The sequence below is a fragment of the Hypomesus transpacificus genome, chromosome 3 (assembly GCF_021917145.1).
Source record: "Hypomesus transpacificus isolate Combined female chromosome 3, fHypTra1, whole genome shotgun sequence".
NCBI classification, from domain to species: Eukaryota; Metazoa; Chordata; class Actinopteri; order Osmeriformes; family Osmeridae; genus Hypomesus; species Hypomesus transpacificus.
Genome location: NC_061062.1, coordinates 861706 through 930246, shown reverse-complemented (window position 1 = coordinate 930246; position 68541 = coordinate 861706). Strand labels below are relative to the sequence as shown.

Below are 68541 nucleotides of genomic sequence, written 5' to 3'. Positions count from 1 at the left end.
CTGGTCACGTGTCCAGAAGGCTGTGTTATGTGCTAGAGCTGTGGTGTAACGTTTTTTTGTGGTTTTTCAGCCAAACCAAGGACACCAAGAAGAAAAGTGTGACAAAGCGCAGCGGATCTGACAAGGCGAGGTAACCGTCCCCTCAGCCTAAACGCTCTCCCGCTCAGCCGCCAGGGCGGCATGTTTAATACAACTCAGCACATTCCAAACAACATTTCTTCAACCTCACGCTCGTTCAAGCATCTACAACAGACTGAACAACAACAATAACATACAAGAGACTGAGTCTAGACAGAGCCCACGCATTAAGACCGTCTCTCTTTTCCACGTAGACTCAGACGAGCGATGAGCTGCGAGGTGCTGGAAGACTCTGCCCAGACAGACTCTGGGGTGAGTGGGGGTCTGAACCAAACACTCCTTGGAGCTCCGTGTCTGTCCGGGGGCCCCGCTAAGAGATTTGTGCCCCAAGAAGTGATTGCCATCCCCCCCTCCCCTCCCTGTCTCCCCCCCCCATCTTGGTTCTGTTTTTCCATTCACCAAATGTTCATTCCGAGCATTTCCAGAGTCCCTCTCTCCATCAGGGCTTTGGGTAGTCAGTCCCAGGAAGTCCTCAGGTCCGCAGGATGAACAGTTCCCATGGTGACCCCTGCCATCTTTTCTCTGGTGGCTCTCACAGAGAGTAACTATGGTTACCGTGCGATAGAGAAGCACTCGGGAAACTGAACACACAAAGCCAGTCACGTGATCTCTCGTGCTGTTGACACGTGCACGCACTCACATACACAGTATATACACACTGTATGTGCACACACTCACATTCACACACTGTATGTGCACACACAGCACAGATAGGAAAGCAGAGCGTCCTGTCCACGGCCTGTGATGATGCCTGTGATGACTCAGGCTGTTGACAGGTCACGTGAGGGTGAGTTGGCGGGTGGGGCTGTTCTCGTCCCCCAGAACGCTTCATCAAGACTCACATCAAGTGTGGGTCACAAGCCCACTGCCAGCGTGGTCAGCTGAGAGCTCGGAAACAGCAGGGCTGATTGGTAGTTCACCACCTTCAGCAACCCCTCATGATGCTGGTCCTGCCTGGGTGATCAGGCTGGAGGGCAGCATCAGGCTGGAGGGCAGCATCAGGCTGGAGGGCAGCATCAGGCTGGAGGGCAGCATCAGGCTGGAGGGCAGCATCAGGCTGGAGGGCAGCATCAGGCTGGAGGGCAGCATATTCTGGTGGTATTGATCCAATCTCAAGTTGCTGCTCCTGGGGCCACTCAGATGTAAAACGAGACACATGTTAACATGGAGGAACTTCTTTATAGACTCTCTTTCTCTCTCTGTCTCTCTGTCTCTCTCTCTCTCTCTCTCTCTCTCTCTCTGTGTCTGTCTCTCTCTCTGTCTTTCTCTTTGAAGTGTGACACGTGTTTTTTGTTCGTAGCAGACAACAGACAGCAGCCCTCAACAAGACTCTCTGGTGAAGCAACAGACCGCTAATCTGGAGAGGATCAAAGATGTAGCAAATCAGGTACACACACACGTTCACACACGCACACATACACACTCACACATACACACGCAAACATACACACTCACTCACACCATCTGATGAATCAACCAATGTACTATGTCATCTATGACACATCCAGAGGTTTTCGTTCCAAATGTACAGTTTGTGCCAACTGTAGTCCTTTACAAGGCAGCACATGACGATTGGCTCATATCTGCATGGTGACATGTTGGTGCAGCAGGGTGCACATGGCAGGCAGAACTGATACGGACACAAGAACGCCAGATGGTTGTGTTTCTGTTTGCACTCTGTGGTGGGAAAAAATGGTTTGAAATATTATTTGTCATCTCGGTTGGATTTAATGACATTTAACCGTTTGATAGCGACTGCTCCCAGAAAACCCCTGACAGGAAAAGAGGGAGGGACCAGGAGGGGGAGAGACCAGGAGGGGGAGAGACCAGGAGAGGGAGAGACCAGGAGGGGGAGAGACCAGGAGAGGGAGAGACCAGGAGGGGGAGAGACCAGGAGGGGGAGAGACCAGGAGAGGGAGGGACCAGGAGGGGGAGAGATCAGGAGAGGGAGGGACCAGGAGGGGGAGAGACCAGGAGGGGGAGAGACCAGGAGAGGGAGGGACCAGGAGGGGGAGAGACCAGGAGAGGGAGGGACCAGGAGAGGGAGAGATCAGGAAGGGGAGAGATCAGGAGAGGGAGAGACCAGGAGAGGGAGGGACCAGGAGGGGGAGAGACCAGGAGAGGGAGGGACCAGGAGGGGGAGAGATCAGGAGGGGGAGAGATCAGTACACTGAGGCTGTGGTCAGATATATGGCCCTGGAGACAAACAGACAGACCTCACAATCAACCTAACAACACAGTCAGACCTCACAATCAACCTAACAACACAGTCAGACCTCACACACACGCTAACCTTACTGCAATTCATATTTTCGTTCATTCATTTTTGATTTAATGTGATTCATTCATTCATTGTCACACCCCCACGGTCTTCAGCTGAACCAAGAGGCGCTGATGGAGCAGGCTGGGAAGATCAGGTCACTTCCTGCGGAGGTGAGGGAGGCGGTGAACGCATGCGTGGAGCCACACTTCCCCAGCCTGGTGGACGAGGGGGCGGGGCCTCCACAGGGGGGCGTCGGCTTCTACGGAGACGTTTTCCTGGGGTAGACACACGGGCCTCTCATCTAGTTATTATGTCTCTCTACCTTCTCTACACTCTTCACTTGACCCTCTTCCCCTGATCTCTCTCTCTCTCTCTTTCTCTGTCTCTCCCTCCCTCCCTCTCTCTCTCTCTCTCTCTCTCTCTCTCTCTCTCTCTCTCTGTCTCTGTCTCTCTCTCTGTCTCTGTCTCTGTCTCTGTCTCTGTCTCTGTCTCTCTCTCTCTCTCTCTCTCTCTCTCTCTCTCTCTCTCTCTCTCTCTCTCTCTCTCTCTCTCTTTCTCTCTCTCTCTTTCCCTCCCTCCCTCTCTCTCTCTGTCTCTCTCTGTCTCTCTCTCCCTCTCTCCTTCTCTCTCTCTCTCTCTCTCTCTCTCTCTCTCTCTCTCTCTCTCTCTCTCCCTCTCTCTCTCTCTCTCTCTCTCTCTCTCTCTGTCTCTCTCTCTCGGTGTCTCTCTCTCTCTTTGTCTCTCTCTCTTTCTTTGTGTCTCTCTCACTCTCTATCCTCTTTGTCCATTTCTGTCCTTATCTCTGTCCTCCAGGAGAGTGTGTTTATCTTGGTCAGTAGAAGACAGATTTGTGCAGTTTCCTTGGTTATTTTTATAGACCATGTTTTGGAGTTCTGTTACAATGTGTTTTTTTTGTGGGGCTTGGGTTGGCTGTAGTAAGTAAAGATATTAGGAATGTATTAATTTGCCTTCCCCTCTTTGAAACTGTTCAGAATTGACATGATACAGAGAGAGAACAGCATGTCATAAAATACGTTCTCACTGAATGAAGAAGGATGAGTAAGTGTGTTCCAGTTCAGTTGGTCTGGGTTCACTAATGATCCTCCCATACTCACTCATAAATGACTCATCGGGTAAAGCAGCGAGTCTTCCACTCCTTTAACTTTAAGGAACTTTTGTAGAAAAGTCCGATGTTTACGCTGTGATCTGCAGAGAGACGCTGGCCTGGGACCTGATGGTTCTGTCTGAAGAATGTCAGACCTGGATTTAGAGAGACTGATTTGGGTGTAAAACTGTCTAGTCAGTAATACTGTGTGTGTGTGTGTTTATTGCACAGATGTAATCAGATCTGTGATGTTATGTACCTCTTACCATGGGGGGCGCTAGGAAGGGGCTAGCAGGGGCTTCAGCACCCCCAACAGAGACCAAAGCACCCCAGTAGCACCCCAGTAGCACCCCAGTAGCACCCCAGTAGCCCCCCCAAAATGATTTCTGTAGAATCGTAGAATCGGATGTTACCTGTACGGCGTCTGACACGGAGCAGCTGATGTGTTTGCCTTGGATGCAGAGACGGCAGCTAGTACAACTGCAGTTCTGTTTAAATTAACATCAGGAGTGGCCACGTTTTGCTCATTTATTAGTAGTATCTATATATAATCTATATATAATATATATATAATTGCAGCTCCCCCTGTCGATGATCCAGCCCCCCTCAGCACCTGCCCCCCCCCCCTGCTTCTTATTTTATACTATTTATTTATTGATTGATTATTGTCATTTTTGTTTGTTTTTAATGCTTGACTTGAAGTGTCTTAGTAGTCACAACTGAACAGTCAACTTCTGATAATAAAACCATGAGAATGATTGGAAGTGTATCACCACTTCATGCATTCAGTTGTGTGTGTCTGTATGTCTGTGTGTCTGTGAGTGTCTAAGTGTACCATACTGTTGATACACACAGCTGTGTCATCAGGTTCAAATACTAAGAAAGCCTGAGGAGGGCTGGTCCATTATGGAGGCCTGAGGGGGGAGGGGCTGGTCCATTATGGAGGCCTGAGAGCATCTTCCTCCGTGAGACACGTGATGGCACAGCAGCTCAGAGCGCCCCGCGCTCGGCCATTTATAACCACAGACCTGTTGAGAACTGGAGTAGGGTTTTTTTAGCCTGTACTTTCAGCGGCAGGTAGAAAAGACACGTGTGTAAAGAGAATAAGCAATCTTTCTCTCTCTCTCCCTCTCTCTACCTCTCTCTCTCTCTAACCCTCTCTCTCTCTCTTCCTGTCAGCTCTGGATTGCAGCAATCTGCAGACAAAAGCATTAGTCAGTCATAACTCCACAGAATTACAGTGTTCTTTCTCAGAGTTAAGATTTTTCAAAGCCGGAAATGGATCAATCAGTCTTTCCAGAGGCAAAACAACTGAGGAGAGGAACGTAGAGTCGTTGAAGTCTGTAGCTGCTTGAGGAGACTGTCAGACGAGCCGAGAGCTGAGAGGGCCAGCTGGAGGAGGAGCCTCGGGCTGGAGGAGGAGCTTCGGGCTGGAGGAGGAGCCTCGGGCCGGAGGAGGAGCCTCGGGCTGCAGGTCACGTCACAGAAACACGACGTCTCCGTCCTCCTGTGAGCTGCAGACAAGGTGTTTATCACCCCCAGCAGCCGAGGCCCTGTCCTGTCTGCTCAGGGTCCTGTCTGCTCAGGGTCCTGTCTGCTCAGGGTCCTGTCTGCTCAGGGTCCTGTCTGCTCAGGGCCCTGTCCTGTCTGCTCAGGGTCCTGTCTGCTCAGGGTCCTGTCTGCTCAGGGCCCTGTCCTGTCTGCTCAGGGTCCTGTCTGCTCAGGGTCCTGTCTGCTCAGGGTCCTGTCTGCTCAGGGCCCTGTCCTGTCTGCTCAGGGCCCTGTCCTGTCTGCTCAGGGTCCTGTCTGCTCAGGGTCCTGTCTGCTCAGGGTCCTGTCTGCTCAGGGCCCTGTCCTGTCTGCTCAGGGTCCTGTCTGCTCAGGGTCCTGTCTGCTCAGGGTCCTGTCTGCTCAGGGTCCTGTCTGCTCAGGGCCCTGTCCTGTCTGCTCAGGGCCCTGTCCTGTCTGCTCAGGGTCCTGTCTGCTCAGGGTCCTGTCTGCTCAGGGCCCTGTCCTGTCTGCTCAGGGCCCTGTCCTGTCTGCTCAGGGTCCTGTCAGCTCAGGGTCCTGTCCTGTCTGCTCAGGGTCCTGTCCTGTCTGCTCAGGGTCCTGTCTGCTCAGGGTCCTGTCCTGTCTGCTCAGGGTCCTGTCTGCTCAGGGTCCTGTCTGCTCAGGGTCCTGCCCTGTCTGCTCAGGGTCCTGTCTGCTCAGGGTCCTGTCTGCTCAGGGCCCTGTCCTGTCTGCTCAGGGTCCTGTCTGCTCAGGGTCCTGTCTGCTCAGGGTCCTGTCTGCTCAGGGTCCTGTCCTGTCTGCTCAGGGTCCTGTCTGCTCAGGGTCCTGTCTGCTCAGGGTCCTGTCTGCTCAGGGTCCTGTCTGCTCAGGGTCCTGTCTGCTCAGGGCCCTGCCCTGTGTGCTCAGGGTCCTGTCTACTCAGGGTCCTGTCTGCTCAGGGTCCTGTCTGCTCAGGGTCCTGTCTGCTCAGGGCCCTGCCCTGTGTGCTCAGGGTCCTGTCTGCTCAGGGTCCTGTCTGCTCAGGGTCCTGTCTGCTCAGGGTCCTGTCCTGTCTGCTCAGGGTCCTGTCTGCTCAGGGTCCTGTCTGCTCAGGGTCCTGTCTGCTCAGGGTCCTGTCTGCTCAGGGCCCTGCCCTGTCTGCTCAGGGTCCTGTCCTGTCTGCTCAGGGTCCTGTCTGCTCAGGGTCCTGTCTGCTCAGGGCCCTGCCCTGTCTGCTCAGGGTCCTGTCTGCTCAGGGTCCTGTCTGCTCAGGGCCCTGTCCTGTCTGCTCAGGGTCCTGTCTGCTCAGGGTCCTGTCTGCTCAGGGTCCTGTCTGCTCAGGGTCCTGTCCTGTCTGCTCAGGGTCCTGTCTGCTCAGGGTCCTGTCTGCTCAGGGTCCTGTCTGCTCAGGGTCCTGTCTGCTCAGGGTCCTGTCTGCTCAGGGCCCTGCCCTGTGTGCTCAGGGTCCTGTCTGCTCAGGGTCCTGTCTGCTCAGGGTCCTGTCTGCTCAGGGTCCTGTCTGCTCAGGGCCCTGCCCTGTGTGCTCAGGGTCCTGTCTGCTCAGGGTTCTGTCTGCTCAGGGTCCTGTCTGCTCAGGGTCCTGTCCTGTCTGCTCAGGGTCCTGTCTGCTCAGGGTCCTGTCTGCTCAGGGTCCTGTCTGCTCAGGGCCCTGCCCTGTCTGCTCAGGGTCCTGTCCTGTCTGCTCAGGGTCCTGTCTGCTCAGGGTCCTGTCTGCTCAGGGCCCTGCCCTGTCTGCTCAGGGTCCTGTCTGCTCAGGGTCCTGTCTGCTCAGGGTCCTGTCTGCTCAGGGCCCTGCCCTGTCTGCTCAGGGTCCTGTCTGCTCAGGGTCCTGTCTGCTCAGGGTCCTGTCTGCTCAGGGCCCTGCCCTGTCTGCTCAGGGTCCTGTCTGCTCAGGGTCCTGTCCTGTCTGCTCAGGGTCCTGTCTGCTCAGGGTCCTGTCTGCTCAGGGTCCTGTCTGCTCAGGGTCCTGTCTGCTCAGGGCCCTGCCCTGTCTGCTCAGGGTCCTGTCCTGTCTGCTCAGGGTCCTGTCTGCTCAGGGTCCTGTCTGCTCAGGGTCCTGTCTGCTCAGGGTCCTGTCCTGTCTGCTCAGGGTCCTGTCTGCTCAGGGTCCTGTCTGCTCAGGGTCCTGTCTGCTCAGGGTTCTGTCTGCTCAGGGCCCTGCCCTGTCTGCTCAGGGTCCTGTCCTGTCTGCTCAGGGTCCTGTCTGCTCAGGGTCCTGTCTGCTCAGGGTCCTGTCTGCTCAGGGCCCTGCCCTGTCTGCTCAGGGTCCTGTCTGCTCAGGGTCCTGTCTGCTCAGGGTCCTGTCTGCTCAGGGCCCTGCCCTGTCTGCTCAGGGTCCTGTCTGCTCAGGGTCCTGTCTGCTCAGGGTCCTGTCTGCTCAGGGCCCTGCCCTGTCTGCTCAGGGTCCTGTCTGCTCAGGGTCCTGTCTGCTCAGGGTCCTGTCTGCTCAGGGTCCTGTCCTGTCTGCTCAGGGTCCTGTCTGCTCAGGGTCCTGTCTGCTCAGGGTCCTGTCTGCTCAGGGCCCTGCCCTGTCTGCTCAGGGTCCTGTCTGCTCAGGGTCCTGTCTGCTCAGGGTCCTGTCTGCTCAGGGTCCTGTCTGCTCAGGGTCCTGTTTGCTCAGGGTCCTGTCCTGTCTGCTCAGGGTCCTGTCTGCTCAGGGTCCTGTCTGCTCAGGGTCCTGTCTGCTCAGGGCCCTGCCCTGTCTGCTCAGGGTCCTGTCCTGTCTGCTCAGGGTCCTGTCTGCTCAGGGTCCTGTCTGCTCAGGGTCCTGTCTGCTCAGGGCCCTGCCCTGTCTGCTCAGGGTCCTGTCTGCTCAGGGTCCTGTCTTCTCAGGGTCCTGTCTGCTCAGGGCCCTGCCCTGTCTGCTCAGGGTCCTGTCTGCTCAGGGTCCTGTCTGCTCAGGGTCCTGTCTGCTCAGGGCCCTGCCCTGTCTGCTCAGGGTCCTGTCTGCTCAGGGCCCTGCCCTGTCTGCTCAGGGTCCTGTCTGCTCAGGGTCCTGTCTGCTCAGGGTCCTGTCTGCTCAGGGCCCTGCCCTGTCTGCTCAGGGTCCTGTCCTGTCTGCTCAGGGTCCTGTCTGCTCAGGGTCCTGTCTGCTCAGGGTCCTGTCTGCTCAGGGCCCTGCCCTGTCTGCTCAGGGTCCTGTCTGCTCAGGGTCCTGTCTGCTCAGGGTCCTGTCTGCTCAGGGTCCTGTCTGCTCAGGGCCCTGCCCTGTCTGCTCAGGGTCCTGTCCTGTCTGCTCAGGGTCCTGTCTGCTCAGGGTCCTGTCTGCTCAGGGTCCTGTCTGCTCAGGGCCCTGCCCTGTCTGCTCAGGGTCCTGTCTGCTCAGGGTCCTGTCTTCTCAGGGTCCTGTCTGCTCAGGGCCCTGCCCTGTCTGCTCAGGGTCCTGTCTGCTCAGGGTCCTGTCTGCTCAGGGTCCTGTCTGCTCAGGGCCCTGCCCTGTCTGCTCAGGGTCCTGTCTGCTCAGGGCCCTGCCCTGTCTGCTCAGGGTCCTGTCTGCTCAGGGTCCTGTCTGCTCAGGGTCCTGTCTGCTCAGGGCCCTGCCCTGTCTGCTCAGGGTCCTGTCCTGTCTGCTCAGGGTCCTGTCTGCTCAGGGTCCTGTCTGCTCAGGGTCCTGTCTGCTCAGGGCCCTGCCCTGTCTGCTCAGGGTCCTGTCTGCTCAGGGTCCTGTCTGCTCAGGGTCCTGTCTGCTCAGGGCCCTGCCCTGTCTGCTCAGGGTCCTGTCCTGTCTGCTCAGGGTCCTGTCTGCTCAGGGTCCTGTCTGCTCAGGGTCCTGTCTGCTCAGGGTCCTGTCTGCTCAGGGTCCTGTCCTGTCTGCTCAGGGCCCTGTCTGCTCAGGGTCCTGTCCTGTCTGCTCAGGGTCCTGTCTGCTCAGGGTCCTGTCCTGTCTGCTCAGGGTCCTGTCTGCTCAGGGTCCTGTCTGCTCAGGGTCCTGTCTGCTCAGGGTCCTGTCTGCTCAGGGTCCTGTCTGTTCAGGGCCCTGCCCTGTCTGCTCAGGGTCCTGTCTGCTCAGGGTCCTGTCTGCTCAGGGTCCTGTCTGCTCAGGGCCCTGTCCTGCCTGCTCAGGGTCCTGTCTGCTCAGGGCCCTGCCCTGTCTGCTCAGGGTCCTGTCTGCTCAGGGTCCTGTCTGCTCAGGGTCCTGTCTGCTCAGGGCCCTGCCCTGTCTGCTCAGGGTCCTGTCTGCTCAGGGTCCTGTCTGCTCAGGGCCCTGCCCTGTCTGCTCAGGGTCCTGTCTGCTCAGGGTCCTGTCTGCTCAGGGTCCTGTCTGCTCAGGGCCCTGTCCTGTCTGCTCAGGGCCCTGTCCTGTCTGCTCAGGGCCCTGTCCTGTCTGCTCAGGGTCCTGTCTGCTCAGGGTCCTGTCTGCTCAGGGTCCTGTCTGCTCAGGGTCCTGTCTGCTCAGGGCCCTGTCCTGTCTGCTCAGGGTCCTGTCCTGTCTGCTCAGGGTCCTGTCTGTTCAGGGTCCTGTCTGCTCAGGGTCCTGTCTGCTCAGGGTCCTGTCTGCTCAGGGCCCTGTCCTGTCTGCTCAGGGCCCTGTCCTGTCTGCTCAGGGTCCTGTCTGCTCAGGGTCCTGTCTGCTCAGGGTCCTGTCTGCTCAGGGTCCTGTCTGCTCAGGGCCCTGTCCTGTCTGCTCAGGGCCCTGTCCTGTCTGCTCAGGGTCCTGTCTGCTCAGGGTCCTGTCTGCTCAGGGTCCTGTCTGCTCAGGGTCCTGTCTGCTCAGGGTCCTAAGTGGTAGAGATGTGTTGTCGTGTGCACAGGACAACACAGTCATTCTTCTTGAAATGCAACAACTACATAATGACATAAAAAGTTTTAAAAACTTGGGCAGAAAAAAGTAAAGAGTCGGGCAGAGTATCAGTTTGCACCTGAGCTACTAGCTTTCATGCACACGAGCACCTACCCTGTCACATGTCAGTTTGGACCCTCAATGTCGTGTCCTGTAAGACTCAGGCTCCGATCTGGACCTGTCAGTCAAACTCAGTGACATCTCTGAGTGGCGGGTCTGTCCCTTGGCAGCAGCTGTGTTGCTGTGGCCTCAGCTTGTGCCTGAGATCCCGGACACCTCACGCCCAGCCAGGAGGGCGGCAGAGTGTGTGAAGATACTCATCCCTGAGTCAGGGACGGGAGGGGCTTACGTAAGGACCAGGGCCAGCTGGCCCCAGCTTCCTCCACTCTCTGTAGAGACAAACCCCCTGCTGCTCTCTCTCTGCTCTCTCTCTGCTCTCTCTCTCAGAGACCATCATCTTTTATTTGAGTTACTGTTTTGTGTAGTTTTTGGAAAACACTTCTCAGATTTGATTGGTGGGGAAAAAACAACCGGAAGAGTTCTCTGAGGGAGAGAGATGGAGGACAGACTCCCCCCCCACTGTGTGACTGTGTGTGTGCTGCATATGTGAGTGTGTGTGTCTCTGTGTGTGCATGCATGTGTGAGTGTGTGTGTCTCTGTGTGTGTTCTGCATATGTGAGTGTGTGTGTCTCTGTGTGTGTGCTGCATATGTGAGTGTGTGTGTCTCTGTGTGTGTGTCTCTGTGTGTGTTCTGCATGTGTGTTTAAACAAAGTTTTGATTTTGTGTGCCATCCTGAAACCTTTTCTGTTTGCAAGGACACATCAACCCTGCCCCTTGCCCCCCTGCCCCCCCTCGCACCCCCCTCCCCTTGCCCCTTGCCCCCCCCCCCCCCTCCCCCTTCCCCTTGCCCCCCCATGCCCCTTGCCCCCCCCCCCCTCCCCCTCACCCTGCCCCTCCCCCTGCCCCCTGCCCCTTGCCCCCCCCCCTATCCCCCCCACCCCAGACAGACCTGGTGAAGCTGCTTGTATCCTGATGGCCTCTTGTTTACCCGGCTGCTCTCAGGCCTTCCCGATGTCCCATCAGCCCCGGGGTGATTCATGTTGCTCTTACCCAGTCTCACAGCACCATCTGGAAACACTGTTGCTTAGCGATATCTCCATAATGGCCCAAACCTCCGGCCTAGATGGGCCCTTGTGCCGGCCAACATGAGCAGACCTAAGTGGTGGTTCAGGGAGACCAGATTCAGTGTTGTACTCTAGGCAGTTTGACTCTTCTCAATTACTGAAACCGATAGATTTCAAAATTCAATTGTGATTCAATTGGAACACAAACAGTCCAACCAACCGCAAGACATCATCGTTACTGGTACCTTAACACCTCAGGGCAAGTCTACAGAGAGTAAGAAGTTAGACTCACTCAGTTGACACACCAGGAGTGTCCAAGTCAAAGGAATCCATTTCTGTCAGAATTCTTTTTTACCTTACTTAAATAGGCATCAGCGACATGCTTCTATTTCCAAAGCATTTGTTTCGTACAGGCGGTCACAGTTTGAATCGTACAGGCGGTCACAGTTTGAATCGTACAGGCGGTCACAGTTTGAATCCGAGCTTTCAGAAAAGCAGAAAAAAAAACGCTCACATAGCTTTCTCCCGTTTCTTAGAAAAACTGATAAGATCACTGACCAACAGTGTACTTTCACGTTGAACCTTTGTTTGGATGCATGGATTGACACGGTTAATGAGCTGCTTCACGACCCTTAGCTCTGGTCCTGTGTTCTGCTTTCATCTCTATCGTTTTAACAATAACAATTAAGGAACACCCTACGGTACTGGTGACTCTGATCCGCAGATGCACTCGTTTCCGCGGTTCTCTACTGTACAATTAGTGTGTCGCAAACAACTTTCGTAGCCAGACAATGTGTTTGGCTTGGAGCAGACAAACACGTGAAGCTGAGCATGTAGGGAACAAAATGTCACGTTTAGAGAACGCGTGTTTTATCTCAAAGGCCGGGGTGGAACGTTGCAGTTTCAAAAGATTTGTCCCTTATCCAGAAAGAAGAAATGGATAACCTTCAATAACCTCGTCAAAAGCACAAAAGGGCTGATCTATAGCACCTTTAGGTTTCCTTACTCTAAATTGCGACTGTTGAAAGTACTGACAAATGCAGTTCTTTTGCTTAGATTTTCTCTTTTCTCAGCAATCAGGAAGTGTTTCTTAAGCATTTACAATATTGCAGGTAATCAACAAGGCAGTAGAAAGGTCATTCAATTACTATTATTAACAGTCACACCAACAAAAAGTGTGATCAAAAATAAACATTTCTGCCCAGGCAGGAATAGTCAGCAACACCACACTGTCTGAGCATGTAAATGTGTGAGGAATCATCTAAGACACATGATGTTAGACCTCAAACCTGCCTCCTACCCAACTCTCCCTACCCTCCTCTCCTCTCCTCCTGCCCTCCCCTCCTCCTACCCTCCTCTCCCCTCCTCCTACCCTCCTCTCCTCCTGCCCTCCCCTCCTCTTACCCTCCTCTCCCCTCCTCCTACCCTCCTCTCCCCTCCTCCTACCCTCCTCTCCTCTTCCCCTCCCCTCCTCTTACCCTCCTCTCCCCTCCTCTTACCCTCCGGTCCCCTCCTTTTACCCTCCTCCTGCCCTCCTCTCCCCTCCTCCCCCCTCCTCCTGCCCTCCTCTCCCTGAAGGCGTTAGCAGGACATCAGTCTTGGTGTGGCCAGGCGAGACCTGCATCCTGCCCATGTGGGCGTCACACAAATACATTTGTTATCCAATTGTCCAATTTATTGAGCTGTGGCTGGCGAGCGGGCATGGAAGGCTCCAAACAGGGCCTGTGGAGGAGGGACATGGAGGGGCCAGTCTCATCCCTGAGCTCTTCCTCCACACCTGAGGGGAGGAATTTTAATCAGATGAGACCAAGATCAGGAACGAGTTCAGATTTAGAGACTGTCAGATATTGAGGGTCAGAGGTACAGTGTGTTAGGGTCAGAGGTACAGTGTGTTAGGGTCAGAGGTACAGTGTACCTAACCCGCCCTACTGGAACTGTGTTCCTCAGCCGTGTGATCAGGACAGCTGGAGGAGAGGGAGGTGGCTGTCATGGTGACCGGGACAGTCACATGGTGTCACAAGTGTGATCCCAACCAAGCCATTACCCTTGATGGTGTGCACCATCGCAGTGCACCATCGCAGTGCACCATCGCAGTGCACCATCGCAGTGAACTCCAACTCTCAGTTCCCCAGCTCCAAGTCGTGATGGTGAAGAGGGATGAGGGGGTTTCACATGAGGAGGCGTCAGCAGTGAGAGGAGGCTCCACCCGGGTGGCTAATTCCTGGTTGTCCAAAACATGCCTAAAAGCTGACATTAGAAGTGGGTGAATCCCCGGGCTGGTGACAGCCTGGTCCTCACCATCTGGACCTGCTGAGCCCTGGAGAGGCTGTAATTGATGAGAGCAGAGGGAGCGGAGGATGGGAGGAGGGGGGATAACCTCTCTGTTCTGTGACAGGCAGCTTCCAGAAAGCTGCAGACTCATTGTGCAGAGCGTCTTCTCATCCAGAGCGGGACTCGGCCTTGACGGCATCTGTGAAATACAGAGCCCATACCAACCAGCTCCTTCTCTGACAAGCCTTCTGTCAGGGCCACATCAAGGCCAGGCCTGGGTTACCATGGTTTATTCAAGCTGGAAACTTTCAATTCGAGGGAGACAAAGAAAGTGGCCTTGTCTCTCATTGTTTGATGCGAGCGTGCTAACCTTGTGGGAGGCTGGTTGGAGGTGTGCTCCTGACTGCAGGCCAGCTGCTGCCCTGCCCAGTAGGATGTGGGGGCGGGGGGTCCAGCCAGACCAGGGCTGGCGCGTCCTTGCTGCAAATCAAAGGGCATTAAAAGAATCCGAAGGAGATAGGGGAGGAAAGCAGACATTGGCTGGCTCCGCTGCGTACAGATAAACCAATGTGGTGCCCTGATGGATGTCAAGCTTAACACTCAGCAAAGAGGTGGTGTTCAGGTGTCAAACAGCAGCGGGGAAACAGAGTCCTGACAGTTTATGCGTTAAGTGTCGACAAAGACAGTGGACGGATTGTGGAGGAGCTGACTTTGTGATGTGTGGGAAACTTTGTGATGTGTGTTAAAAAGTGGGAAAACTGCAAACTTATGTGAACATCCCAGGAGACTTCCTAAGTGTACAAGTGCTGGATGGGGGAAGCAGGGTTAGGGCACCCTTCACCAGGGTCCCACTGGCCATCAGAAGAGTCAGGAGATCTCCCAAACGGACGGTCAAACGGACGCGGCATAATGCAAAAAATGTATATATATAATAATAATACACGGTTGTGGGCCGGTCTGCGTTTCAAAGTCCTGGGCCGTTTTTCAGTCCCAGTCCAGACCTGCCCTTCACTGTCACCTGCCTGGCTGTAGAGTTGTGAGTCAGGGGCAGAGTGTCGGGGGAATGGTGCGATAATAACATCAAAGCTGGCACATCCTGTTTTCCTCTGAGGGCTGTCCAAGTCGCCCGCGGCAGGGCTCTGTCAGGTGTGCTCTGAGAAAAGATGAGGCACTTTAGACTGCTTTGTGACCGTGGGGACCACTTCAGGGGGATTGAGGACAACATATGGGTTGGAGTGAATAATGTCCTGAGCTGAACAGTGTTCTAGACCTTATCCAAAACCCCACCCATCCCACCAGCGGTAGGTTTCACCTGGGGAGATTTGTGGGGATTCTCAGTTTCCATCAGCTAGTCTGGGGGGACTTGTTGATTCAGTATATTTGGGAGTGTATTCTCCCCAGTGTCTAATCAAGCCATGTAGAACTGGTGGTAACACATCAACTGTACACAAGCCTTAATTTCTAATCAGCCATTCAAGGTGCTGTCGCCGGGCGAGAGAGCAAGCAGGGAATGGGAGATTGGGTATTTATGGTTGCATCCCTGCTTTCTAGCATACATCTGCTCAATTAGCCAGCCTCGTGGGCCCCTTTGCATTCAGACTGCATTTTTTAGCGTCATTCATTTTCATTCAGTTCTGTTCTGTTTCAAGCCATGAGGAGAAGGTAGCATCTATTAAGGACACATGCAATCTGGATTACTGTTTTGTCCCTCATCTGAATGCAATCAAAGGTCTCAATCAACTGTCTTGAAGAATAGATGGCTTTTTACTTCAGCCTCCAGGTGATGAAAAGCCTTCAGAGTCAGTGCACAGCTTGTACATACCAAAAAAAAGAAGAAAAATCGACCACAGAGCGCACAGATAAGGACTGAAATTGTATTCCGGAGCTATTTCTGTCAACTGAACGCAAATCTTAAAATAGTCACTTTTGTGCCCAAGAAGCCCCAGCAAGAAAACATTACCAAACACAGACGATAAAGAGGAGCCAACACAATCACTCAAGCTCTCCTACCAGCCTGCAAGCTCTCCTACCAGCCTGCACGCTCTCCTACCAGCCTGCAAGCTCTCCTACCAGCCTGCAAGCTCTCCTACCAGCCTGCTCGGGTCTGTTTCTGGAGAAGCCATTCTCTGAAAAAGCCTACAAGGTCTCTGAGCACTCCACTGGAATACCAGATAAGAGGGGTTTGTTGGAGAGCACAGGATTTTATCGAGCTGTGAGCAACAGTGTCTTGGTTTTGATCTGACCGGGTGGCCTTGCATGACACTTTGAGCTTCATGGTCACCTTGTGTTGACGTGAGGGCGTTTCCCTTCTTATAAAAGAGTCTTTAAATTACTATCACTGCATTTTGATGACTGGTGGTCGTAGATCTCTCGTGATTCCATTAATATGCATTGGTACGGAAATTGATTTGACTTAATTCCGCCCGCTGGGAGGAGTTAATAAGTATTTAAATCAGCTGAATTCCATTGACCTGATTAAGATGTCACTGCCACTGGAAGGCGCAGGGGGTTGAGCCGGCGTCATCCACAGTGTCTCATTGGTATGGAGAGCATTGCACTGTCACACAGTGTTCATACCAGGAGAGTTGAGACACTCACAGTCAAAGGAACATTTTCATGTTTCAGAGGAAACCCCATCCTTGACACAAATGAAACCACTTTCAGCAAACATACCAAACCGGAACTTCATTTGAATGCTTTTTGAATGTTTCCTTAGTTTAAGATTTCTTTTGAGGATTTCTATTGACGGTCAGATGGCCAGAGAAAGGGAATGCTCTGTATTCAGGAAATTAGATTACATTTTGAATAATTTCATTCACCAAAGTAATTGTTTGAAGTTTAGCAGAGACAGCACATGAGAGTCACTCACCATGCATCCAAAGCTTCACATTAAGTCTAGGCTCCGAAGAGAAGTTATGTCTCTGAGTTCATCAACTAAATACATTCATAACACAGTTATTATTTACCTGCATATACGCTGTGACATTTACATCATCTAAAACAGTTTTCCTCTTATCTAAGTCCTTCTAGCCTGTGAATGGTCAGTTCAGCGACACACGAGTTACAACCCAGCTGGGACAGATGCAATGTTGACAACAGTTAATAGCTGTTTAAGAAAGTCTCCCATCTCCATCCTGCTGTTCCTTGTGATCCAACCACCCCCACATCAGCCCTCAGGCAGCTGGAGGGCAGCTGAAGGGCTGATGGGTAACCCTGGCCTGGCTGGCACCCTGTCCCTGCAGAGGGCTGATGAGGGCTGTCTGTGTGACAGGATGGTAAACAGTCAGAACCCCGAATCTCTCTCTCTCTCCCTCTCTCTCTCTCTCTCTCTCCCCCCTCTCTCTCTCTCTCTCTCTCTCTCTCTCTCTCTCTCTCTCTCTCTCTCTCTCTCTCTCTCTCACTCTCTCTCTCTCTCTCTCTCTCTCACACACACACTCTCTCCTTTCTGCTCCTGCTGTCTTTTATATTAGCAATTAAAAGCGAATTAAAATGGGAGGGCAGATTGGGGATGACAGACTCATGTTAGGAAATGTAGGCCTCTGGTTCTTTGTGTGTGTGCGCCTTTTTTAAAACTTGTTTACAGGAAAGACAGATGTAGCAAGAGTGACAAACTCCTCCTGGTTCACTTCAAGACGTTGAGCCGCTTTGGGGAAATTACATCAGCTGCAGCTCCTCTCGTTGGAAGGCTCATGTTGGCCACCACATATAACAGGTCCTCTCATTGGAAAACTCATGTTGGCCACCACATGCAACAGAAAGCAGTCATCCATAACAACAAAAACAACAGAGTATTATGAAAGCCTAATCTACCATTGCACACTCAAGAGCAACATAATATCCACAATTACTGTGCCTGAAATGAGTGCCAGGGCAAGCCTGCATTACACAATGTTATTACAGCACGTAAACAAACCAGCTGTTATGCCTCTAAACCAAACTCTGCTTAGGGTGAGACACTACATCATGTATCCCTGTAAAACGACACGTATGTGTAACTCCATTCAGAGCACCTTCGGTCTCAATGCACCAGGCCAAAAAGAACAGTGAATATAGCTGCAGGTGCACGCTAAATGGACATGTTGTTATCATGACAACTGCATCAGAGCCTGAGAGAGATCAGAGAGAGGCTAGTCAGGGAAGGAGGTTCTCGAAAAGGAAGACCAACATATGGACTTCCTGTTCTGCTTCCTGTTCCTGAGAGACTCAAGATAGATAAGGTTACAGGACCAGGATGTTAAGAGTACCCACAAACAGAGCTACAGGCTTACCATAATATCCTCTATAGTAAACATTTGGTGAGAAAAGAAACTGTATTAGGCTTACAGTAAAGTAAAACACTATTCATGATGTTCAGCAAACTCTACACTGTCTAACCGTTTGGTCAAATGTTAGTCTGAATGTGCACACCTTCTGGATGAGAGGCGTGTCAAAGTTGATTTGAGTGGACTGTGCTGGATTCAAAGTGAATGGCTTCAGCGGTTCTTTTGTAATAACTTTCACCTGGCACACATGAAAAACATCGGTCATGTTTTTCTCCTCGAATAATTATTCAGTTCTAACGGCATATCTTTCCTCTAGGCGGAGGACGCGGCTTCTGTAGCTATCCTGCTTCTGCATCCAGCTACTCAGATGGCTGTTTCCTTGGTAACGTGGGGAGGGCAATTGGAGGGAGAGGTATAAAAACACCGGCTGCTCGCGCCGAGAGTCACTCCGAGGTAAATACACTCGCTATCAACACAGAGCGGCCCGGAGAAACTGCTTCACCTTTTCTTACCATCCTGCTTTCTCTATTTCTCTCTTTTCTGTCTCTCAACACACGCACGCTCTCAAACTCGGATCAGAATGATGCGACCCAAGGATCTGCGGCAGGGCTCGGGCACCAAGACCTTCCTGGACGCCATGCACGAGGGCAAGGTCCATTTGGCGCGCTTCATCCTCGACGCGCTGGACGGCCGCATCATCAACTCCAAGACGGAGAACAACCGTACTCCTCTCATGTTCGCCGTGTGCCTGCCGGAGCCCGGTGCCAGGGCGAAGTTCACCCGCCTGCTGCTGGAGAAAGGTGCCGACGTCAACTGCCAGGACGAGAACGGACGAACCGCCCTGAGTCTGGCCTGCGAACTCGGCCACCTGGACGTGGTCAAACTGCTGGTGCAGTTCAACGCTGACCCCGACGTATCGGACGCCTGGGGGAACAGCGCCCTGGTGTACGCCGCCTACGCAGGCCACAGCCAGGTGTTGGAGTTCCTGGTCAAGGCCTTCAAGCGACTGGGCCTCCGGCTGGACCGAACCAACAACGCGGGCCACTCGGCCATCCAAGTGGCTAACTTCTTCGGCCACAATCACTGCATCCAGGCCCTGAACGTCCCTGGGAGGAGGTGCGTGGGGTCAGAAGTAACCGTTGGCGAGGCGGGAGAGGAGAGACGGCAGCCCAACAAGTTGTCCCGGCAGGTTCTCGAGAGGTTCTCCAAGCCGCTCCACAGTGAAGAGCAGCTTCCAGGGGTGTTTCAGAGACAGCTGAAGGTCGGAGACAGCAACGGACTGTGGAACCGCTTCAGGTGTCATGATCAGTCCATCGAGAACAACAGCTGTCACCAGAGTGTCCCTCCTCACCACCTACAGAGAGCCCAGGCGGAGGGCGACAGAGATGTTGTATTCACCGCCAAGCAGCTACAGAACAGCAAGCTTAGGGACCTGAGAGGGGTTAAGACGCTGAACCACCTGCCTGACCCATGTCAGAAAGATTCCAGTCAGGATAGAGCACTGAAACAGCAGGCGCAAGAGAGTTTCCCCCTCTGGGGCAAAGCTAAATCATTTAACCTGGACCTCTTAAGCAGCAGGAAACAGTCGTACCAAGGGGATATGGGCGACATGAGGCTATCGGCCAGTAAATTCAAGAGAGGCTCGCTGCAGGACGAGAGATTCTTGATCGCCAAGATTGAATGTCGAGAGAAAACAGGTGCAGTGACAAGTGATGCTGACAGAACTGTCACGGCAAGAGGCCCTTTAAACGGCAAAGGTAAATCTCAGAGAGCTGCGCCCGAGGAAAACGCGAGGTCACAGAAAGATGAAAATAATGACATGTCAAGCAGGAGAGCGTCTCAAAAAAGAGACAGCCTTCCAAGCGGGAGAAAGCTCCTCTTCAACAGAGGAGAGATGGAGCCAGACAAGATCCCTATCCGTCCTCCAGGATTCACCGGGCTCGGGACAAGGTTGCTGCGACGCTTCACTGCCCCCGAGTTCATGAGAATGGTTATAGACTGTTCCTCCGGTTCTGCGCATGGAAGAGCGAGAATGTCCAGGTCCGAAACGTTCCCTTTCTCACACGCGCATCAGAAAGTTAACAGCCAGCCCAGCGTCGACAGCATCAGCGGAGTCAAGTGTGAATTCGAAAGCAGCTCACGAGTCACTCTTGATTAAAATACTAGGCTATAGAAATGTATGGCAGTCGATTTATTATAGCACTTAAAATTACACAAATATAAAATGTGTGGTCATATATTACTATTTCATTCACTTGTGAAGAAATACAATAATATAACGTTTAAGTGTTTGAGCGCTCTGTAATTTCAATAATCGCCTACTGTAATTGCTCAATCGGTGGGTCTGTCGCTTTTGTATATAATGTATATAATTGCACTCTGAAGAGCTATTGATAAACAATTATTTACAAACTATTCATATTAAATAGAATTTCTATTGTACTGAAGATGCCGTTTGTATGCTTGCTGTACACGTCGCTGTATCTGCAACTGTGTGATTTGCAAATATAGTGACTATTAAATATATATTAAATATCCCCAAAATCTTGTATTTGTTTCAAAGACCAGTAGAGAGAGACAGAGATAACATTAAATAGAGCTGTATTATTGGATTCAATATGCATTATTTATTGATTTATACAAAATTAAAATAATGTTTATTTCTCTATTTTCATGACTGACTTAGGCTACTAGAAATACAAATACATGAAATATGTTGTATCCATGTCCGAATATAAAGTCTGTGTGCAATGTGTTCTCAGCAGGTGACCGTTCTGTGGCAGCACATGCCAAACTGTGCTTTGTCTACACGGACCGAATACACACACACACACGCCACAGTAGCAACACACACACCCTGTCGTTTCAAAATTCAGTAACGATCCAATGAGAAGGATACTGGACGATGTCATCATCTCAGGACTTAACACACACTTTCCAAATCAAGTCAAATAAACTTTTAAATTAATCTCAATAACAATGGTTTCCGAATGTAAATCCGTCCTAACGTTCAGGATATCTGTATTTACATTGTTGATTCAATCAGCTACGTTTTAAGGATCAATCATTCAAAAAATGAAAACGTTTTTTTTTTTGCCACACAGTTTACAAACGATTCACAACATATTTTTGGGAAAAGCGGGGAAAAAATGTCATTTAAATGAAAACATATCAAAAAGAAAGTGAAGGTTCAGCTGGATGAATGGAAACAGCAGACTCACACACACACACACACACACACACACACACACACACACACCCACACACACACACATTATGGTGATGAGGGTGGCTGGTCTCACGGTGAGAAAACACTTCAAGCATTCAGACCAGGCCAGGTGTGCCTGTGTGCCTCTGTGCCAGGTGTGTGGCCATGCAAACAGCTCCATCCACACTCAGGTGTTCACCCCTGTATGGCTGGAGAGGTAACATGTATGTAACAGGTCATGAGCTATAGCTTGAGTTAGGAATAAAACTGAATACGCGACTAGTATCCAAACACTGTCTTGTACCGTTGCAATGGATGAGAATGCAGTTCAGTGTCATCCTCGATGTCAAGCCAGTAACACAGCGATGTGAGATGGCTGGTGTGTCAGCAGGAATCCTGCAGGCTGTCAGTCCCAAGCAGTCCCAGACGGCGTGTAAATGAGTTACTGCTCACATGCTGCCTTCAACACAACCTCTGCTCACGGCTAAAGTGCTTCTCTTAAAGTCAGGCCCGTGCCAGGACTACCAAACTCACTGGCCCGTCATGAGCCCTAACAGCACCAGGCGTAGTCTGAGTTCCATTCCTGCTCTCCCATCGGTGTGGAGGGGTGCTGGGAGGAGGAGGGGAGGGGGGTCAGGGCCAGTCTGGGCCCAGGAGCAAGGTTGGTGTGGCTGGGGAGGGTCTCCGGGTTCCAGGCATCAGCAGCGGGACATGCGCTTGCGGTACTGCTCCACCAGGGGGACCAGGCACTGGGGTGAGCTGCTCTGCAGCAGGAAGGGATGCTCCAGCAGGTCAGTGGCGCTGGCTCGCTGCCCTGGGTCCCGGGTCAACATGCGGTCCAGGAAGTCCTTCAGCACTGGGGAGACCTGCAGAGGGAGTCGAGGTCGCTTAGTTGTGTGTGTGGATGTTTGTGCGCATGTGATGACTGTCGTAGGGATGGGAATCTTTTGATACCTCACAATTCAATTCTTGGGGTCACAAATCAGAAAAAAATATTGATTGCAATTTTTTATAATAAAAAATGAAAATATAAGATATATATTTACAAATAAAAAATGGATTTTTAACATTTGTGAATCGATGTGAATCGCTAGAAGACTGAATCGCGATTCAAATGTGAATCGATTTCCCCCCCATCCCTACTGTGTTCTCACCTGCCTGACACACACAGAGCAGACGACCATAGACTTTTCACACACAAGTTTTTATTAAATGTTTTTATTGCAACTTTTTTGGGTTGAACCCTTTTAAAAATATATATTTTTTCACCTTGAAACATTTTCTTAAAACTTTGTTTGTTGTTACTTTAGTATTTTTATATTACAAAAATATTTGTGGACACTTTTTTCGCACGTCGACAGGAAAACGTTTAAAACCTGTGAAATATTTCTAAAATCTTTTTCAAAACTATTTATTTTTAACTTTTCTTTTTGTTTACTTTTTTGAGAAATATTTTTTCTCATGCCACCAAATACAGATTAAAATTCAAGTAATGAGCCTGGCTTGAAAACGTAAGAAGTAGAAAGTACAGATATTTGTGTAAAATGTTTAAGGAGTGAAAGTAAAAAATGTATAGTAAAGTAAAGTAGGATGATACCAGAAAAACGTTGCTATCTGTGCACGTCTATGAGTGTGTGTATGTCTGTGTGTATGTGCCTGTGTGTGTGTACCTGTGTGTGTGTACCTGTGTGTGCGTTCTCACCTGGCTGGTGTGTCTGACTGAGGGGGCAGGCTGTGTGTTCTCACCTGGCTGGTGTGTCTGACTGAGGGGGCAGGCTGTGCGTTCTCACCTGGCTGGTGTGTCTGACTGAGGGGGCAGGCTGTGCGTTCTCACCTGGCTGGTGTGTCTGACTGAGGGGGCAGGCTCATCCCTCAGTCGCCTCATGGCTGCAACAGGAGTCTCACTGAAGTAGGGTGGCTCCCCGTCCACCATCTCCACCACCATGATGCCCAGCGACCACACGTCCACCTGACACACATCCTCTTCAGTATACCGACCCTCACGTCATGGGGATTGGCTTGTATGGATGTAAATCCGCAGTCACTCACCTCGGTGCCATATGGGGACTTGGAGATGACCTCTGGGGCCATCCAGTAGGGTGTCCCCACCAGAGACTTCCTCCTGGGGATGTCTTTGCTGACCTGGGCACAGAACCCAAAGTCTGACAGCTTGATCTGTGGGGGCAGCGACAGCACAGCGACAGCACCTCATCAGTCAACAATTAAACAGAGATGGACTGTAAGAGAGAGTGTACTGTGTGTGTGTTAGGGGTGTGTGTATGTGAGGGGGGGGGGGGCGTTACCCTGCCGTCCAGTGTGAGCAGGATGGAGTCACTCTTGATGTCTCTGTGGATGACCCCCTGAGAGTGGAGGTAGGCCAGGGCCTGCAGCACTGCCTCACTCACCGTGGCTATCTGCTCCTCGTTCAGCCTGCAGGACACACACACACACACACATTAACACCCACACATTAACACCCACACATTAACACACACACATTAACACACACACAATCAGTATGACTGTTACCCAGGAGAGCCCTGTTCTCTTTCACAACCTCGTGTGCATCATTAAAACACAAGCCTCAGGGATACTGAAACGCAAGTGTTGTGTAACAGAGATTTCTTGGAAAATACATCAGCAACAAATGGCGTGCCAAGTACTTTTGTATCTCGTCTTTAAACCTTCATTTGGGAGACAGATTAGAATTTGAAGGAAAGAAGAAAGTTGATTTAGCAGTTCAATTAATTCAGTTTTTAATGTTGAGCGTTGACAAGTCCTGACTGGGAGGCCAGATCTTGAGTGAACATGAAGACCAGTCCAGAATAACTACAGCCGCTGACTTTAGAGTTAATGTGGTGATTCAGCCAGTTTTTTGTCAACAATTGAATATACACGGACAGCCAGAGATGATTCACCCTGACAACTTCTACTCTGTGCGGATGAGCAGGCAACCTTCTTGTTTTTGATTATGCAAGACTCGATATATTGAACTTTGCTGTTGCATTGAGGAATCTCATTTTTGGCCTAGATTTGCCTCTCTACATGTCATTTGAACATGCACAAATCTAATTATGTTATTGAATTATGGATTTTCCTGGAGGAGGAGGCATGTTGTGCTCCAGTAAGAGAGACAGAGACACCCACACACACACACACACACACACAGAGAAGGAGAGAGAGACACCCACACACACAGAGAGAGAGAGAAGGAGAGAGGCGGCTGAATAGATTTCTCTGTGCTGCATAGCGTTACCTAGTTGGCAATGATGCTAGTGAGTGCCACACCACCCCCTTGTGGTCAATAAAGGTACTAAAAGATCATCTCCCATCCAGACAAAACACAGCTGAACAGCTCTGTCACAGTGGTGCTCTCGTTATTTCATATTCATAGACTTACCATGTAGTGGTAAACAGGTGTCAGTGGAAACAGCAGTCAGTGTGAATGTAGCAGAGGTTACTGTTACCTGGTCTCCCTGTTACCTGGTCTCCCTGGTCTCCCTGTTACCTGGTTTCCCTGGTCTCCCTGTTACCTGGTCTCCCTGGTCTCCCTGTTACCTGGTCTATCTGGTCTCCCTGTTACCTGGTCTACCTGTTACCTGGTCTCCCTGTTACCTGGTCTACCTGTTACCTGGTCTCCCTGTAACCTGGTCTATCTTGTCTCCCTGTTACCTGGTCTCCGTGTTACCTGGTCTCCCTGGTCTCCCTGTTACCTGGTCTCCCTGTTACCTGGTCTCCCTGGTCTCCCTGTTACCTGGTCTATCTGGTCTCCCTGTTACCTGGTCTCCCTGGTCTCCCTGTTACCTGGTCTATCTGGTCTCCCTGTTACCTGGTCTACCTGTTACCTGGTCTCCCTGTTACCTGGTCTACCTGTTACCTGGTCTCCCTGTAACCTGGTCTATCTAGTCTCCCTGTTACCTGGTCTCTCTGTTACCTGGTCTCCCTGTTACCTGGTCTCCCTGTTACCTGGTCTATCTAGTCTCCCTGTTACCTGGTCTCTGTGTTACCTGGTCTCCCTGGTCTCCCTGTTACCTGGTCTCCCTGTTACCTGGTCTATCTGGTCTCCCTGTTACCTGGTCTCCCTGTTACCTGGTCTATCTGGTCTCCCTGTTACCTGGTCTACCTGTTACCTGGTCTCCCTGTTACCTGGTCTCCCTGTTACCTGGTCTCCCTGTTACCTGGTCTCCCTGTTACCTGGTCTCCCTGTTAGTTACCTGGTCTTCCTGAGACTTACCTGGTCTCAGACACAATGTTGGTGAGCGCTCCCCCCTGCAGGTACTCCATGATGACCCACAGTTCCTCCTCCACCAGCGCAGACTTGAACATCTCCACCACACACCTGTGCTGGTAGTCCCTCATGATGACCACCTGGCCGGGACAGAGAACACAGAAAACACAGAGAACACAGAGAACACAGAGAACACAGAGAACACAGAGAACACAGAGAACACAGAGAACACAGGCTAAATACCACCCTCACAGTATGAATACAAACCTACTTACATATATTACAGATGGTGATAAATATGTGAATTTACTGTGCATCTGTACACATCCAATTTTGTAGAAAGTAAAGTAATTTGTATAAAGCTCTCTTTAAATTTAGAATTTCATTTAGATTTCAGAATACCAGGTATCTGGTATTCTGGTACATGGGCATCATGCAGTTGTGTGTAAGTACACTACACATACGCCAACTGTCCTGCAGCAAGTGTTAGAGCAGGTGTTGCAGGCCTGCAGTAGGTGTTGCAGGTGTTGCAGTAGGTGTTGCAGGTGTTGCTGCAGGTGTTGCAGCAGGTGTTGCAGCGCTGAAGGTTCATCTCTACCTCGTTAAACAGCAGCTCTCTCCTCTGCTGTCTCCGCAGGTCCATCATCTTCACGGCCACCTGCCGACCACTGTGCTTCTCCCTGGCGATGCAGACCACCCCCGTGGAGCCCTCCCCGATCTTCACAAAGTTCTCCAGGTACGAGCGCGGGTCTCCTTTATCCACCACCATCTGCAGGGCGGCCTTGAACTGCTCATGAGTCACTTTGGGGGGGTCTGGGGGGGGCCTGGGGCAGGGGTGGTGGGGGGGTCTGAAGGCCGGGGAGCAGGTTCCCGGGGGGCTGGTGGCCAGGGAGCCTGTGGGGGAGGGTCGAGGCTGGGAGGGGCTGTCCTGTCTGGGGTGAGGGGGGTTTGGGCAGGCTGAGTGTCGGTGGTGAGGCTCGGGCCCTGCAGGCCTCAGCTGGCCCATGTTGGGGGACAGGCCCAGGGTGTAACTGGCAGAGGAGCGGACCGGCCTGTGGGCTCTGATGCTGCTCACTAGTGGGCTGCTGGTGCCACTAGCGAGCAGGCTGGAGTGGTGCCTGGCAGCAGACTCTGCCTGCAGGATAGCAGAGAGGAAAAGGAGGAGGAGGAGGGAGTGGTAGAAATATTGAGAAGGAGGAGAGAGAGGATGAGGAGAGTTGGGTTGACATAGAGGAGGAGAGAGATGGGGATGTAGGGATGAGCGATAGAGAAGGAGGAGGGGAGAGACAGAGGAGGAGGGGAGAGACAGAGGAGGAGGGGAGAGACAGAGGAGGAGGGGAGAGACAGAGGACAGAGGAGGAGGGGAGAGACAGAGGAGGAGGGGAGAGACAGAGGAGGAGGGGAGAGACAGAGGACAGAGGAGGAGGGGAGAGACAGAGGAGGAGGGGAGAGACAGAGGAGGAGGGGAGAGACAGAGGAGGAGGGGAGAGACAGAGGAGGAGGGGAGAGGGTTGGCCGTTGTCCCTGGGTCCCCGTCCTGCTTTTTAACTGAATGTAAATGAGGTCCTTCCCTCTATCTGCTCCATCTGGGACCAGTGTGTTCAGACTAGCCCACAGGTATCCTAACATCCTTTCTAGGAGAGCCACTCTAACTTGCATATCCTATTATGCAGAGAGCTTTCATGATGTCGCCCTATCACACGCTACAATGGCCATGACACGGATTCGCCTGTACGTGACGCCCAGTTCACAGTCAGCTGATATCCGTATCATTGTTCACTGATTTGTGTGTGAGTGTTCTGAGGACTGCATGAGCAGGGTTGTGTGTCGTGTGGCCAACCTACCTTCAGGTCGTATGAGGAGTAGGGCCCCCCAGGGCTGTGGGGGTGGATGTACAGAGGTATGTTGGTGCGGTACTCTGCAGGGGGGCCTCCAGGGGTCTGGTGGACAGCCATGGCCGGGCTGTAGAAGCAGGCAATGGGCCGCTGGTTAGGAGGGATGGCCCTGCTCAGAGGAAACTCCCTCCTCATCATCAGTCTGTCGGTGGGGCTGCCCACCTGCACCCCCCCGTAGGTCAGCAGGGGCAGGGGGGGGGGCCGAGGGCGTGTCCAGAGAGCTCACGCTCACCTCGTAGGTGGACCTGGCCCGGGGGAGGACCCCGTTGGGCTGGAGGGAGACGCTCCTCCTGGTGGCCGAGTGTGGAGGCGCGCCCTCGCGGAGGTCGTTCCGGGCCACGTCCCTCCACTCCCTCTGGGCTGGGTGATCCTCCAGATCCAGGTCCTCATACTGGTACACGTCCCCCTCGCAGACCTCCCCCAGCCGGCCCAGAGACTGAGCCCTCCTCCTGGACGAGGGACTGCTCTTCCTCAGGGAGTTGGAGCTGGTGACCGACAGCCGGCTCATGTCGTTGATCATGGCGGCGATGTAGTCCCCGTGTCCGATCATGCTTCCTCGCACGATGGTCTGCAAGACACGCCGCATGTTCACCACAAAGACGACCACACCACGAGACGCTTACAGGCGGGCTGACACACAGAATAATGGGCGTGACGTAATTGCGGCTGTGAGGCAAGTTAATTTTAGACACTGCTCTGGAAAGAACAGTTTTGTCAGACTTGAATCATCTCCCTGTTGGCTTTGTACTGACAATAGTCTCAAAGATAAAACCCCATAAAGTACGTAGTGCAACAAAATCTAGGAGTCAAAGAAAACTCGCTGCATGGATGACTATCTGGGCCAAAACTTTGAATCATGGAAACTTTGTGATCGTGAGCTGTTTCAAAAATGTCAGCACACATCCAAATGCCCCTGGCAGATGACAGGGTACAGACACACCCTGATGGAGAGTTAATGCAAACGTGATGAGCTCGCAGGGAAGACTTTCGTGTTTAGCCTATGAATTAAAGACAGCCTATCTCAGATAGGCTATCTGGACCAGGTCACGCTTACGTCACAGTGAACATCGTAACCCGTTTCCCTGCTATTGTACCCCCAAAACCCATATGGCAAGGCTTAGGGTGACCAGACGTCCGGATTTCGTCCGGACAGTCCAGTTTTCCAGCCCTTTGTCCGGACCGCTGTTGAGTGTCCTCCTTTTCGCCCTTTTTGAACCTTCCTGCCCACCGTCGCAATTTACCACTCGCTTGGGCTTACAGATGCCAAAAAAAAAGACCTCCTTTAAACCTACATGGAGTTAAGAACTCCACTTTGCCACTAACAGCAGCAAAGATCAATATCATACCTTCGTAAGCTCTGTCGCATTGATATAGACGTGAGGAGTACTAGTAGGGGGAAAGGGGCTTTAGAACGGCATGCCTGTGCTGGGTAACGGCACAAGGATAATGCTAGTTCTGACGGGGACTCTTCCTTAACATCATTTTTTGCTTCGAACACAACAACAGCGGATGATAAAACAACCGCTGCTGAGCTGACCAAATTATATAATTTAATTTCTATTACAATTGAAATTGTTTGAGGAATGGTACTGTCTTATTTTCCTATTTATCTTTTGACTAAACTTGTCTCACCTTGGACAACAGAAAATCAGTGCACTTTTATTTAAGTGCCCCACCCCCCACCCCCCACCAACTTTTTGGGATTGTCCTCCTTTTTGGACCCAAGTCCTACTCCTTTTCAGGGTCATGCTTCTGGTCAACTTAAGGCACATGTAGATACAAGATCATAGATGTTGTGAACATGTTGTGTTGGGTCAAATGTCTTAGAGATCGCGGTTTGGCTATCCCTTCACTAGCCTATCAATGAAGCGATTCTACGTACTGTTTTGTGTTTTACACTGACATGAGACGTGAAACGCTAGTACTAAAACAACTTAACCTTCCCTTCATCGCTACATGCTGTATCATTTACAGTACGGTGCACACGCTTGCTTACCAGGGATCTAATCTTGATTATCCCATTAGAAAGCATGCCTCGGCCTTACAAGCTGACAAAGAGCTTTTCTAAAATGCAGAGCTCAGACATATCCACTGTGCTAACAGATATGTTTGCACGTGTTTTTTCCAAAGGGCCATAAGTGAGTTCGGTGGGGCGTGGAAATCCTCAGCTTCACAGGCTTTATCGTTGCCTGGCATTTCCACTGCTGTACCCGCACTTTTTTCCCCGGGTTTGACATCTGTGGGAAGGCACCATGGATCGTTATTAATTGCCTGCATGGAGTAATAAATCTTTTGGTCCTCCAAGGATTCACGACGTACAGTCGGTGTACACAGCAGGGTCATTAGCCCAGCCCCGTGATAGATAAGAAGGCATCTGACAGAGAAGAGCTAGTGAAGAAGACCTCCAGAACCACCAGGACTCTGGACTACTGAGAGACGAGATATCCCTGCCTTACGCAAGACGTTTTTCTCCGTAACTAACTAGCCTACGCTACTTTCAGATCACCCTGTTCTATCTATTCAAGTGAAAGACATTTCGGTACTGTGTTTGTTGGCTTAGTGTTCAGACAATGCCTACGTCTTTGAAATGGACAGTGTTGCGCTAACGACTACCGTTAACCCTGGCCGGAGGGGCGTATTTCATGATAATAACTTTTTGAATCTCTCCCCCCCAATTTTTATTCCGAAAATTATAGGCTATTTAACGGCCAAGCTGTCACGCCCACATTTGAAAACAAACCCAGGCCCTGCTAGGCCGTACTATTAGTGTCTGGAGATCTCGCTAGATCACATCAAGGTTCTTCTACCTTCTTGGGTCTGAGTTCCACGTCTGTGATCCTGGACGGGTCCACCATGGGTTTGGGCCGCCTCAGGTTCTCGATCAGACTCTGCCATTGCGTGGGCAGGCCCACGAAGCAGCCGCGCTTGGCGTCGAAGGAGGTGTGCACGCGGTGCTCGAAATTCCTCGGGGCCGAAATCTCGGGCCTCTTCTTTTTCTTCTTGCGAAACATCGTCAGTCCTGCGAGAGCGACAGCTCGACCAGTTTACGTCGGCCCTGGAAAACACAAAAGAACACATGAGTATCTAGACAAAAGATGTTTGAAAATTAACACTGTGAATGTGAAATACACGTAAACCATAGTCTACTGCAGTGCATTAGATAAACGAGTTGAAAAACATGATCCTACCAAGCCTCTTAACTGTATGACTAGATGTGCCATGTCATTGTCATCACATCTTTCACCACATCAAAGAGCATGGGAAGGATTTATAAACTGGCCATCTGAAAGCTCTCACTCCTTCTCTCTCTCTCTCTCTCTCTCTCTCTCTCTCTCTCTCTCTCTGTCTCTCTCTCACTCCTTCTCTCTCTCTCTCTCACTCCTTCTGTCTCTCTCTCTCTCTCCTTCTCTCTCTCTCATGTGAACATGCCTCAGAGTGGCAGCAAGCTGTCAGTCACTTGTCTATACGTCTTCCAGCCTTGCTCAGGCAGGGAGAGAGTGCATGGGTTTGTTAGCACGTGCGTAATGAAGGATCTCTGGTCAATTAGGGCCCATTCATTCTCCATGGCTTTTCACTGCCCAGCACACAGCCAGCCTGTGTTCAGGTCACAGGCTCCCAGCGTTAGAGGAGGGCAGAGACACACAGAAGCCAGGTCACCATAACCTCTTCCCCATGCTAATAAAGGAGCAAGACAGGCTGGCTTTCACTTCCAAGGAAAGAGGTTGATAGTTGAAAGGGGCTGAAAGGATGCAGAGCTAACTGTTTGACCTGACATAACTGACTGCAGAATTTTCCGGGTTAGCTGGAAGGCAACATCCCTCATGTCTATTTTTAAATCGTCTTTGTCACTGCGACTATAATCAAACACAGCAGCACATTTTCTAAGAACCTAAAAACCTGCAAGAACTGATTTTGTTGTGAATAAACCTGATATTCGACCACCAGGCACCCGGAGTCTGTCCGATGTGGAGCACTCCAGCCCTCGTGCAGAGGACAAGCAAGGGCCCAGGGGAGCTGAGATACCATCTCCCATCATGCACTGGGAAACAGTGAGGAAATGACTTCTGGTGTTCTCCTCAGCCAGACGGGCAGGCGACCAATCAAACAGCTGAGCTGTCTTCCTGGCTGTGACAGTCTGCTGTCCTCCTTACCACCAGAGGGTTCAGAACCAGGAGGAGGGGGGGTGAGGAGGAGGGGGGTGAGGAGGAGGGGGTGAGGAGGAGGGGGTGAGGAGGGGGGGGGGGGTGTGAGGAGGAGGGGGGTGAGGAGGAGGGGGGTGAGGAGGAAGGGAAATTTACCCCCCCCCTCCAAGGATAATTCAATCACAAGGCTAATATGCTAAGTGTCTCATGAGTTGTATCCCTGTGCTCTCTCTGTGAACATAACATGGTGCTGCGGAGGACTCTCATTTTATCTGACAGAGACACTCTGGCATGTCGCTCGCTGGAGGTGGAGAGAGAGGGATGGAGAGAGAAAGAAAGAGAGAGAGAGGGATGGATGGATAGGACAGCAGGAACAGGGAGCCTGGCAAACCTGGTAACGTGGTTCAGACTGAAACCCATTTTCTTCCTCTAATAAACAAACAACAAAAGGCTTTTAGGTACCGCCTATGGCTTTCAAATGAAGAGGAGTCTGTGACAACCACACTGTACTTATGTCTTCATGTCTTGCTATTCACCATTTCTCCTCTTCATATTGGCTGTCTCTGCTCCACTGTCTGGTTTAAACAGGATGGGCCAGATGTTGGTACTGCCGGGCTAAATATTTACACACGATGCTGGTGTTTCCTGAACAAGCAGATCAATCAATATTTACTCATGAGTGAAATAGGAACTGCTACAGTCATCTGGTTCCACTAGTGATAATGGGATCGGACCAACACAAACAAACACACACACGCGCACACACACACACACAAGCAGGATGATGTGTGCAACTTAATCAAGTGATGTCCGTTTGGACAGTAGCTAACACAATAGAACTACATCATCCATAATTCAGAGCAGACAACAAATTCAGATGTCTAGAAATTCAAACTAAGTATGTTGCTACATGAAACCAAATCAAAACATACAACATGTTGATGAATGTCTGCATAAAGTAAAAATGAAAAGTGGATAAGTTATTGATTCACAAACTGTAATCACATGCATCTATCCTTATATCGACTACTGTTAAGGCACTCAGTTTATGACCATCCTGATGACAGTTTGGGATTGATTCTCAAGCCCAGGGAATCACGCATGTGAGCTGAGCTGAACCAGCACACGGCCTATAATCGTAGTTTCCAGTCACATCTTTGCTGAACTGCAGGGACTTGACCCTCTGCCTCACTGACTTTCCTTGAACCTGTCAAAGTGCCCGAAGCAAAACCCAGGCAGAAGCTGTCAATGACATCACACAGGGAAGAGGATGAGGTCATTCTGTCAATGACATCACACAGGAAAGAGGATGAGGTCATTCTGACATCTGCTTCACGAGGAGGGTTTTTGTCATTAGACGCAGCACTTTTCAGGCAAAATATCCTGAATCAGGAGCACCAAACAACCAATAACCCAAAACAGGCCTAATTAATTGGACTGGTTGAGTGTTGATACAGGTCCACTCTACAGACGGACACTAATAAACCCTGCTGGTGTTACTAACCGTCTCTAGTACTGCACAGCCCCTCCCTCCCTACACCTGTTTCCACTACCTGAGGACATTCTCAATTTACTCAATGTCACACATGATATTGTTTTCACATAGATACTCTGTTTCAGACCTCCAGCCTGAGTATGGATAATCAACGCAGCTCTTTTCCTGTGTCTTCACCCACTCCACCTCCATATCTAAAAAACATAATCACCCCCACCTCCACCTCCGCTCCGCTCCCCCAGGGTTACCTTGCTGCCCCGGCCTCCCATGTCCCAGCATGCTCCCCTCCTTGCAGGCCGGTCCAGCAGCAGGGAGGACAGGACTGGTGGAGGGGACACGCTTACCTCCCTCCTCTCCTTCCCCGAGAGAGGGAGTGGTGGAGGGGCGAGTGGGAGGGGACAGAGAGATAAGAGAGGGATATTGGATTTGCTGGGGGATGTTAGTCCCGAATGAATGTTTTCTCTCTATTTGCCCTGATTCTTTCTCTGTATCTTTTTTGGGGCAGATGTGCAGTGATGTCAGGACGGTGCAGGTGATAGCACTGGAGGGATCAGCTTCTCAGCCTTTCACTCATCTAATTTTAGGACACTGTTGCATGAGTGTTTTGTTGAAGATTCGTGTCCAATTATGAGGTGTGTGTGTGTGGACAGTGGAGGAGGTAATCCTCTTTTCTCCATTTCTCAATGCACGAATGTAACATAATCCAGGCTAAATGACGTGGCCAGATCTGCTCTGGTGGTGTACATAGCATCAAGGTCTTAACAGCTGTTTCTGGACTCTGCAGTGCGGTGGTGTGGGGTTCAGGGTTAGCGTCTCTGTCAGCCTCATTATGATGACCGCTTTGCCCTTTGAGTGTAATGAGACTGCGTTGCCTTTGGGGGGGCGGGGGGGGGGGGGGGGGTTTCGCTCACAAACACAAGCACACACACACAGGGGGCATTCACATGCGCGCACACACACACACACACAGACAGATGCATCTAAGGGCACGGAACTCAAGATGTGGATGTGACCAGAAAACACAACAGCACTGGTTAAGATTTAACCTGACACTGTCATCCTATAGACCTGACCCTCTCATCCTACAGACCTGACCCTCTCATCCTACAGACCTGGCCCTCTCATCCTACAGACCTGGCCCTCTCATCCTACAGACCTGATGCTGTCATCCTACAGACCTGGCCCTCTCATCCTACAGACCTGATGCTGTCATCCTACAGACCTGACCCTCTCATCCTACAGACCTGACCCTCTCATCTTACAGACCTGACCCTCTCATCCTACAGACCTGGCCCTCTCATCCTACAGACCTGATGCTGTCATCCTACAGACCTGACGCTGTCATCCTACAGACCTGACGCTGTCATCCTAAAGACCTGACGCTGTCATCCTACAGACCTGACCCTCTCATCCTACAGACCTGGCCCTCTCATCCTACAGACCTGGCCCTCTCATTCTACAGACCTGGCCCTCTCATCCTACAGACCTGACCCTCTCATCCTATAGACAAGCCTGTGTTCTCTGTCACCTCAAAGGACAGAACAGACCATGACAGGGGAGACACCACATACTGGAGCCAAACCCCTAACATGGCTGATCACTGTCCTGAACCCAACCAACACAGCAGGTGTCACATGACAGGATTGCAACCGACTTACATGTATATTTCATGCTTCTGATCTTAATTTACGCACGACCAAACCGTTTAAATACACCAGCCCGCGAGGGTATATATTTTTTTGTATATTTTACCAATTGAATCTAAATCCCAGGATGAGAGCAGACGTCCCAGGTGAGCAGGGTCGTCTGCTCTTCCTGTTGTTCCCAGGCGGGATCTTTATTTCATCTGGTGATGAAACCAAATGTCTAAACCTTGATTTTGTGTCCCTGTAGCAAATCTCCACCACACTTGGGAGAAGCAGAGAATGCGTGGTACACCCAGGGCCAGTACCTGAACAACCGTGAACCAGTTTCAGAAGTTTATGAACAATAAAAGAAAGTTTGGGTTCTTGTAAAAATGGGACAGAGTAGGGAAATAACCCTTCCATGTTACGTGCTGGTCAAACATGTATTCTCAGTTTTTCCGTACTTATTGTATTTCAAAGTGAGGTGAGCTCAGAGCTGACTGATGATTGTTGACATCCCTCACAGTAACTCAAATGTCATGTCTTCAGTTTCCCTCCGAGGGACACCAAGTAAGTCAATTACTGTTTTTCAAACGCACTCAGAGCATCGGACATGGACATTGTGATGGGATGAAAAAGCCTTTTTGGTCTGTTCTCATCTCAGCCTCCCCAAATGAAAAGAAAAGGCCTGCAGGAATGGAGGGAGAGCGCGACGCAGAGACACTCTCGTCCAGAGACGACCCTGTCTCGTCCAGAGACGACCCTGTCTCGTCCAGAGGGGCTAGTCTGAACTGCAAGGGCAGACATGCAGCCTGAGTGCAAATCACCTCTGAGTTCATGGTGACAGTTGACAGTGTGGAGAGAAGGAGGACTACAAAAAGAGAGAGAGAGACATGGTTAGAAAGAAAAGATGAAAGAAAGGGTTAGAAGGAGAGAGGATAAGAGAGAGGGAGGGAGAGAGAGAAAGAGCAGAAAGATAGAAAAAGAGAGAGACGTGTTGAGCGAGGCCTGTCAGTATTCTCTTGTTCGACAATGTTTCACTTGGTTTTTGCTGTCTCTCTTTGTTATCAGTCTGGGCGCCACTGCGGTTGTCATCCCTCACAATACCCAGACACACAGCATCTTGTCTACAACACCTTGACAGGCTTTGCCAGCAGTAAACACACTGTAATCAGGGGGATTTGAACAGAGGATGGTTGGCCATGACAGAAAACATACATCATCCTGTCTCTGCTGGATTGGCACTCAGACTCCATGCCTTACTGAGCAGAAGAGAAATCACGTTCGTTTTCCGCTTGACTTGAGGCTGTGAACATTCGAACAGATTAATGCACAGAGAAAGCTACAGGGCTACTCTCATCCACTCTGAGCACCGGGGCATAACGGCATTGTAAACACTGCTCCTCTTAGGTCCCAAAGCTTTTATGCTGTTATCCAAAAGCCAGCGCGTTACTGACACGGTTCTGAGCACCAGTCCTGAACGTGGAAAACAGGCGTGTCACCGTGGCGTGCTCGCCTGCTGAGCAGAGCTCCAGACACAGCCAGGAAGTGAAGAACTGAACTGCACTCTGTTTAATTAAAGATGCTCTTGGCTTCCTGCGGTCCTTCAAGCCGGGTGAATCCCTGCAGATCAGAGACAGACCAGAGGGACAAGCTCAACTGCTTCTCAGGGGCCTCATTTATCGATGCTCAGATCCTCCACCGTTCCTCGAAACATCTCCCTGTGAGAAGAAGGTCGCTCTGTTCTACCGTCTCAGCGTGTCTCTCAGAAGGACAGACACCTCTTACCCTCCAACTCCTCTAACCACTGTGTGCTGGGTCTCTGGGGTGAAGCTGTTCCCCCCCCCAGTACCAGGTCTCTCCCCCCCCCAGGACCAGGTCTCCCCCCCCAGGACCAGGTCTCTCCCCCCCCCAGGACCAGGTCTCCCCCCCCCCCCAGGACCAGGTCTCTCTCCCCCCCCCCAGGACCAGGTCTCTCCCCCCCCCCAGGACCAGGTCTCCCCCCCCAGGACCAGGTCTCTCCCCCCCCCCAGGACCAGGTCTCCCCCCCCCCCCAGGACCAGGTCTCTCCCCCCCCCAGGACCAGGTCTCCCCCCCCCCCCCAGTACCAGGTCTCCCCCCCCCCAGGACCAGGTCTCCCCCCCCCCAGGACCAGGTCTCCCCCCCCCCCCAGGACCAGGTCTCTCCCCCCCCCCAGGACCAGGTCTCCCCCCCCCCCCAGGACCAGGTCTCCCCCCCCCCCCAGGACCAGGTCTCCCCCCCCAGGACCAGGTCTCCCCCCCAGTACCAGGTCTCCCCCCCCCCCCAGGACCAGGTCTCCCCTCCCCCCCACGGACCAGGTCTCTCCCCCCCTCCAGGACCAGGTCTCCCCCCCCAGGACCAGGTCTCCCCCCCAGGACCAGGTCTCTCCCCCCCCCCAGGACCAGGTCTCCCCCCCAGGACCAGGTCTCCCCCCCCCCCCCAGGACCAGGTCTCCCCCCCCAGGACCAGGTCTCCCCCCCCCCCAGGACCAGGTCTCCCCCCCCCCCCCCAGGACCAGGTCTCCCCCCCCCCAGGACCAGGTCTCTCCCCCCCCAGGACCAGGTCTCCCCCCCCCCCAGGGACCAGGTCTCCCCCCCAGGACCAGGTCTCTCCCCCCTCCAGGACCAGGTCTCCCCCCCCCCCAGGACCAGGTCTCCCCCCCCCCAGGACCAGGTCTCTCCCCCTAGCAGGACCAGATCTCTTCTTGGAGCAGGACAGGACTCGCTGGCCTAATGTTGACCGGCCTTGTGTTTTAATCCTTGCTGTTTGACATCCTATGGCAGGGGGGCCACAGTAATGATGTTAATGCAGACAGGACCAGTAGGTAAGCATCCCTCTGGCAGGCTTGTGAGTGTGTGTGTGTGTGTGTGTGTGTGTGTGTGTGTGTGAGTGTGTGTGTGTGTGTGAGTACCTGTGTGTGTGTGTGTCCGGTTTGTACCTATGTATGTGTGTGTGCGTGTGTTGTGGGTGGTCGTGCTCCCCTCGGTCTGCACCTGTCAGTGTCCCAGCTCACCTGAGACAAGCCACCTCATCTGTCACGCCCACAAAGCAGCTTGAGCCCCTGAAGCATGTAGCCTGCCAAGCCCCCCCCCCCCCTCTCTCTCTCACTGTCTCCTCTCTCTCTCTCTCTCCTCTCTCTCTCTCACTGTCTCTCTCTCTCTCACTGTCTCTCTCTCTCCCTCCCTCTCTCCCTCTCTCTCTCTCCCCTCTCTCTCCCTTCCTCCCCCCCCCCTCCCCACCCCCCTCTCTCTTACTTTCTCTCTCCCCCTCTCTCTCTCTCTCCCTCTCTCCCTCTCTCTCTCCCTCCCTCTCTCCCTCTCTCTCTCTCTCTCTCTCTCTCTCTCTCTCTCTCTCTCTCTCTCTCTCTCTCTCTCTCTCTCTGTCTCCCTCTCCCTCTCCCTCTCCCTCTCCCCCCCTCCCCCTCTCTGTCTCTCTCTCTCTCTGTCTCTCTCCTCTCCTCTCTCTCTCTCTCTCTCCTCTCTCTGTCTCTCTCTCTATGTATGGGGGAGAGGGAGTATGTCCCCCTCAGCCAGCACACGACCACCTGTGTGTGGCTTCAAAACCTTCCCCTCCATCACACGCTCTCCCTCCATCCCTCCTTTTCTCACTCCTTCCATCCCTCCCCTTCTTCCCCTCCATCCATCCCATCCATCCCCTCCCTCCCTCATGAATATATCAGTGAGAAACCTGAGATACCAACTCATGCTAGTTCCTGCTAGCTATGGCACACAGAGAGGAATACAGCTTCCTGCCTCACACAGCAACAGAGCGGGGTTGATCAATCACCGATAGGTTACCTGAGTATTCCGTATTGATTAGCCTCAATTATCCTCACTCACTCCTGAGAGGGGAGTCTGTCCCACCTGTGACCTTCTCCCCTGGCTTGGACCTGCCCCAGCTCTATAGATCTGTTGGAACTGAGGGCCACAGCCAGGCTTGTCTCCTGTGTTGCCAATTAGCAGGAGGTTAGCTTGCGCTACATCTCCCTGGAGCAGCAGGTGGGAAGAAGTCTTCTACCAAGTCCAGCACCACTGACTATACCAGAGCATACTGCACAACCAGTTGTATTTCAATTATTCCATAATATTCAATCTCTCAGTCAGTAAAACAATGACATCAGTTGTAACTGGGGCCATATCAATCTGCAGATGACAGCACCCTTCTCTGTGTCCTTCCTCTCCTTGCACCCTGACTCCTTGTGTCCTTCTGCTCTGGCATACTTTCAGCAGTGGTCCACAGCACACTGTCAAAAAGCTCATGTTGTTCTAACCCAACACTTGTCAGTTCCCCTCCTCACAGCTGCATGCATCTAAATCAGCCACATGACCCACCTACAGTACTGTACAGCAGGCTAAACGCTCTACCTACAGTACTGTACAGCAGGCTAAACGCTCTACCTACAGTACTGTACAGCAGGCTATGTAGCATCTCCTTCTAGCTCACAGCTGTCTGCAGCACAGTGCAGACAGTTGAAGTTCACCTGAGCAGTCTAATGTCTAATAAAGCCACAATGACAACAACAGGAATCTATTCTCTCCATGACCCTGCTGTTAGCATCCAGTCATAGCAGCTTGGTGTGCATTAGCTGAACATGCCACAGTCTCACAGCACAGAAGCACCAGCACGCTCACTACACACAGAATGTGTTCTTCTTCCAACAGAGGTGGAGGACAGAGAGAGGGAGGGAGGGAGGAAGAATGGGGAGAGAGGGAGGGAGGGAGGGGGGGAGGGAGAAGGACAGGTGATGGAAGGTGAACGCTCGTCTTGGAGAGGCTGTCCTCCTTCACAGCATTCAGCTTTCTACTGCTCTCCTCCTCATCACCACCTGGACTTACTGCATTCTCCTCCTCCTCCTCCTCCTCCTACACCAGTACCACTGCTCTCTACCGACACTGCACACAAGCTCGCTCTTTATCAATGGAGCTAAGCCTCTTTCCCTCTCCTCTCCTCTCCTCTGCTCCTGGTCTTTAGAGAGAGCAGGCGAAGGTATGGAGGGGGACATGGTTGTTGGAGTAGAAGAAATCAAGCCGCCAGCTCCCTTACCTTGTTGTTCTCTGACAAGGAGATCCTCTTCTCCACGCAGGGAACAGGCTTGCGACCGAGTGCACACACACAGACACACACACACATACACTCAAACACTCCGTTGCACACGCTCACTCGCACATTTCCTCTCCTTAACACACACACGCACACACGGTCGAGGCAGGCTGCCTCAGACGGACACACACTGCAGGCTTCCGCTTGCCTGGGAAACCCTGATGTGTTCCTCCCTCCAGGCGAAGGCTCTCGCTGCCATCTCAAAGGCTCTTTGTTGGGGAGGGTTCACCCCCGGCTGGCTGGGCAGCGCAGCCTACGCTGGAGCCTGATCCTGGGGACACGACGGCTGCTGGAGGAGACAAAGCCATGGAGGAGAGGCACCATCTAGGATGAGAGAATATGACGGCCATGCACACACAGCTCCTTCCCTCCCCCTCTCTTGCTCACACACGCGCACACACACATCTCTCTCCCTCCCTCCCTTCCTCTTTTTCTCTCTCTCTCGCGCTCGCTCGCTCTCTCTGTCTTCATCACCTCCCTCCTCTCCCCTTCGGCTCAGCCTCCCCCTCTCTCTCACTGGGCTGTCTTTGCAGTGGCCCTGAATGGATGGCAGCGTGTCTGTGTGTGTGTGTGCACGCAAGGCTGGTTCCAGTGTCTGTAAGGAGAGGAGGGTTTCTGCACACATCACCTGGGATACCTTTTATCCACCTGCTGGACCCTCCCCCCCCCCCTCCCCCTCCCCCCTCCCCCCCCCCCCTCCTCCCACACGTGACAGTGTGATCTGAGAAGGGAGGCTGTAACTGGAGGTGGTGTGATCTCCCAGTATGCTCAACCAAATGCATTATCCATGTAATGAGGGGTCAGCAGAGGCAGTAAGCAGAGGGGGGCAGAACAAAGCTATTTCAATAGGATGTGAGTCATGCTCAGTCCAAGTAGGAGCGTTTACTGTACCAGACTGTACCACTATTACTGTACCACTATTACTGTACCAGACTGTACCACTATTACTGTACCACTATTACTGTACCAGACTGTACCACTATTACTGTACCACTATTACTGTACCAGACTGTACCACTATTACTGTACCACTATTACTGTACCACTATTACTGTACCAGACTGTACCACTATTACTGTACCACTATTACTGTACCAGACTGTACCACTATTACTGTACCACTATTACTGTACCAGACTGCTCATACTGTAAAGAGAGGAAACAGCAGAAACGTATCGTGCTAAGATGGTTTTCCTTTATACTAATGCAAAGCAAACAAAAAAAAGAATAGCAGATTTATAGACTGCAAAACGAACATGCTTTGGGCAAAATCTAACGTGTGGTATTATCGACCTAACAGCTTTCATGTAAGCTCTATAAGAAGGATAAAAATGCTACATGAAATCCACCGGAGGAGCCACAAGGCATGACACTGTTTTGACACATTTGCACAACAATGATCCCGATTACCCCCCCCAGGGATACCCTCTCCCCCCATGCCTCCCCTCCCCCCACCCCTCCACCCCACCACCTCTGTTGTGATGGGTGTTATTATGCATATTGATTGACCTGCCTCCTATGTCACCCCTTCAGGGCCTGTCCTGGGTTCAGGGCAGAGGTCCCTGTGTGGAGGGCAGAGGTCCCTGTGTGGAGGGCAGAGGTCCCTGTGTGGAGGGCAGAGGTCCCTGTGTGGAGGGCAGAGGTTCCTGTGTCCTGGGTCCATCATATCAGCAGGGCTGCTGGTCACTCTGCACATCTAAAAGTGCCACGTCCCTCTGCTGCACATCACGGGCCAGCGTCAGTCCCCCACAGGCGTGACATACCTCCTCCTGCCCCCCAGGGGGCGACCTGACAGACAGGTCCAGTTAGAGGTCCTGGAGAAGGGGCAGAAAAGGCCCCCAGACGCTGCTGGTCCTGACAGGATCGTGCGGTTTGACTCGGAGGCCAGGCAGACTTCTATTGATCATCGTACCTCGCTTCCACGCTTACAGGGAACCCTTCCTGTGAGGTATCTATTGACACAGCGAATAAGACGCCTGTTGAAGCAGCAGAAGATGCAGTGCCTTCTCCCTCTGTGGTTCAGACAGGTCTGACATGCAGCATGAGGCTGCTACTGGTCTGACATGCAGCATGAGGCTGCTACTGGTCTGACATGCAGCATCAGGCTGCTACTGGTCTGACATGCAGCATGAGGCTGCTACTGGTCTGACATGCAGCATGAGGCTGCTACTGGTCTGACATGCAGCATGAGGCTGCTACTGGTCTGACATGCAGCATGAGGCTGCTACTGGTCTGACATGCAGCATGAGGCTGCTACTGGTACTAATTGTGACACTGAGTCACAATTTAGATCAACTGGGGGGCAACGACCTGGAGTCTCCACAGACGCAGCCAGCATGACCCTCCTCAGTAGGTTTACATTTAAATGAAAGCCCTTGCTCCTTATAAAAGACACAGCCATAATAGCCTCCCATTGAGATACAAGCCATTGTGTTGCCTGTGATGATGCTGGGTGGAATTCAGACAGGCAGAGCCTTGGATTTTCAGTGATCTGTGGTTAAACTGACTGTTAAAAGCATCAGAAAATCCCCCGGTCGTCAGAACGCAAGTCAGATTAGAGACACTGCAACTACAAGGACTCACATTTATAGATACAAAGTATTTTTTATCTAAAGAACAGACATTATCTCTGACTGGGTCTGTATTGGACTACATCCCTGCTCTCCCTTCTCTACTGGACCAGTTTAGTTTGCCAGTAAGATAGGAACTCAATAGCAGAAAAGCTAAGACCAGTATTGGCCTACTTTAAGAATTTGCTGTTAACTGGTGCATGTAAATACAAGCAGACAAATAGGTTACGAGCACTGACTGTGAACGAATAATGTGTTTTTCCATCAAAACAAGAAGACAAACCCCATCCTCCAAGGACCACTCCTGAAAGCTGTTAAGTACAGGTAGCATCGCGCCGCAGCAGAGAGCCAAGAAGATCTGTCTCAAGAATCATCTGGCTCACTTCCTGGTCGCTTTCATGGATTTACATTTTAATACTTTCAAAGGGAACGGATGCTACTGAGAAAACAATATGAATCAACTAGCTACATGACTCCAACAGCCACATGTGCACATTGGTTTTCTAAAATCAGATATTCTCTAAGAAACCGTCTTTTCTTCTGAGGACTCACCCGTTGAGGAGAACAGCAGTCTCACCTGGCCCTTGCTGTACTTGCAGTGTATGTTCACATGAGTCTTCCTGTTGTCCAAGTGCCTGTTCCTCCTAGCTCCTCACTCTCCCTGGCCCCACAGCCTTCTCCATCAGCAGTGCTGGTCTCACTGGGGCTGAGCAGCTCTGCTTCTGCATCCCAGAGGGCCTGGTTTTCACTTGCTAATGAGTCAGGCACCTATCTGTCTACCCCTCAGAGCTGGGTGTGAAGCAGATCCTATCACAGTGGATCAGACCCACCTCACTCCACCATCGCTCCTCAGGACTATTCCAAAACGTTCTGATTATATCATAGATCACTGTCACCCACACCGAGGTAAAACATTGCCCTCTAGTGATACATTAAGCCACTTTGTTAGAATCATTGAGGTATTTTAGAGGCATCATGTATTTATGAATTGAGCCCCTCTTAGAGCTGTTTGTGTTGATGCCTGTGACAGCCCACCAGACTGTTCCCCCTGCACCTCCAGCAGGGTGGGGCACAGCAGTTTCACTCTGCCCCTTTAGAGGTTTGAAGGACATTAAGATCAAAATCAGAGGAACACATATGAACTGAGTGCTCCATTCACACACACACACTCCTGAGCATCCCCTGCTGGTGGGGTGATACACTGCAAAGCAGTCTTCATCCAGCATGGATAATGTATTTTGTTCAGAACATACACTACACATTTCACCACAGACAGGAGATAAATTAAACTGACCCCGTTTCTAACAATAGTCTGTTTTCAAACATGCAGATATTCACAGCCAGGAAGACGAGGTAAAGTAAATGTGTTTTATTAAAAGCAAATTCACATTACCTACCAGCTAAACTTGAAATGAGCGATAAAGACTTATTTCAGTAACATGAATTATCTACTCAACCATATTCATGCTACAAGCCTTTTCAACAACCATATATTTGAATTAAAACAAATCTCGCCACTGGCATAGAACCTTCTCATGTAGTCCAATTACTGTAGGACGCACCCCAGGTTTCCCTAAGCACTATCCTGCACCAATACAGTTCATTCAGTTGGTAAAAAACTAAAAGCACAAACAACCATATAAAGATAACAGACAACTAAACACGTAACAACGATCCAAACATCCCGACTGCTAACCCTACTGAGCTGCTCTGAATGAGAGCGTGTGGTTGGAGGTCTGGAGGCCTGTGTGCCAGGGGGCAGCGCCCGCTCTGCCTTCCCTCCCTGACGCTCTCTGCCGGTAGCGCTCCGCCCGCAGCTCCTCGAAGCAGAACTCGGAGGCGCCGCTGAGCAGCAGCTCCTTGCAGTACATGCTCTGTTCCTGCGCCCCGCCCTCTGCCCCGCCCTGCGCCCCGCTGGACGCCTGCTGGGAGTGCTCCTGCAGTCTCTTCAGGGGCGTCTCCTCACGGCACGGCTTCCGAGCAGACAACACAGAGTTCACTGCAGGGTTGATCTTACACGGAGTCCTGGGGGAGGGGGGGCAGAAAGGGGGAGATAAACCCAGGGAATGTGAGGAGCACAAGACACAGGACGGGCCTCCAGTTTAGGGGGGGGCGTTAAGTCACCCAGTTGTAAAAAAGGAATGTATTATTCATTGTATGATTCTCATTAAAAAGCTGCTAGCTTCAGGAGTTCAGACCCTAATAAATGAATGAGAAGAAATGATGTCATAGTGGTAACCACTCACATGGCTGGAGGCTGGTCTGACTCCTCAACGAACGGCTGGAAGTTGGGCTCGCTGGGAGGAGCTACGACGACGTGACCAAACCTAGATCTCTGAGGCATCTGCAGAGATCAGCCACACGTCAACACTCATCCTCCTCTCAGGCTGTCATGTCTGCTTCAGAACCTTCTTCTGAACAACACCCCCCTCGCTTAGACAGTTCTGTACCTTAATGCTGCTCCATTTCTCTGGCCTCTGCTCGTTCTCCTTGGCCCTGGACGTGGGCGGAGCCATCCACAACTCCAACCTTGGTTCTTCCGGCGCAGCGCTGACCGCTCGGTTCTCATCAAACACCCTGAAGCGAGTGTTGGAGCCGCTTCCGGCCGCAGCTTCTCCCTGCGACGGCAGCCCACTTGACTTACCTGTCAACAAACACAGAAGGATGGCTTCATCTGCTGCAATTAAACCCACGGCGATGGAAAGAGTTCTGTATTGGTGAATCACAGCGTCAGCTGAGACAGAGAGGATGAGATATTGAGGAGGGCTTACTGCTGAGAGCTGCACCCACTCTGTTAATGGGTGCGATAGCTTTCTTCTTGCCCCTGTGCTTGAGGTCGACCAGAGACATTCTCTCCTGCTCCTTGACTCTGGCAGCATCCTCCTCATCCTCCTCCAACATGCCTGTCATCACCTGCCTGGAAACACGGGCCTGCAGACCTCTGTGGATCACAACCAACAAACAGTCTAACTGGAAGATTTACTAATTTCAGCTAAAGAATACATCAAAAGTCAAAGTGAAGGTTGTGTAGCAGCTGCTGTGTCACAGTAACTCACTTGTGAAACTGCTTCAGTTTCTCCAGAGGTTCAGCATGACACCTAAAGCCCTCCTGGTAGACGGTGTCTGCCTTGCGGTAGTTAGCCTGTTTCTCATACTCCTCAGACCAGGCAATGTAAAAAGCCGCCTGCATTGTCCCGATCCCCTGGGCTTGCATGTATCTGTAGACATCCAAAGGCTCTGGACAGTTCTCCGCCTATGACAGACACAGGTATGACGGACTCAATTGGTGAATAAAACCAGCTCTCTTTGGGGGGGACTATGTCAAACAAACTGAGAAATACTCAATGTAATACTTACAAATTTAATCCACAAGTCAATATAGCGGACATCGTTGTGATATTTATTTTCCTTGGTAAAGCGCATCACCGCTCGCTCCAACAGCACGCTAAGGTTACTTTCCTTTCCCCCCTGAGGAAAGGTCTGCTCGGTCCATTTTACATACCTGTTCAGGATAGAATATGGTTAAAAGAAGGAAAACACAAGTCAATAAATGTATTTCCTGAATAATGTCAGCAGTGTAATGTTAGTTAATTTTGTTACCGATCCCAAACATCAAGCGGGTCGTCCCCATCATACAATCGCAGTTCAGACTCAAATGCCCTGCGGAGATAGGAAAAGAACATTATTATTTGTTACAAAACAAGTTTGTCAAGATTTTGCTCTGGGTCAGTTGTTCTTAATCATTTCCGTACTGTTTGTGTTGGTTAGTGGCCGAGCTAAAGCCGTCCTGGAGACTGAGTGCCTGGTTTAAAGCAGCAATAGCTCGACCCCCTTTCAGAGGCTGGATGTTCTCTTTGCACAACTCCCAGTCTGCGTCTCCTCCTTCGGCCATCTTTGGTGCTTATGGCAGGAGCGACGCTGTTCGGTTGTAATAAAGATAGCTACATTTAATCATGGACAATAATGAAATTCACAGTGTTGTTTGAGAATAGACCGCTAGCTGCCTACTGATAATAGTCAGCAATGAAACAAGCAATGGAAACTATAATTGTGTAGTTTACTGCCAACCAGCTAGCTAGACATATTAGCTTTAGCATAAGAAGCTAACGTATGTCCTGTCTGGAAGAATGTTTAGAAATATTGATATTACTTTCGGTAGTAATCGAGTTATCCGAGTAAAGACTCTTACCCAATGAACGAAAATATATTGCACAAATTGTCAAATTAAAAAAATGAGCGTTTTCGAAAGGAACAAGTTGGATTGTCTGCTGTGTCTTATGTTGCTGGTCTCTGTATTTTGAACAGGAGCGGTGTGACGTTCGAAACAGATGATTGGACGGTGACTCTGGCTTGCAGGCGTCCCTGGATTGTGTTGCGTTCATCAACACAATTTCATTGCGAGACACGTTGCTAAACATCAAATGTTCTTTCTTTAGCAAACTAGACAGATATAACAAACACAATAAAATACTATGATGAATAATGAGACGCGTTGTTTAGTTATGACGACTCTATGGAAAGAAGGAAGTAGTGATAGAGGCTCTTTGTTTACTAAACGCTGCAAAACGTTGATGATGCTGAATGATACCCTACGTTTAACGTTCTCACGGAAAATCAACTTCCTGAACACTTCCTGGTTAACTTACAGATGAATTTAGCAACATCATAGAGAAGTCAGTTTATAAAATACTTGGCTTCATGGATACACAATTTTCATCGACCAAGTGACATAAAACAGTGGCATTGAAACAAGATTAGCAATTCTCTTTACTGTCGTTAATTCATGCAGCGAGATGAACAACCGTTGTTATTGTTGTGCCTCAAAATTTTCACTTTTCAAGAAAGAGGTTTGTTTGAATTGTCAACATTCAACATCTGACATTGTGGTGGCATGTTATGATCATATAATGTATATTTTCCCCTTTCTAGCTGGGTTGTAAAAGTTGCGGTCGTTCTTTTTGCTCTGGATGTCTTACTTACAACGCAGTAGTGCCTCGATATGGCAACACTCAGCAGAAGGTCTGCAAACAATGTCACGGAAACCTCACAAGGTGGAGTGAATACGAAGTGCTGTAGCGTTAGTACCTTACAATGCTCTATGATATTGATCGCTAGAATCCTGGAATTATTTTAACTGTTTCCTTCTTTATAGTAGCGAGAAACAAAACGACGCTGCAAAATGGTCCCCACCTGAAAACTACAAAAAGTGAGTAGGCCTGTAAGCCCAGCTGCAGACAGTAGCTTGTCAGTATATCGTCAGGAGATCTCAACAACCCTTGTCTCATGGTTGACTATCAGACGGATTGCTGCTCTGGAGGCTAAACAAGGTCAGCCGGGGAATGGAGGCAGCGGGAAAGCCAAAGCTGGCTCAGCCGTCACTCCCACACCAACCAGAGGCTTGAGTAAAGAGGATCGGGCTATCGCTGAGAGGCTGCAGAGACTGAAGGAGGACACTAAACCAAGTAAGCTCTGTCTAGACCAGTCTCTCAACCATCTCAACTCTCAAAATATGTATATATACTGTTGGTAAATGATTAATGAAATTCTTACTAATTTAAAAAGTAGATTTTCCTTTAATTCATCATGAACGAAATGCCAATAAACAACTTCTTCAAAAGAACGGGTCTTGAAACAACATGGCCGGCAGAGTTGCCCGGACGACCGGGATTAAGAGAGGCTGGTCTGGTACAGCTGTAGTCTTGCTTATCATAACAAAACACAAACACCTATGTTTTCCCCTGTCCATCTCCTGACCAGAATCCATCCCGTCAGAGAAGGAGATAGAGTCCCGCCTAGCCGCCCTGAAGGCCCCCAGCCAGCCGGTTCCCTCTGCAGGGGAGATGGAGGATCGCCTTGCTGCCCTGCAGGGCAGGCCTCTCTCCTCTCAAGCTCCTCCCCCTGTGAGCTCCCATACGCAGTAAAACCACAGACGCTAACTCATAGACCCTGGTAGGATGTGCACTGCAACCTTACATTCAACTGTTCATTCATGCATATATCTTTATGACCACTTCCTGTGTGTAGGTACATAAGCCGCCAGATAACCGGACCCAGACAGAACAGGCCAATGATCTGATAACACAAATGTCAGAGGAAGTCGCCATAGACAACAATCAGCCGAATCGTGATGGTAAAGACTCTAGACTTCCCTCGTTCAAAAGTGCTGTGTTGTTATGTCAAACACCGCTGCTTAATCCCTTCAAACAGACACAGACTAAACTTTGACCTAAAGCCATGTTCTTCTCTCACACACACAAACCGTTTTGTATCCGCTCCGTTCCAGGGTTAGACTGCACTCTGAACGACCTGAACAAGCGAGAGGGACTGGAGGAGAACCTGGACGAGGGGCGGCACGAGGCGAGGAGGCTGGAGGCTGAGGGGAACCGCCTGCTGGCCGAGGCCGTGGATGAGCTGAGGCAGGACCGGGCCTCCCAGGAACACGTCCTGCAAATGGCCAAGAGACTGGCTCAGCTGAGGGGACAGGACCCTGACAAAGGTAGCTGAAACCCTGGGAGAAATTCAGTCAGTACCGGTGGTTTGTCTGCAGTTGGTGAGAGCTGAGACGGTTCATGTTGTTTGACAAATGTTGCTTGACAATGTATTTTTATAGGATTATTACATGGCCCTGTGTTGCTATGCACATTTGTCATCTTGATAAGCACACAAAAAAGTTGCAAAAGGACGTGAAGGGCTTGTTTCAGAATGTAAAAAGTGACCAGCCTTTTCAGAGAAGTGTGAACGTCTGCGTACTTGTTAGGTGGCGATGTGTCAGCCCTGTGTTTGTCATGTCCCAATGCTGCTGTCTAGTCACCCTGGAGGACTTCCAGCACCCAGACAGCGAGGAGGAGTCCGAGGAGGAGGCCATGGCCAGGATAATGAAACAGGTCTGGGAGTGTTCACCCACTCAACATGCCAATCAGACGCATTACCTGGGATCACCACCAGGAGCCGCTGTTTTTCCATTTGATTAAACCAAGGTTAAAGCTCCCTGTTGAGAGAGCCGTGTTGATGTTTCTGAGCGTGTTGTCATCATGTTTACTGCAGCTGACTGAGGAAGCCGCCCTGGACCAGGCCAGTGGGTACAACATTCCTCCAGAGCACAGCGGCCCGAGGAACACTGAAAAGAAGGCTGCCAGCAAGACACCGGTAACACAAACACAAAAGTCTTTGTTGTTTTTGTTGGTCTAGATGTTGCATCTGCTGAATGAACATGTATGTTTTGTTCCAGGCCGCAGGTCCGGGCCCCCAGACCAGACCCTCGCTCGGGGCTCGTCAGGACTCTGACTGTGATGACGAGGAGCTTCCCTGGTGCTGCATCTGCAACGAGGACGCCTCGCTCCGCTGTCACACCTGCGACGGAGACCTGTACTGCAACCGCTGCTTCAGGTACACCTGCTGCTAGCTATGCCACAGGTACAGTGCTGTTGTGTTGTGCAGAGTGTGAATCCCTGGAATGCAGACACCCCCCAATGGATTAGGTCCAATGTTCTGGTTCCATCCTACTTTACCCTAAAGCCATGACCTAGATAAATATAATCGCAGCCTCTACCACACTGCTGAATGGCAGAGCTGTGTATGAAGGATCCTTTAGGGTTAATTCAATTTCCTCTCCATCTCCTCCCAGGGAGGGCCATGATAAATACGACAGGAAGGAGCATCGCACGGCCAGCTACACGCCTCCTCGGAAGACGAAGAACAGGACTTGAGGCTGTTGGCCTGGGGAGGCCCAGAGTGACAGTCTGGTTCTGTAGGTGGGACTGGGAACTGTACAACCCTTCTGGTTCACAGAACACCGTTCTAAATTCAACCTATTGTTCAGAGCCGGCGCAGAGCTGTAATCATGTTGCTACGTTAGCATAATGCCAAGTGGAGTTGCGGATCAGGGATGCAGAATAAGGCTGTAGCTCTGTCATGTACCCTAGATTAATCTAATGCTGTAACAACAGTTAGTAATTTTAAACTGTCGGGAACTTGTCAGATTTGTCCTGTTAATATGTAATCGCTCAAATTAATCTTTGTTTGCCAATTTTAATATGTGACGTAACTCTGGTTTACTCACATAACATGTTAAATATTGTATTTTAACAATACTCTAATCTTAAACTCTAAATTGGAATTCTTCTAAATAAAGTCTGGTAGCTGGACTGCTTTAGTTGTTGTATCTGAGTGGAACACTACTGATTTGATCATCGTAAACTGGCTAAGATTGTCTAAATTTAACAACATTGTAACCTCTCTCTCTCTCTCACCCCCCATCCCTCCCTTCCTCCCTCTCTCACACACACAGTTTCTCGTGTGAGATGATGTGCATCCCAGACACTGTCAGCATGTCACTGGAGGCCCACAGAGGAGCCGTATAGAGAGGGCTTACAGAGAGCTTTGTGTTCTTTTGGCAGCAGGGCCTCTGTTGTAATGTATGTTTGGCTGAGACACAACATCACTGCTGCCCTACATCTAGTGTGTGATGTGTTCTAGATCTCTGATGACGTGTACCAACAAGCTGAGATTTCAAATCACGGATGTGAATTTGTATTTTTCATTTTTCAGGCTATCGGACAAAGCCATTGCTGGCACAGGAATGGCACAATAATCATTAAACAAGGCTTGTCTTTATTAATATCGGTAAAAGTGCGCGAAGGCCAAATGACCTTAGTTTGAAATGGTTGAGTGTTACGACCCAAATACTATTCTGTGGTCTAGGGAACAGGGAAATTATTTTGATTTATTCAAAGTGAACCCTCCGCCAGACGTCCCTCCTAGTATGATGTAGAGATGGGGCCAGAGAGCAGTTTCATCAGCGTATATAACCGTAGTGCTAGCTGAGTAGGCCGAGCTGTAATGAGGCTATCCTCCAGGGGTTTAGTCCATTAAGGCCCAGATGGTCGTTTTTACCTTGTTTGCCTACTCTGGCCACGCTGTGATCACACACAGGAAATGGACGAGGATAATGGATGTGCTTGGAACCAGCCGCTTCCGGCTTGGTTGTGTGTGTGTGTTTTCATGTGCAGAGATGGGAGCACTCAAGTCGATTTTACTGGTAGGTCAAAAATATTAGAATTTTATGAATTCCACGTAACCTTTACGGTTACCTCCTCTTTTGAAAATATGTTTTATTTTAAGATACAACACTGTTTATCTGAACAAAAATATTATGTACATAAACAGTCAACCAAAAATGTACAGTCTTGCACAAAAAAAAAGTGAGAGACAACTTGAAATGATAGCACTGGTGAATTGTATGTATACTTGTGTATGAGGGAGTCAAGAAGTTAAAACTGTCCATAAATAAGTCATAAAAAACGCTAATCACTAACAACCACTCTCGTAATGGACCCCTGTGTGCAGGGCGAGGGTCCTGTCGCACATAGACATCCTGACCACCAGCTAACGGTGAACAGTGTAGGAGCTTTTTCTTTTTCATTTTCTACATTCTTGATTTGACCTCGTTTCATTTGATCGTTATTTCTTCAAGGGGCCTGACATTTTCCGAAGGCCCTTCATTCTATAAAGCAGCCCGTTGATAAAGTCCTGAGGGGGAGGAAGAAAACACGTTAGAACCTTTCTCAATAACAGAAATACCAGCGTAAAATCACATACATAAAAACACCTGATGTCACAGAAACTTGCCTCACCTCTTTTGGCTTGCCACACCCAAGCAATAACTCCTGTAAAATACCAAGAAACAAACAGGTTTGAGTAACAGGAGTGGACATTGCTCTCTTGCCTCAGACATTGTGTAAAGACAACAGCTTGGGTCAAACACTGCAGAAATCCCTTTGTCCCGTACAATCGGACAAGCCGTAATGTCGATCACTGGATTTCTCCTGTCTTGTCATTCAGTACACATTAACTATGTTTGTATTCATGCTGTCAGTTGCAAGATGTTTGGGGTTTGATACGGTGGTCAGGGTGTAGGGTACGGCTGTGTCTGTCCTACTTCACAGCCGAGGTTTGGTGTTCTTGTGTCTCCCGTGACAACCTGCTGTACTCACATGCAGTCTGGCTCTCTGCTCCTCATCAGGCAACTCCAGAAGCTCATCTATGTCAATCTCTAGCTCTGGTATCTCTTCCTCCTGGAGAGAGAGAGAGAGGGAGAGAGAAAGTGAGGGAGGGAGATCATCTATTGAGAGGCAGGTGGTCTAAAACAATAAGAGCTGTCCCTCGCTAATCCCTGAAGCACAATAACATTCTCAGGGACACTGGAACCTTGTTTGTTTACCACACAACAGTAGCAAGCAAGGCTCTCTGCATTGTCCAATAGCTGTTTCCATTCACTGAGGCCCCCTGTCCCACCCAGGGAACTGAACAGGGTTGCCCACTGACACAAAACAATGAAACAGACCAGACTTGCCACACCAGCAGAGATAGCACAACAAAAACAATACTTATGGTGTGACCAAAAATACAAGTTAGAGACATCGTGTTTTCCCTGTCAGCAGTCAAGCTTTGGCATTCATAATGATGGGGATGCTGCTCACAAAATATGCAACTGACGTTAGACAGTATACGATTGAGTAGGGTTTAGGGCATGCAGGAAGACTGAGAGCAGGAGAATAGCCTGGCGCCATCTGATTTCATGGGTGATTAACTTAGCTGCTGTTCTGTGATCCGGGAAGCTGGGATTCCCTTCAATCGGAATGATCATTTAATTGAATAACACATCACAGCTCAAAAGTGTATTCCACTGAGAGGTCAAATTATTTTTAAGGTAGAAGAGGAGCTGCTTTTGGATGGAAATGTATAACCTAGCTCTGCCAAAGAAATCTCATCAGCTCTTCAAACTGTTAACACAATCTTGAATTCCCCAGAGGACTGGCTGCAACACTGCACAACCCTGAGATGGAACTGATCACCTGACTACTGTAAAGAAAGATTAGATGATGATACAGCACAATGACTCATCTAAAACAAATACAACAACAAACCCAGTCCGTTCAGATCTGGCCCGTGTCTCCATGTAGGAGAGCATTTGCAGAAGGAAATCAGGATGGCTACTCAAGGCCATGGAACAGTGAGCAGTAAACTGTGGAGTCAGCAGGATCACTTTCACGACTTGACAAGTGGGGCCTTTCAAAATGAGTATTTTCCAGTCTGGGGGTTTCAATGGCTGCCCTGGTGAAGACAGGTAGGTTTCTGGATGAGAAGAGAGCTAATCAACAAAGGAGATGCTGAGTGGTGTAGGAGATCTACGGCTCTTCAGGAGCAGGGCTGTGCTGGGCTGCTAGTGTTTTTCCTCAGGAGCAGGGCTGTCTGGCTGCTGGTGTTTCTCTTCAGGAGCAGGGCTGTGTCTGGCTGCTGGTGTTTCTCTTCAGGGGCAGGGCTGTCTGGCTGCTGGTGTTTCTCTTCAGGAGCAGGGCTGTCTGGCTGCTGGTGTTTCTCTTCAGGAGCAGGGCTGTCTGGCTGCTGGTGTTTCTCTTCAGGAGCAGGGCTGTCTGGCTGCTGGTGTTTCTCTTCAGGAGCAGGGCTGTGTTTGGCTGCTGGTGTTTCTCTTCAGGAGCGGGGCTGTGTCTAGCTGCTGGTGTTTCTCTTCAGGAGCAGGGCTGTCTGGCTGCTGGTGTTTCTCTTCAGGAGCAGGGCTGTGTCTGGCTGCTGGTGTTTCTCTTCAGGAGCAGGGCTGTGTGGCTGCTGGTGTTTCTCTTCAGGAGCAGGGCTGTGTTTAGCTGCTAGTGTTTCTCTTCAGGAGCAGGGCTGTGTCTGGCTGCTGGTGTTTCTCTTCAGGAGCAGGGCTGTGTTTAGCTGCTAGTGTTTCTCTTCAGGAGCAGGGCTGTGCCGGCCAGAGACCCAGTGATGCAGTGATCCTTCTTCTGCCTGATCTCAAGCTGTTACCAGCAAGACTCAGCACCAGGAAGTGCAAGCAGAAAGAATGTCAGGGAACAGCACAGTTTACAGTGAAGAGAAACACTATCATGATCCTGAATGAACTTTTGAGGTTAGGAGAAGGATAACAACAGTATCCAGGAATAAGAGCTGACAGCTCCTTTGTGCCATGGGATTTTGTCAGGATGTGATGATATGAATATTTGACAGTTTGAAGACCATGCAAACAGCATAAAAGTACATTGCTTTAAAATAGAATAGTTAGTTAGACTTTGTGTGTCTTTAGCATACTGGAGTCAGCAGTGCTCACACTGAGCTACAGGAAACATGGAAACCTTAAACTGCATCCTGTTCCTGTTCCTGTTCCTGTTGTTGTTCCTGTTGTTGTTCCTGTTGTTGTTCCTGTTCCTGTTCCTGTTCCTGTTCCTGTTCCTGTTCCTGTTGTTGTCTGAGATGTGTAACTAGGCTACCCAGACCAGACTATGTTTGCATTCAGAAGGATGACTCGGCAGGTACAAGTGTCCTCTCCTGGGATTCTGCCTTGTCACTCTTGATTTTATTTCGTTTTTATTCATGAGCTGTCGACCAATCAGAACAGGAATGGCTGTCGTGTCAGGATGACTTATCAAGCTATCAGCTCGTTAAGTATAATTACGGTAATGCTTGGGCTTTATTACATTCAATAAAAGCTTACATGATTACGTGATTATTATTTTGAAGAATGTCCACCTTTGTCTTCATAGTGTTTGTAAATAAACACGCAACTTTATTTTTTCCTCACAAATGTGAATTCGGTGACATCCAGGAGCAGGCGAGGTGACGCCCAGAGCCACCATAGAGTCCACTAGCATGTGGACGAATTAGAGACGTGGCTGAATAATGCAGCCAGCTCCACAAGGGGACTGACTGTAAGATGCTTCCGCACGGACGAGGCTGGCACCCACACAGCTGCCTTCCCCGGAGCCGCATGCAGAATTCAGCAGTTGAGCTGACGCACGTGGACAAATCATGACCTCCATGATCACAACAGTGGCAGGTGTCCACCTGCACCACCAACCTCACCTGAACTCGAGTCTGTCGAGTCATCACTTGAATTCAGTGGGAAATTTGAATCGTTAATATCGTTTTTTTTGTTAATGTTACTGTAAGTCGCTCTGGATAAGAGCGTCTGCTAAATGACTAAATGTAAGTGGTGTTACGGTAATGAGGTAAAAATGCGTGGGGCACCATCATCACCACATAAAGGATGATTCTAGTGTTACAGGTGCTACGGCTATCTGTTATCATCTCATCAATCATGCAAGGATCCCATTCTACAGTCATAAAGAGCCTTTCCTGTGAGGGGTTCCCCCTCCAACCCTGGTCCTAACAGCCCTGCACCCCCCTGAGCCTTCCGCACAGCCTCTGCCCCCTCGCTCGGGACAGATAACGTTAGATAACATCAGTCAAAGATTCATTTGTGTGGGAAAAAGGGGATGTTTCATGTTGTAAAAAGTGGAAGATCATTTCTGTGCCCCTTCCTGTCAGACGTGAGGAGGCTGGATGTTAAAGCTGTACTGCCACCCCCCTGCTCCCCCCTAGAGCTCTACGATTCAGGCCTCGTTCTGCACCACCCCCTCTGAGATATATTTGCATGTATTACCAGATGGAAGAAGGAGCAGGCGGTTAATAGGATGAGGCACAGGAAGAAACCATGCTTTGTGGAGTTTATATTTAGAAAACAGGGAAGCTGCAGTGTTTAAACCCTGGGCACGGATCTGGAAGCACACAGATGTTTCTTAAACGTGTTTAAATCGAATCCCCTGCATGTATCTCACGTTGGCTTCCTGGTAGGCACACTGGGAGAAGCCTCAGCTGATTGGAGGAGCTGGCTGTCAGTCACCGACTCGTCTTAGTGGAGGGAACGCGATCCTGTTGAACCTGATGCCCAGGCGGCTTCAGTCTCCCTGCCCTCTGGTGACGATCCTCAGAGGCCGGCTTACAGACTGGTGTCACTGGCCAGAGCCATCTCTTCACCTGGACTTCAACACGTCACTATGTTTCCCAGAACCACTTTCCTCCAGGCTCTGCCGTCACTGGGATGCACACGGTCCACATTCACACCACGACATCCCTCTCACGTCACGCCCTCTACTGCCCAGTGGCTTCCAGAGACCATATGGAGGGGCTTTCTTGGCAGAGCAGGACATGCTGGAGGGCAGCGACCATCTGGGACGCTCTGCCTAAGCCCCTCCGGATGATGTTCCTCACTAAATGAGTAACCTCATCCGCCGCCCTCGCCGTCGCAGCATCCAAGCGGGGCTGCGTCGCTTGCTGTCATCCGACCCACATCCATCAAGCTTCCCATCCCGTTCCTAACGTGTTTCCTCGCACGGTGACACACCCATCCCCCTGTTGCCATGGCACCCAAGGGAACGGCCAGCAAATTGATGTGTCGAGGCTCTGACATAACAGACTCTGATTCCAGCCCAGCAAATACCAGAGAAGCATTATAGGGTCTGTTGAACTAAAGGCAATAGGGGTAAGTGGTGGGGGGATGGGGGGAGGGGTGGGGAGGATGGTTGGGGGGATGGGGGGAGGGGTGGGGTGGGGGGGATGGTTGGGGGATGGGGGGTGGGGTGGGGTGGGGGGGATGGGTGGGGTGGGGGGAAGCCCACCCTTCAGCAGCTTCCGTTAGCAGCGAGGCTCCCTGGTGTGGTCAGAGCGGTAAACCTCTCATGTTCTCAGACAGCAAACCAGCAAGGAAGCAGTTTTAGCCCGTTCTGAACCTGTGACCCAGTTGGGGGGCAAGATGTTGACATCCTCCTGCTCAGAATGAGCCTGCGTGCTTCCTGAGCAGAGAACACATCACTCTGTCAGGGTGATGAGTGTTCCTGCTATAGTGTTACCAAGTCAAGTTGTCAAGCACAGAGCAAAGTGATGCTATGTAGAAGTGATGTCATGTTATGTAAAATCCTCTTGGTGCCGTGAGAATGGAAGGTAGGGTTTTATCTTATCACTGAGCAGTGTAACCACCCTGGAGCAAACTGCAGGCTGATACAGCAGCCTTCCCATACAGGCTGATACAACAGCCTTCCCATGCAGGCTGATACAGCAGCCTTCCCATGCAGGCTGATACAGCAGCCTTCCCATGCAGGCTGATACAGCAGCCTTCCCATGCAGGCTGATACAGCAGCCTTCCCATGCAGGCTGATACAGCAGCCTTCCCATGCAGGCTGATACAGCAGCCTAACCCTTCCCATACACCTCCAAGAGGTTCCAAGATGTCAAAATAATTGGCAAAGCAGCAAGAACGTTAAAACAAATCTGTGCCTCCACCCCCACACAGTCTCCCGTGTGCTCCCTGCCTCCCCTGCTCTCCCCCCCCCACACAGTCTCCCGTGTGCTCCCTGCCTCCCCTGCTCTCCCCCCCCCCCCACAGTCTCCCGTGTGCTCCCTGCCTCCCCTGCTCTCCCCCCCCCACACAGTCTCCCGTGTGCTCCCTGCCTCCCCTGCTCCCTCCCCCCACACAGTCTCCCGTGTGCTCCCTGCCTCCCCTGCTCTCCCCACGCAATCTCCCGTGTGCTCCCTGCCTCCCCTGCTCTCCCCCCCCCACACAGTCTCCCGTGTGCTCCCTGCCTCCCCTGCTCTCTCCCCCCCCCACACAGTCTACCCGTGTGCTCCCTGCCTCCCCTGCTCTCCTCCCACACCCCCCCCTCCTGGGACCCAACACAGAGTGAGTGTGTGTGTGTGTGTGTGTGTGTGTGTGTGTGTGTGTGTGTGGAGCCGACAGCAGCACGGTCCCTACCTCACAGTCTAAGAGCAGGTGCAGCTGCCCGTCGATCCACTCCTCGATGTCCAGTCTCCGCTGCAGGTCCTTGCGGTTGTACTTGACTGTCAGCTTTCCCAGCTTGCGCTGTGCATTCTCTTGGGTCTTGTCCGAGGTCTGGAACATCACCCTGGACTGGGTGCTGGGATCAGAAGCCATGTCTGCTGCTAGCCACTGCCTCTGGAAAGAAGCAGGGACACACTCACGGCTCGCTCTCTCTCTGTGTCCCTACCCTGCTCTCTCTCTCTGTGTCTCTACCCTGCTCTCTCTCTCTGTCTCTACCCTGCTCTCTCTCTCTGTGTCTCTACCCTGCTCTCTCTGTGTCACTACCCTGCTCTCTCTTTATGCCTCACTACTGTGCTCTCTTGTATGTCTCTCTCTGTGTTTGTCTTCCCCTCACCTACTTGTGTGTATTAATCTCGTCCTCCTCTCTCTCCGCTCTCACAGTCCGTCTCTCTCCGCCCGACCTATGTTCGCTCTGTTTCTCCAGCTCTGCTGCTATCTGTCTTGCCTGCTTTGGCTGTGTCTATCCGCTCCCTCCCTCCCTCGCATTATTCCTCCTCCCCCCCCCCCCCCCCTCTAGCTCACCCGTTCTCTTCACTATGTGGATAGTAATGAGATATGTGTGTGTGTGCGTGTGTGTGTGTGTGCGTGTGCGTAGACATTAGTGCACGTGTGCCCCAGTGTACTACCTCTCTCTGCTAAAGGAAAGAGCAGAGGTCAATTGTATAGTGATAATTACAAGGAACGAGGGAAAAGGGAAACGGAAATACTTCCCAGTTACAGTAACACTCACTGAGGTTAATACTGACCATTTACATTCATTCATTTAGCAGACGCTTTTATCCAAAGCGACTTCCAAGAGAGAGCTTTTCAAAAGTGCAAAGGTCACTGATCATAAACAACGAGATAGCCCCAAACATTGTGGGTAGCCAAACCATGAAGCTAACATTGTGAAAAGCAAATAAGTGCCAATGGGAAGAAACATAAGAGCATGTAGTTAAACAAGTTACAATTAAACAACATAAACTTCAAAAGTGCAAGAGTGTACCTGTAGGAAAGCAAGCAACAATAATATAATTCACACCGAGTACAAGAAGTTAAATCAGTTACATCTAACCAACAAGAGCAACAAATCCCTCAATAAGAGTCATTGTGTTCCTGGAGAAAAGCTAACATCAGGTCCAGCAAATCATTCCTAAGTACCGTTGTACTCCTGGAACAAGTGTGTCTTTAGCCTTTTCTTGAAGGTGGGGAGACAGTCAGTGTCTCTGATTGAGGTGGGGAAGTGATTCCACCATTGGGGGGCCTGACAGGAGAAGAGCTTGGGTTTGGAGTGGGCGCTCTTGAGGGGTGGGACCACCAGACGGTTGTCAGAAGAAGACCAAAGGTGGCGGGTGGAGGTGTAAGGCTGGAGGAGAGACTTGATGTAGTCGGGGGCCCAGTTACAGTTACACTCACTGAGGTCAATACTGCCCAGTTACAGTAACACACTGAGGTCAATACTGCCCAGTTACAGTAACACACTGAGGTCAATACTGACAGATGCATATATGCTCTTTAGACCTTCTATAGTTTCATATTGAGCTGACTGAATAAAATAATATTTAGTAAATAAATAAACCAATTTTGAGATGGAATTGGTGAACAGTGGTTGCTGTTTCCAACGTAGTCTTCTTGTTTTGAATGCAGCATCACTGTGGTGGAGGTCTCTCCTATTCCACTCAATACTATGAGAGATGACGTTACTGCTGAGTGTAAGATACCCTTCTTACCATTTATAACAACTCTTATCAGGTGTACGTTCAATAAGCCTTGAAGTCAAATTAGCATCCTCTATTACACCTCCATAAATCATGCATGAGCAGGATAAAGTGAGGGCAAATCCTGTTTATGAGAACTCATGCTTAAGGAAACACGTTTGGCTACATCCAGCGCTAAGACAAAGTCAAATATCAGCTTTTGGCTAAAAGAGACCCCTTGCACCCCTTTGATGTAGTATTCAGCCAAACTAGTACAACTACAACAAGAGGGACCACAATGGGAAGAACTACAAGCAGAGTTTCCACAGATCAGGTGGCGATACGAACAATGCAGATCTGTTTTTGTTTTGGCAGTGTGTGTCGATCAGCTGTAGACGTACCTGCCAGCCTGCTGATGCACCGTCTGTTACCAACACTCAATTATTAAGCACCTTTGCCAGCTCACCTTTCCAGGGAAACAAATTCATTCATCCCCTGATACTGGGTTCTGCACCATCACACAGACTGTGAGAGACCGTAGGGACCAGGGCTGGCCCCTCCACCTCCCTCCAACTCCCTCCACACCCCTCCACCTCCATCCACATCACCCATATCCCTCTATACCCCTTCCTGTGTGTGTGTGTGTGTGTGTGTGTGTGTGTGTGTGTGTGTGTGTGTGTGTGTGTGTGTGTGTGTGTGTGTGTGTGTGTGCGTGTGTGGTATGGTTAGTAAAGCCATGACTTGACCGGTACAGTCACAAACAGTTCCATGAAAAGAATGAAAATGAATGAATGACATGAGCAAATGGAAATGACTAACACCTGGACTAGCCAGAATGAGGGTCTCTTTTCTGAGGTAAATTATTACATTATTGACGGTATGGAAAACACCTGCACGGCCCTGGCTGTGCTCCTGTAAACCAACGCGAGACTGCCACCTTGTGGTTGAAAACAGAATTGGCAAATATATCGTTTACAGAAGAAGCCATGACAAAGATGCTAATATGTTTTGTTATGCAAACTTTACATCTTTATTTATCTAAAATAATGTTTTATGTTGAGAACGAAGAAACCTAAATATTTGAATAGTCTCATGCCAACCAGTTATTTTAGTCAGCCAAACTATATCAAGCACACAAAATTCTCAAAATGTCAACAACAACAAAAGTTCTCAAAATTGCACCATTAACGTCGTAAAACAATAGCTAATTTATACATAAATATAATTGCTAATGCTATTTATGAATACGGGATTATTGAGAGAAGCTATATCTGACCAATATTGCAGCATACCCTTGTTGATTTTTTTTAATAGTCTAGTCTTTAATAATTAATCTACTCCACACAGTAAACTTACACCACTTATTTAAGATCAAGTCCAATATGTTGAATGTATGCACCTTCCTGCCAAAGTAAATTCCTTGTCTGTTCAAACTTTCATGGCGATTAAAACCCTTTCTGATTCTTATTCTAAGGAATAGGAGTGGCACTTGCCCTGTAAATTGAGTCATCACATCCGACGAAGGCTGCTGGGGTAGAATTACACTTCCTGTATCTCTCACAGGTAACTCACTGGTCGAGAGAGACACACCTAAAGAGGAAATAGAAAACGATTCCTAGCCTTAAATTTAGAGTCTATGAAGACTTGTAGGCCTACATTTAGGTAACTCCTAATCGTTTGTATTAAACTTGAACTGGAGGTAAGTAACCACCTAAGTGTTTTGTTGTTGTACAACTTTATACGGCTTAGTTTCTTTGTTTCTCAAGATTCCAATATGACGACTTGTGAAACTAAATTAATCGGTGTGCATGTGTTTTGATACCTGTTTCTTAAAACAAGTAAATAAACTCACGTTTGTAGATTTTATGCTGTCCCAAACCTTTTTGAAATACCATTTCATTTTTTAACTTTTTCAGATACCAGTGGAATATCTTTGTGGATTTTTAGTTTTGGATTTGTACTATGACTTTTAAAATGACTTATTTTCCAATTGGATTATCAGCAGCCATTGTGTTGCTTCAGTTATTTTTTGTTGGCTGTTCGGAGGGCCAGGATTTTGGGGAACAATGTTTAGAAAAATACAAGAAGGGTCGTCAGAATTTTATTCTCGACGCAGACGACTCCGTCAACGATGGTGCGACATTTATCGCCTCACCGAAAGTTCAGAGCCACAAGGATTGCGTCCGTTCCTGTTGTAAAGACCCGAAGTGCAATGTTGCATTCATGGAAACAGCCGAGGAGGAGGGTCTTATCAAGTCGTGTTTTCTCTTTGATTGCCTATATAAGAAGGAATACGTCTGTCGATTCGTCAAGAAGACTGGATACACAAGCTACATCCTAGACAGCGTTCATGAGAGTCACCTTGCAGATAAAGTGCCACCCAGTAAGATATTAATTCATACCAAAAATTATGTTGATCCACGTTCACGGAATATACATTATCCACAACCAAACATACACCTGGAACATAAGCAGTGTGAAGAGGCAAAGTTATTTTCTGAACAGTTTTGTTGTCAGAGACACTCTCCTGAGAAGTAGGGTGAAGCAAGGCCTTCTTGACATGTCTACACAGGCCAGAGATCATTCCCTCCTTTTACAGCTTTCAGTTTCAGCTCCTAATACCTGTGAGAAAACAGTTCTCTAGGGAGTTTATGGTTTGGAAAATAATGAACAAAAGTCTTATCTGTGTGTAGTTTAGCAGTGCAGTGTTCAGCAATGCCTGGTACTCAATGCATGGTATTGTATTGTACTAGCAGTCTTATGTCCCCACAGGTAGTTATCATGTCGTCTGTACAATCTGACACTGTCTAGCTTAATGTATCAGACTGCTCTCATAAGCTTGGACTGATAGTTTTCTCAGATGCCTTCTGACTCACTCAGTCTGTAAAGCAAAGAGCAGTCTCTCCAGTGGTGTTGACCCTGCCATATCCCTAACATCATCACATGTCATATCCCTAACATGTGATGCTGTGTGTTGTCCCTCCCCCAGATGAGGACGACCTTCCCCCGCTGGCGGACGCCGGACAGGACCGCGTGGTCCAGCCCCAGGACATGCTGATTCTCAACGGGGTCAAGAGCAAAGACGACAAGGCCTTGGCCTCCTTCGAGTGGCACCAGGAGGCCGGGGACTCGACTGCCATCATAGAGGTGGGGGTTACCTTAGGCCTGTTAAGCTCTAGACTAGACTGACCAATCAGCTGTAGGCATACTCTGCTGGTGTGTAACCCATCATGGAAAAAGCCCTCTAAACATTAAACTTAACCATTAAGCGCTCCAAAGTTCTGACTCAAAGGTCAACTCATTCTTTTCTATTTCCTTCTTTGGTAGAAAACCAGCTTCGATGATGAAATCTCGGTGTCCAACCTGAAGCCTGGGATGTACAAGTTCAAGCTGACCGTCACTGACTCCAGCGGGCAGACAGACTCCACAGTGGTGACGGTCCTGGTGCTGACCCCAGAGCAGTCTGAAGGTGAGTTTGGTGACAGATCTCAGTCCACAGAGGGCTGCGCTCCCCAACCAGACGACAGCACTGCATGCTGGGTAAGACAGTTGGGATGTTATGAGGAAGAAGTTGCTCTGTTACTGCCTGCCAGGCAGTCTGTGTGACAGTGGCTTCAGATTTAGCTGTGTCTGCACCAGCCAGGCCACAAGAACACTGTAAACAGGGAAATGAGAAACCACAGATGTTTAGTTTGCCAAGTCTCTTGCGTTCTGTCTCGTTCTAATGTGAGACCCTTCTGGTGTATGGGTCCTAGGCACTAACTCCAGGTGTTAGGGTTGGTCGCTAGCATAAAGCTGGACAAATAATTGTCTCTTGATATTATATTTATTAAAGTGAGCATGATTGCCCTTTCTGTAGTGAGTGTAAGATGAAGAAGAGTATCATCCTCGTGTATTATGTGACTCATCTTGAGTCACAGCCAAGTTATGTCTGTGCTCCGGTTTGTTTATGTTTCTGTGACACATCTGAAAGCGAACTCTTTCACCTTTTGACTAAGCACTGCCAGCAGAGTCTGTTTGATGCAGGTCAGTGCTGTGCCCCTAGATTCACTGTGAGTGTAAATGAGGGTTTGTGAATGTTGACGCATGGCAAAATGTGCGCATTGTCTCTACAATTTTTTTTATGTTAAGTATTCAGCTGTTACCGGTTTAACATGTTTAAGTTAGTGTTGATTGCAAACGGTTTCATTTGAGTACATGGCATGGAATTCCCTGGCAGCATTTGCATGAATTGCTTTAACAAGCATGTCTTCCCACATAGCTTTTCATAATAACAGGCTGGGATCTTTGTCGCAACAAGTCTTCTTTATTCCTCACCGGATGATTGGATAGCATCCACATTTCCAGATAAAGACTCCCTCATGTCCTAATGATCTTGTTCTGTCTTGTCATACTGGCATGTGAGGCTCGAGGTTTGAAACAGTGTGTCTGTTTGAAATATTTCTGAATGAGTGACCCTTCCTGTTTTGGGGTGTAAGACACGAATGTCTTTGAATGTTACCACACCACTTTCAGGTTCTTGATAGCCACACAACAGGGCTAGACAGGTTAGCAGCTAACGCCAGACAGCATGGCTAGCGCCACAGAGGAATGCTAACCTGTCACAGCAAGGTTAACCAGGTGAGCGTCACGCTAGGAGGAGACGTCAGAGGGGCGGAGCCAGGAAGCTCTGTGCTGTTATGTGACTGGTGGTTTCAGGGTTAGTCCAACTGACCGGAGGACTTTTTCTGGAACAGGAAGAGAGTCAGGTTGTGGCTATGATTTTCTTTCCCGGCTGCCCTTCTCTCTCTCCTCTCCCCCTTCCCTCTCTCCTCTCCCCCTTCCCTCTCTCCTCCCCCCCTTCCCTCTCTCCTCCCCCCCTTCCCTCTCTCCTCTCCCCCTTCCCTCTCTCCTCCCCCCTTCCCTCTCTCCTCCCCCCTTCCCTCTCTCCTCCACAGCCTAACCTGTCTGTCTGGTTTCAGCTTGGGTTTCAGCTCAGAGTGCTGACTGTTGATCTTAAAGGGGCAGTTGGTGATGCTGTTGAATGATCTTTGTGTTCAGTCTTCATAGCTGGTGGGGCTTCAATGATTTCCTACCTCCTAGACAGAAAAGAGACTTGACCATTCTTTCATTTGGCTTAACTATTAACAAGTCCCTGCTCCGATTAGAGTCAGGAATGTTTCTGAAAGGAGCAAGCTAAGGGTTAGGGTTAGCTAAGGGTTAGGGTTAGCTAAGGGTTAGGGTTAGCTAAGGGTTAGGGTTAGCTAAGGGTTAGGGTTAGCTAAGTCCACCAGGTGGTTGCCCTTCATGTCAGCCCACAACACATGAATCACAATTGACAAAAGGGACAAAGGTTTGTGATGGACAATTCAAGAGGGCAGATCCCCCCCCCCCCTTTAATTCCAAGTCACATGGATGTAGTTCCAGTGTAGTCAAGTCACATGGATGTAGTTCCAGTGTAGTCAAGTCCCATGGATGTAGTTCCAGTGTAGTCAAGTCACATGGATGTAGTTCCAGTGTAGTCAAGTCCCATGGATGTAGTTCCAGTGTAGTCAAGTCCCATGGATGTAGTTCCAGTGTAGTCAAGTCCCATGGATGTAGTTCCAGTGTAGTCAAGTCCCATGGATGTAGTTCCAGTGTAGTCAAGTCCCATGGATGTAGTTCCAGTGTAGTCAAGTCCCATGGATGTAGTTCCAGTGTAGTCAAGTCCCATGGATGTAGTTCCAGTGTAGTCAAGTCCCATGGATGTAGTTCCAGTGTAGTCAAGTCCCATGGATGTAGTTCCAGTGTAGTCAAGTCCCATGGATGTAGTTCCAGTGTAGTCAAGTCCCATGGATGTAGTTCCAGTGTAGTCAAGTCCCATGGATGTAGTTCCAGTGTAGTCAAGTCACATGGATGTAGTTCCAGTGTAGTCAAGTCCCATGGATGTAGTTCCAGTGTAGTCAAGTCACATGGATGTAGTTCCAGTGTAGTCAAGTCACATGGATGTAGTTCCAGTGTAGTCAAGTCACATGGATGTAGTTCCAGTGTAGTCAAGTCACATGGATGTAGTTCCAGTGTAGTCAAGTCACATGGATGTAGTTCCAGTGTAGTCAAGTCACATGGATGTAGTTCCAGTGTAGTCAAGTCACATGGATGTAGTTCCAGTGTAGTCTTACAGATTGCTGGGTATCGGTTGATCTGTGGATGCTTGTTCACCTATTGTGATGTTCATTAAGCCCTTACTACATGTTCATTAAGCCCTTACTACATGTTCATTAAGCCCTTACTACATGTTCATTAAGCCCTTACTACATGTTCATTAAGCCCTTACTACATGTTCATTAAGCCCTTACTACATGTTCATTAAGCCCTTACTACATGTTCATTAAGCCCTTACTACATGTTCATTAAGCCCTTACTACATGTTCATTAAGCCCTTACTACATGTTCATTAAGCCCTTACTACATGTTCATTAAGCCCTTACTACATGTTCATTAAGCCCTTACTACATGTTCATTAAGCCCTTACTACATCCCATCTGAGATCTGCAGTTCAGAGCTATGACTCACATCCTTTTGAAGTGTGCTGAGTGCCAGTTTGCTGTCACATCAGCACTTCCTATATCACTTCTGTGTTGTCTCTTATCTGTTTTCTGAGTAACCTGGTCTAAAACTACCGATCCAATCACAGTGGTTACCTGCACCAGATAAACTAGTCTCACTTTCCAAGAAGCTTTTGGCCAACATTTGTTTTGGACCGGTCTCTGTATTAGTTGTCTTTGTAGCGGTCACCGTAGACCCGGTGAGCTTATGAACTGTAGACAGTCAGTCTTAATGACCAAACAAGGCATTTTGCACACAATAGTTTGAACATTAAAAGTAATAATTACCCCTGCTTTGTGTTCCACCAGACCACTGCATGGTGCAGGCACTGTATACCCTGTGATCATGTGACCTGTAGTGTGATCATGTGACCTGTAGTGTGATCATGTGACCTGTAGTGTGATCATGTGACCTGTAGTGTGATCATGTGACCTGTAGTGTGATCATGTGACCTGTAGTGTGATCATGTGACCTGTAGTGTGCTCCTCCAGAAGCTACCTAGTCCCATTACTTTGTTCTCTTTATATGTTACCACTCGGCGACATAATCAGAGAAAATAACATAGATTTCCATAGCTACACGGATGACACACAACTATGTATATCCACTGAACCCGACAATGGAACGGCCATCAATTCCATTACCAACTGCCTGTTGGCAATGAACAAATGGATGAATGATAACTTTCGTAAATTAAATGAAAACAAAAACGAAGTCCTACTATGTGGCCCCAAATCCAAAAGAGAGATGCTTACTAAGAATCTAGGAGGCTTAACCCCCTGGCTTAAACCAGAGGTGACGAGTCTCGGTGTAATCCTGGACTCAGATTTGAATTTCAACTCTCACATTAATACAAAAGAAAATGACTAAATGTAATAAAGTGACCAAAACAGCTTTCTTTCACCTGAGGAATATAGCGAAGCTACGACCATTCATGAACCAAAATGATGCAGAGAAGTTAATTCATGCTTTTATATCCAGCCGGCTGGAATACTGTAACACACTTTTCACTAGTCATCCCAAGACCCACTGAAAGACTACAGCTCATTCAAAATTCTGCAGCTAGATTATTAACCAAAACTAAAAGGAGAGAACACATTAGTCCTGTCCTAGCCACTTTACACTGGCTCCCTGTTACCTTCAGAATTGACTTTAAGGTCCTTTTTTTCACATACAAAGCTCTTTATGGACAAGGACCTAGTAGCTACATTGCCGGTAACTCCATTATAAACTACACACCAGCTAGAACACTGCGCTCATCAAATGCATGCCTATTAGAGGTCACCAGAAGCAGTCATAAGAAGATTGGTGATTCGGCCTTTGTCAACTAGCCCCAAAACTAGGGAACAAATTACCCATAAATACTAGGGAAGCAAACACGCTAGACATTTTTAAAAGACAGCTTAAAACTTACCCTTTTACCGAAGGATTTAAGTAATTTCATCTTAGATTTTACTACTTTTATTAGTTTTATTATTATTGTTATAGATTTGCTATTTTAATTATTACTTGTATACTCGTAGTCACTTGAATGATTGTTTTTATTGATTTTATGTAAAGCACCTTGAGCTACAATTCTTGTATGAAATGTGCTATATTAAATAAATAAATTATTACTTAGTTACTGCATGTAGCGGTCACTGTATACACGGTGATCATGTGACTAGCTGTGTGATCATGTGACCTGCTGTGTGATCATGTGACTAGCTGTGTGATCATGTGACCTGCTGTGTGATCATGTGACTAGCTGTGTGATCATGTGACTAGCTGTGTGATCATGTGACCTGCTGTGTGCTCCTCCAGACCACTGCATGGTGCCCATGAAGGTGGGTCCGTGCCGCAGCTCGTACCCCAGGTGGCACTACAACGCCGCCTCCAGGAAGTGTGAACCCTTCACCTTCGGGGGGTGCTTGCCCAACGCCAACAACTACATGACTGAGGACGAGTGCAGGAACGCCTGCCGAGGAATGTCTGGTACTAAACACACACACACACACACTCTGTCTGTCACACACACACACACTCTGTCTGTCACACACACACACTCACACACACACACTCTGTCTGTCACACACACACACACACTCTGTCTGTCACACACACACACACACACACACACTCTGTCTGTCTGTCACACACACACACACACTCTGTCTGTCACACACACACACACTCTGTCTGTCACACACACACACCGTCTGTCTGTCACACACACACACACACACTCTGTCTGTCACACACACACACCGTCTGTCTGTCACACACACACACACACTCTGTCTGTCACACACACACACACACTCTGTCTGTCACACACACACACACTCTGTCTGTCACACACACACCGTCTGTCTGTCACACACACACACACACTCTGTCTGTCACACACACACACACTCTGTCTGTCACACACACACACCGTCTGTCTGTCACACACACACACACTCTGTCTGTCACACACACACACCGTCTGTCTGTCACACACACACACACACACACACACTCTGTCTGTCACACACACACACACACTCTGTCTGTCTCACACACACACACACACACACACTCACACACACACCCTCTGTCTGTCTCACACGCACACACACACCCTCTGTCTGTCTCACACACACACACACACACACACACACTCACACACACACCCTCTGTCTGTCTCACACACACACACACACACACTCACACACACACCCTCTGTCTGTCTCACACACACACACACACACACTCACACACACACCCTCTGTCTGTCTCACACACACACACACACACACACTCACACACACACTCACACACACACCCTCTGTCTGTCTCACACGCACACACACACCCTCTGTCTGTCTCACACACACACACACACA

The 68541-nt window shown here is 49.9% G+C and overlaps 7 protein-coding genes across 10 annotated transcripts in view; 4 read left to right on the top strand and 3 right to left on the bottom strand.

The window, feature by feature from the left end:
* Positions 1–2824, top strand: part of plcb2 (phospholipase C, beta 2) — a 16387-nt gene extending 13563 nt beyond the window's left edge. For 2 of the 3 annotated variants that reach the window (XM_047018243.1, XM_047018241.1), the window contains 4 exons: positions 71–130; positions 333–390; positions 1439–1525; positions 2515–2824. In XM_047018243.1, coding sequence (XP_046874199.1) covers positions 71–130; positions 333–390; positions 1439–1525; positions 2515–2685 — 376 coding nt within the window. In that variant the 3' untranslated portion in view covers positions 2686–2824. The remainder of the gene's footprint in view (positions 1–70; positions 131–332; positions 391–1438; positions 1526–2514) is intronic. The other variant, XM_047018242.1, reaches the window with a different exon arrangement.
* Positions 2825–17425: 14601 nt separating this feature from the next.
* LOC124464152 (ankyrin repeat domain-containing protein 50) lies at positions 17426–20124 on the top strand. Its single transcript, XM_047016093.1, has 3 exons — positions 17426–17489; positions 17773–17909; positions 18036–20124. The coding sequence occupies exon 3, from the start codon at positions 18037–18039 to the stop codon at positions 19612–19614; it is 1578 nt and encodes a 525-aa protein (XP_046872049.1). The 5' UTR covers positions 17426–17489; positions 17773–17909; position 18036; the 3' UTR covers positions 19615–20124.
* Positions 20125–21362: 1238 nt separating this feature from the next.
* LOC124466120 (serine/threonine-protein kinase PAK 6) lies at positions 21363–39195 on the bottom strand. Its single transcript, XM_047017801.1, is given in 10 exon segments — positions 21363–21530; positions 22499–22633; positions 22714–22839; positions 22968–23094; positions 24899–25032; positions 25491–26027; positions 26737–26983; positions 26985–27355; positions 29595–29842; positions 39114–39195. Coding segments are annotated over 9 exon segments (2049 nt in total). The 5' UTR covers positions 29799–29842; positions 39114–39195.
* A 3899-nt stretch (positions 39196–43094) lies between these two features.
* On the bottom strand, positions 43095–46075 carry bub1bb (BUB1 mitotic checkpoint serine/threonine kinase Bb). Its single transcript, XM_047015608.1, has 9 exons — positions 45930–46075; positions 45493–45658; positions 45341–45400; positions 45098–45242; positions 44797–44993; positions 44512–44681; positions 44191–44384; positions 43987–44084; positions 43095–43765 (listed from the first exon to the last, which is right to left on the bottom strand). Exons 2-9 carry the CDS (start codon positions 45630–45632, stop codon positions 43438–43440), a joined length of 1332 nt encoding a protein of 443 aa, XP_046871564.1. The 5' UTR covers positions 45633–45658; positions 45930–46075; the 3' UTR covers positions 43095–43437.
* Positions 46076–46354: 279 nt separating this feature from the next.
* Positions 46355–49884, top strand: zfyve19 (zinc finger, FYVE domain containing 19). The gene is made up of 11 exons (XM_047015284.1): positions 46355–46587; positions 46670–46791; positions 46893–46946; positions 47039–47202; positions 47498–47640; positions 47765–47870; positions 48024–48236; positions 48548–48624; positions 48785–48886; positions 48969–49126; positions 49365–49884. Exons 1-11 carry the CDS (start codon positions 46534–46536, stop codon positions 49444–49446), a joined length of 1275 nt encoding a protein of 424 aa, XP_046871240.1. The 5' UTR covers positions 46355–46533; the 3' UTR covers positions 49447–49884.
* Positions 49885–50783: 899 nt separating this feature from the next.
* ppp1r14d (protein phosphatase 1 regulatory inhibitor subunit 14D) lies at positions 50784–57889 on the bottom strand. 2 transcript variants are annotated; one of them, XM_047016585.1, is made up of 5 exons: positions 57766–57889; positions 57345–57545; positions 51733–51813; positions 51373–51405; positions 50784–51268 (listed from the first exon to the last, which is right to left on the bottom strand). In XM_047016585.1, the coding sequence occupies exons 2-5, from the start codon at positions 57522–57524 to the stop codon at positions 51200–51202; spliced, it is 363 nt and encodes a 120-aa protein (XP_046872541.1). In that variant the 5' UTR covers positions 57525–57545; positions 57766–57889; the 3' UTR covers positions 50784–51199. The 2 variants fall into 2 exon arrangements, with proteins under 2 accessions (XP_046872541.1, XP_046872532.1); XM_047016576.1 differs by having other exon boundaries at positions 57770–57889.
* Positions 57890–60648: 2759 nt separating this feature from the next.
* spint1a (serine peptidase inhibitor, Kunitz type 1 a) overlaps positions 60649–68541 on the top strand; it is a 10254-nt gene continuing 2361 nt past the window's right edge. The window contains exons 1-5 of the mRNA XM_047016500.1: positions 60649–60806; positions 61024–61490; positions 62097–62254; positions 62435–62576; positions 67475–67645. Of these exons, the coding sequence (XP_046872456.1) occupies positions 61070–61490; positions 62097–62254; positions 62435–62576; positions 67475–67645 (892 nt within the window). The 5' untranslated portion in view covers positions 60649–60806; positions 61024–61069. The remainder of the gene's footprint in view (positions 60807–61023; positions 61491–62096; positions 62255–62434; positions 62577–67474; positions 67646–68541) is intronic.

Excerpts from the sequence above, each read along its gene's own strand:
- LOC124464152 (XM_047016093.1), top strand. The coding sequence starts at position 18,037 with ATGATGCGACCCAAGGATCTGCGGCAGGGCTCGGGCACCAAGACCTTC.
- bub1bb (XM_047015608.1), bottom strand. The coding sequence starts at position 45,632 with ATGGCCGAAGGAGGAGACGCAGACTGGGAGTTGTGCAAAGAGAACATC. Across the intron at positions 44,682-44,796 it reads AAACTGAAGCAGTTTCACAA|AGGTCTGCAGGCCCGTGTTT; the intron begins GTGAGTTACTGT and ends TGTGATCCACAG. Across the intron at positions 44,385-44,511 it reads AGTGGGTGCAGCTCTCAGCA|GTAAGTCAAGTGGGCTGCCG; the intron begins GTAAGCCCTCCT and ends GTTTGTTGACAG.
- zfyve19 (XM_047015284.1), top strand. The coding sequence starts at position 46,534 with ATGAACAACCGTTGTTATTGTTGTGCCTCAAAATTTTCACTTTTCAAG. Across the intron at positions 48,237-48,547 it reads GGGACAGGACCCTGACAAAG|TCACCCTGGAGGACTTCCAG; the intron begins GTAGCTGAAACC and ends GCTGCTGTCTAG. Across the intron at positions 48,625-48,784 it reads TGGCCAGGATAATGAAACAG|CTGACTGAGGAAGCCGCCCT; the intron begins GTCTGGGAGTGT and ends TGTTTACTGCAG.
- ppp1r14d (XM_047016585.1), bottom strand. The coding sequence starts at position 57,524 with ATGGCTTCTGATCCCAGCACCCAGTCCAGGGTGATGTTCCAGACCTCG. Across the intron at positions 51,814-57,344 it reads ACCTGCTCTTAGACTGTGAG|GAGGAAGAGATACCAGAGCT; the intron begins GTAGGGACCGTG and ends CTCTCTCTCCAG. Across the intron at positions 51,269-51,372 it reads GGTGTGGCAAGCCAAAAGAG|GACTTTATCAACGGGCTGCT; the intron begins GTGAGGCAAGTT and ends CCTCCCCCTCAG.